The 69254-nt window shown below is 42.0% G+C and overlaps 1 protein-coding gene across 5 annotated transcripts; it reads left to right on the top strand.

Annotated features, from left to right (window-relative positions):
• The first annotated feature begins 15694 nt into the window (after nt 1–15694).
• Nucleotides 15695–50596, top strand: LOC147882493 (uncharacterized protein At4g15545-like). 5 transcript variants are annotated; one of them, XM_087400722.1, is made up of 10 exons: nt 15695–15835; nt 16021–16326; nt 22578–22646; nt 48389–48448; nt 48773–48845; nt 49060–49176; nt 49271–49534; nt 49647–49710; nt 49866–49944; nt 50047–50594. In XM_087400722.1, exons 2-10 carry the CDS (start codon nt 16042–16044, stop codon nt 50146–50148), a joined length of 1113 nt encoding a protein of 370 aa, XP_087256848.1. In that variant the 5' UTR covers nt 15695–15835; nt 16021–16041; the 3' UTR covers nt 50149–50594. The 5 variants fall into 5 exon arrangements, with proteins under 5 accessions (XP_087256848.1, XP_087256846.1, XP_087256843.1 ...); XM_087400720.1 differs by lacking the exon at nt 15695–15835 and having other exon boundaries at nt 15849–16326; nt 49295–49534; nt 50047–50596; XM_087400717.1 differs by lacking the exon at nt 15695–15835 and having other exon boundaries at nt 15849–16326.
• Nucleotides 50597–69254: the final 18658 nt, after the last annotated feature.

Here is a 69254-nt window from a genome sequence, read left to right as displayed (position 1 = left end):
TTGCCATCCAATGGCAAATTCCAAGAATGAAGAACTTTAGTCAGTGTTACTTGGTGAAGAACTCAAGACGCAAGCCATTCAAGCATGAAAAGGTCATTCTAATGATGAGGCATTCACAGCTTCAGACAAAAGTAGAAGCAAAGGCAGAGGCAGAGGTAGATCATTCCAAAGAATTGGTCATCATCAGCAAAACAAAATCAACAAAGTCATAATCAACATCAGCAACATCAGAATCAGCAAAGAGGAAATCATTCCAATCGAGGAAGATTCCAAGGATGAGGGAATGCATCCACCAATATGTCAAACATCCAGTGCAACTACTGTCATAAGTTTGGACACGATGAAAGAGATTGCCACAAAAAGCAGTACGACCAAGGAGGTCAATCTAGTAGTAATTGAGGGAATTTCTGCGGAAGAGGAAATCATCATGGTGGACATTCTAGTCATAGTCATTTTACAAATGAACATGGGAATATGTTTCTTGCAAACAAGAGAATGTAGCAAACTGATATGGTGTACCTAGACATGGATTACAATCCAAAAGAGGATTTCAGCTATCAAGTCGACCAAGCAGATCAAGATCCTTGGTACATCGATAGCGGTGCATCATCTCACGTGACAAATCATCAGGGTGGTTCATAGAGATGAAACCATTAAAAGGTTAGAAAAATGTCATCCACACAGCAAATAATACACCAAATCCAGTTCAAGGGATAGGTGTTATCCCTATGAACAATTTCACTAGTATGAAAGGATTGGTGAAAGATGTACTCTACATTCCAAAGCTCAGCAAGAACCTTTAGTCAGTAGGCGAAATGATGGAACACAACTACCGAGTCATCTTCGATGGAGATGAATGCACTATCAGAGACAAATCCAGAAGATTTTAGCTAGTAGCAAAAGGTGTCAAGGAAGGATGCTTGTACATAATGCTAGCTAACAGTACCAGATAAGCATGCCATGTTAGCTCAACCACAACAGATGCACTATCCGCAAAATGGCACAAAAGATATGGTAGATCTCAGGAATTAGAATATGGCAATTGGGATTCCTAAGCTATAGTTTCTTGGAAAAGTTTGTGAAGCATGCTACTTTGACAAACAAAAGCGAACCAACTTTGGCAAAAGTACCTCTTGAGCACGAGGTGTTCTTGATTTAATACATACAGATGTATGGGGTTATGCCCAGATCTACAACTTTAATGGTTCACTTTACTACTTGACTTTCATCGACGACTATAGTAGATATTGTTGGGTCTAATATGAAGTGTTTTCTAGATTTCAAGAATTCAAAGCCATGGTAGAAAACTAGACAGGCAGAAAGATCAAAGTCATGAGATCAAACAGAGGTGGTGAATACATGTCTTTAGCATTCATGAACATTTGCAGAAGTCACGGCATTCGAAGACAATTCACTTGTGCAGATACACTCCTCAGCAGAATGCAAGAGCTAAAAGGAAGAATGGTACTTTAGCAGACGCAATGCTTAGGGAGAAGCATCTTCCAAATCAGTATTGGGTAGAAGCAATAGCCACTGCAAACTATTTGCTTAATCGGCTTCCTACTAAACCGATTTAGGGTATGACACCTTATGAAGCATTCATTGGACATAAGCCACACATTGGGCATCTCTGCATATTTGGTTGCATAGCATATTCCCACATATATGATGATCATCGCAGGAAATTGGATGTGAAGTCATGCAAATGCATCATGATTGGCTGTAATAGTAAAGAAAGCAAAGCATACAAGTTGTATGATCCCATCAACCGCAAGGTCATTATCTCCAGAGATGTAATTTTTGATGAGGAACCAAATGAAAAAACTCAAACACACAGGAGATAGACGCACTAATTTCACAGCCATCTATAGAAATGGTTGATGAAGAAGAGCAAGAATTGCCAGTAACATGCCAAGCAGAGCCACAACATCTGAGACAGTCTACTAGGGAAAGCAGACCTCCAGTGAGATTGACATATGCTCAAAAAGGCAAAGCAATTCAGGTCGAAACCACCAACTATGCTCTTATGACTACCATCATGGCTATAGAAGAGCTAGTGTACTTCGAAGATGTAGTAGACAAGCCAAAATGACAAATTGCTATGAATGAAGAAATGGGTGGCTGTGTATAAGAATAATACTTGGGAATTATGCAACCTTCCACGAGGAAAGAAGGCCATAGTAGACAAATGGGTATACAAAGTGAAGTACAATCCAGATGGAAGTATTCAAAGATATAAAGCCAGACTAGTTGCAAAAGGATTTGCATAGCAATATGGTCAGGACTATGATGAGACTTATGCTCCAGCAGTAGCAAAGATGGATTTCATACCGTTCTTGATATCACTAGCGACACTCAGTAGATGGAATGTGTACCAACGACATTCTCAACAGATGGAATGTGTACTAGCTCGATGTCAAGAATGCATTTCTCAATAATTATCTAGACAAGAAAGTCTACATGCAACAACTAGCCAAGTTATGTTGAACCAAGAAAAGAGAATAAGGTTTGCCACCTCAAGAAAAGTCTCTACGGCTTAAAACAAGCACCTAGAAGTTGGTACAGTAGAATCGACAAGTATTTTGGTGATCTGGGATACATGAAATCCAATGCAGATCATACTCTCTACTACAAAGTTCAAGGGGAAGACATTACTATTGCACTTTTGTACATAGATGATCTGATTGTGACCAGAAGCAAGGATAGCTTCATCAAAAAACTAAAACAAGACTCATTTGCAGAGTTCAACATGAAAGATCTTGGACTTATGCACTATTGTCTTGGTATTGAGTTCTGGAGAGATTCAGATATCACTTTTATGAGTCAGCTCAAATATGTTGACAATCTCATGAAGAAGTTTCATATGGCAGATTGCAAGATTGCAGCCACTCCCATGGAGCAGAGTTTGAAACTTACTAAAGATTCATAAAAGCCTACAATCAATGAAAGGTACTACAGGAAGCTCATCGGATCTCTTATATATATCTGACTATCACTTGGCCAAATATTTGTTATGTAGTAAGCTCACTAGCACAGTTTATGGCAAATCCAAAATAGTCTCACGAGAATGCAGCCAAAAGAGTCTTGAGATACATTAGAGGTACAAGACAGTTTGGGATAGAACAAGAGGAAGATATCCATGGTTGCATGGATACTGTGACAATGACTATGCTGGAGATCATGAAACCAGGAGATCGACATAGGGATATGCATTTTTCCTTGGTCAAGGTGCTATATCATGATTGTCAAACAAACAACCAAATGTTTCTTTGTCTTCGACTAAAGCAGAATATAGAGCACTCACTACAGGTGCATATGAAGCTATATGGCTCATAAGACTATTGTTAGAGCATATTACCTTGATGAGTCAAAGCCAACAACAATATACTGTGATAATCAATCGGCTCAAGCATTGGCCAAGAATCTGGTATACCACTCCAGAACAAAGCACATTGATGTCAGAGAGCACTTCATCAGAGAAAGAGTGTTACTTGGTGGCATCACACTGTAGCATTGTGATAGCAAAGAGAATGTTACAAATATCTTTACCAAACCACTTGGTAAAGAGCTTTTCGAGAAACACCGACTAGCTCTTGGTTTGACATAGGGAAGAACATTTCCATTAAAGGGGTGAGATAGAATGTTATGCTTAGTCCTTCTTGGATTCCCCAAAATCATCATCTTGAGGGAAGGCCTACTTCATGATGTTGATCTTGAGGGAAGGTGTTGAGAGTTCACGCTCAACATCATGTGATCATGTGTGGTGATCATATGTGCATATCACTAACCCAATAGAGTGCTATAAAGCAAAGGGTTAGATTCCCTAACCCTAACCCTAAATGGGTTTGTATATATTCTACATTTTCAACTAAATCTAGTGTATAGTTAGTCATTTGTGGTGTGCTCTCTAGCTCTGCACTCTCTCCTCATCTCCACTCTTCTCCTCTCCCCTCTTCATATTTTGTCATAGGGGATCCCTATGAGATGGTTGAAACTTGAGATAGATGCACGAAGGTCCCTAGTTAGATTGTGATCTCAGGTGGAGGGGAAGTAGAGATGAGTATGTGAACCTTCACGCCTTCCCATTGAAGGGGGTGTCTGACATTTGTCTCCTTCTGAAACTCCACTCCCTTCCCATTGAAGGCGGTGTGTGACATACATCTTCCTCATTACTCTTGATGAAATGATGACCTACCTTCATGAGGATTCCCTAGAGATCATCCTTGGTTTTCTTTCTAGATTTGGTTTTCCAAGTTACTCCCTATGGGATTTGGATCTAAAGCCAAAATAACATCTAACACACTACTCAAAATTTTTGGGCTTGTGTAAAGTCCAATTTGAGAAATGGACTAAAAAACAGTCCAAAAATTTTGAATATACTAGTAATGTTGTTTTTTGAACTAGATTTGCCAACTCAAAACAAAAGATTTGATGATTAAGTACTAAGAACATCAATGCATAACCAAATCTCTTACAAAGGTGGTCTACATAAACATCTTCATAACTTCACAAAAATCTCTTACAAAGTAGTCTACATAAACATCTTCATAACTTCTTGTGAATTGAGCTACTATCACCTAAGAACATCAATAGATGACCAATTCTCTTAGAAAGGTGGTGTAAATAAACACCTTTATGTATAAGTGGTGTGCACACACCTTTATGACCATTTCTTTTAGAAAGGTCGTGTACATAAAGCCCTTAGAAAGGTAGTGTAGATAAATCCTTTTATGTGTAAGTGGTGTACATATACACCACACTTGGTATTAAAAAACACCCTTAACTATAAAAATACATTTGACATAAAGTTTAAAATACACCATTAAGTATAAAATGGACCTCATAAACAATCTTTATACACAATAATGAGAGTAAAGAAATCAAAAAAGTTGTAAACTTTTTATTAGATATTCGCTTTACATAGAAGTTCAAAACTTGTGATTGCAAAGCCGTCAGCCATCATGTTACTCAGTACCAATGTCCTCAATGCTAGGCCCTTGACTACCGGGGTCCTGACTGATAGGCTGCTCTAAGACTGGAGTCTCAGTAGCAAGGTCCTCAGTAGTTTGCTCTTCAGTTCCAAGCATCTGACTAGTAGGCTGCTCTAGAGTCTCATGACCAAGTTCTAGGTGAGTAGGGACCTGGCTACTAGGTTCCTGACTAGTAGGCTGCTTTGGAGTCTGTAAGGTCATGGTTGAAGAACCATCTATGCCTCCTGGTAACTCCTCCTGGTCATGCTTTGCCTCATCCATACCTTCTTTGAGTAAGGCTTCCTTGCTTGATCCACTTGCCTGTCCTTCACCCAAGATCAAGGGTGCCTTCCTCACTTTTAATTTCAAGGGAAGTGCTTCCACCTCTTTAGCCTTACCTTTTCCTGTGACGTGCTGTACTACTACTTCTTGCTGCCGCGAGCCTTCCCGTATGATGAGTGGAATCTCCTTGACTCTAGTTGACAATTGATCACCCTTATTCTTTGTGCGGATTTCTTCTTGCCGTAAGTCATCGGATGCAGAGCTTTCATCCTCATCATCACCTGACCTAGAATCATCACCCTCAGACTCACTACCCTCTTCTTTGACATTTTCCTCTTCAAAGAAGGTAGTGCAACTGTAATATGTGTTAAAGAACTCAATTTGATGGGGGGTATCAATGACATTTACATTTCTACCTTGGCGTAGCAATTTCTCAGCAACAAAACCCATTCGATACAATGCTACTTCCCACCCATCATTCAGTAAATTCTTTGTCATCTCTAGTATCACATCAGGATCTATCGGCTTTCTGTAATCCACCATTGTTGCATCAAGCTTAACCTTATTTTCCTCAAAGTAATGAAGCTCGAGAGTCCTTAAAGGAATTTGGATTAGATTGCCACCACCCCTGGATAAGAAGCACATCAAGAAAGGCTGCAAGACTTGAATGGCAGTGCCTTCTAAGACAGTCATATGATTACGTAGGACTATACCATGGTATACTTTTGAAAGTAAATACCCAAATGCAGATGTCAAACTCGCATACAAGGCATCCCTTTATGATTTTGTCACAAACAGGACCAACGTTGATCTTTTCTTATCTGCCATAGGACCTTCTATGATAAACTGCACAAGTTCAACTATCCGTGACACTGCAAGGTCTTGCAATTCATCTATGAAAAATACACATGGCTTCTCCCAAGCATGACCGCTCATTGTTATGAAATGCTCTGTATCAATGCCATTGATGTGTGCAAATTTTGTATCATTCTCTAATAGCAGGATATCATAGGAGAAGCTGAATGGAGAACCATCATCTAAACCACCAATTGCTCTACCTTGGGTAGTGGACTGCAAGGCCTTTTTCTTGATGTCCATATATTTTGTCTCAACAACCTTTGGCATTTTAGCTCTTAGATCCTTTGTTGGTGTGGCATTTGCATCCATTGAAGCCAACCACTTTCTAGCCCATGTCTTATCAAGGAGTTGACCTAGGCTAAGTGCTTTCTTCTTAGCCACATCAATTGACTTGCCAGCTAACTCATCATCAGATTTCAATAAAAATAATAGTGCCAAGAGAGCAGCCTCACTTTGAATCATTTGGGTGACCACTTCATCCAAGTTGCTATGCTTGCTCTTCTTTCCAAAGAAGCAGTCACCACTTAGGATCTTCTTGCATACTTCTTCTGTTATTGCATCTGGAACAAACCTTAATGCTCTCCACCAAATAATAGACATCGGTTTCTTTATTTCTTTCCTCTGAGTTCCAATGTGCTTTGGTGCCTCAAAGGATATCTTCCCTGTTTCATATGATTGGCAAACATCCACGATGCTCTGAAACACTGAGTCCTCGTGGAAGACAATCCAAGTAACATCCCTGTATCTTGCAATGGCGGTGTTCAAATCCTTTGCCTCAACCTTATTACTTGGTATGCCTTGCGTATTGCTTACAACAGCTTTCAGCATCTATAGAACCGAGTCCTCTTTGCCATGTACTCAGATGTAGGTCTCCTACCCTTCACTATTTGTGGCTTTCCACAGCCCATCCATAACTCCCTTGCCTTTATCAAGATCTCAGAAAGAGAAGAGGCTTTTTTTAACCTAAATGGAGCAGAATTCAGCCTTTCTGATTCTAGAATGTACTTCGAGTCATCATTAAATATGCATATATGACAAATGACCCATTGAAACTTTTCCATCCACTCAATCTGTGGCAAGTTTCCTTTTCTTCCCTCATCAAGGGCGATTCTGTAAGCTTCACAAAAGTGTTGCCCATCAATGGGCTCAAACCTGCATCTTTCCAAGAATCTATTCTTTGCCAGCATGTATCTCTTCTCGATGTCAGTCCCATATCGGCTTTGGTACAAAGCCTCTCCACGAACAAAGTCACTCCTTCTAAAGTTCTCAAAAGCATAAAGAAAGTCCACGCGCTTTTGAAATGTGACATCAGGCAATGTAGGATCATCTTCTTGAAGTCTCTTAAATGCCATAGGATGAAGAGTCATATTAGTGGCAACTGGAGTTCTTGTTTTCCTCATATCTTCATACAATTTGCGTGCAAATGTCTTATCTAACTTTCTTTGATTTGTGAACAACGAAGCTCGATCAATAAGCATTGTGGCCACGCTGAATTGTGAAAATCCCCAAATGTATCCCTCATCCTCTGGAGGATGTAAGTCTGCCACACTTATAGAAAAGTCTTCGAGACTTGTATCTTCTTCTTATGGATCCTCCTCTTCATCGCTATCTAATTTTTCGCCTGGTTTTAAATAACCTGCACTTGAACGATCTGCATGTGGAGTAGGAGTTATTTTTGCTCTCTTTCTGGGAATAGCTGTAGAACTTGAATCTGCTCCACGATCACTCCTTGTTCCTATAATTGCAGCAGTCGATGGTGTAGGTATAGTTGGAGATACTGTAATTACTCTTGCCGGAGTTACTGTAGTTATCGCCACAGATATTGGCGATACTTGAGGGTTATATGTTATAGATGGCGTACTTACTGCTGCACTTACTGCTGCTAAAGGTACAACACCACCACTTGGAAATGCATACCACATTTTCTTCAATGTTTCTAAGGCACTAAGTAATTCTTGGGATCCCTCAATTGAATCTGGTAAGGGCCTCAAGAAGTGCTTGTGACTAATTCGTAACTTGTAAACCACCTCATCATTCTTTCCTTTGCACACAACTTCTATCAAATTGTTTTCTTTAATGTTGATGTTTGAGACCATGCCACCATTTCTTACTGCCTCTGTAGAATATTTCACGCTTGATACATTCTCTACAGTAATCACCAAAAAATACTTTGATTTGCGCTCCATAAAATACCAAGCATGTTCAAAGTATTTGAAAGACACCTTGGAACCAAAACTGGAAGCCATAGTTTTCTGAAAAACAATCAAAAATAAAAAATGAGAATTACAATGATTTTCAAACTCAAAATATTAAATAAATTTCTAATTAAATATTATTTTAAGTTTTATTTATTTTTAATTTTTAAAATAAAATAAAATAATTTATTTTTTTATCTTTTTTAATTATTTTATTTTAATTAATTAATTTAATTTTTAAATGTCTTTTGTTTTCGTGTTTGTGTCTATGTTAGACATAGGATCACGTCGCATGTCCGACGAGTATGGACAGCCTCGCAAGAGGAGACATCACGATCTATGTGCTCCAGAGGACTTTGATTCCTCTCAGGCGACACCTGAGGGGACTACCCCTGGCCCGACTCCTCTCGGACCTAGCACTACAACTACCCCTGGTCCGACTCCTCTCGGACATAGCATTGCGACTACCCCTCAAGGAACTCCTTTGCTAGTCGTGCATGGCTTTGTCGGGAGTCCCGATGAGTTTGTAGCGCAGATGACCGATGAGGAGGTAGCGAGATTCTTCTCTCTGCTATCTCAGAGGACCTTAGCAATTCCCTCCCCTACAATGACGGTTGGACCTACTGCCTAGCCGTCCCCTCGTGTCCCTTCGACCGAGGGGTCATCACCTGCGCGTGCCTCTCGTAAGGGAAGGAAGAGTAGGAGGGGCCGCTTATGTTGTGCTGACTCGGGAGATGTAGACGAGTTAGCAAACTCACATCCCTATAGGTCTCCACTTCGGAGAGACAGTATCAATCAGGTCCCTTGCCCTCTCCTACTCCCACTGCTACTCCTCACTCTGGAAGCACTCGCACAGCTTCCACTCCTTTTGACTCTGCTACCATCAATCCTCCTTACTCATCAGAGGATCTCTCCTATCAAATCACGGCTGTCGGAGAGATAATAGAAGATAGAAAGGGCAAAGTAGTGATGGCCAACATGAGGCGGTTGATGAGCCATCACTTCAAGAGCGGCATTGCTACCGATTGTTGGTGGTATCAATATGACCAAAAGAAGCAGGCGGTCATCGATGAATTAAAACAAAAATACCCTAACCTGCCAAATTGGGAGTTTAATGAGAATTATATGCGAGAGCGCATGGGTTTCGTCTTGAAGCATCATAGATCAACCTTGCATACTTCCATTGCAAAGGGGATGGCTAAACCCAGCTGGGCAGACAAAGCTGATTGAAAGTTCTTCGAGAAGCAGAATAGGGACCATCCCGAAATGTTCGAGGGTCAAAGGAGGGCTGCGAAGAGACGGCTGGACATCGTAGGTACTTCGCACTTTGGTGCAGGCGGACGGTTGGCGTTCGAGGCAACCATGGTAACTCTACTTCTTCTCATTTAATGTATTGTTCTATTTGTTTTACTACATATTACATGCACTTTATCTAACTCTAACTCTCGTAAATTGGATCCACAGTAAGCGGCAATGGGTCGTCTTCCTACAGATGCAGAGACGCGACGCGCATTTCACATAGGAACAAGGCTGTGGTTTATTGAGCAAGAGGCAATGGGAGCGACGGTTGATTGGGCTGAGGTGGCTGCTCGCACGATATAAGTCTACTCCTACTTGTAATCTCACTTTTTAAATTGTTTTATTCTTTAAGTTTCAATCTAATTTTCAATTTATATGGTTCACTCTTAGGGTCAAAGCTCGAGCGTCCCATCACCGGAGGCGAGCGATCACTAGGGCCAGGGATCAGACTTACGTGATGAGGATCAGGGAGAAGGTGCAGCTCACGAGGACCAAGGATCAGGCCAATAAGACGAGGACGATTCGAATGAGTAGTAGTAGTAGTAGTAGTAGTAGTAGTAGCAGTTTGCATATACTTCGCCATGTATGTCATTTTGTATATCCGCTCGTTTGAGCAATTTTATATCACCCTTTTCGAAAGGGTAATTTTGTAACAAACAATGTTGTATATGTTTGACATGTATATGCTTTTGTTGCTCGATCATTTCATTTGAGCGATTTTGTATCCCCCTTTTCGTAAGGGAAATTTATAATAAAAAACTTTTTTTTGTAATTACAAAAAAAAAAGCATTAGTGGGGCAAAACAGGGCTTGCTATGGCCCTGTTTAGCCCCACTAATGCTTTTTTTTTAGTTCTGTTAATCGTCGCTATATAGCGATGTTTACCAGTGTCGCTATATAGCGACGTTTACCAGTGTCTCTATATAGCAATGATTATCAGTGTCGCTATATAGCGATGCTTATCAGCGTCGCTATATAGCGACGGTTCTTTTTAGACGCTTTTAACGACTTTAATAACGACATTTGTGCCCATTTTAAAAAAATAATTTATGTAAAAAGCGTCGGTATTTTCATCGAAAAAGGGCCTATGCCTTGTAGTGAAATAGTGTGAGAAACCTTAGCACGATGCACCTTGGCAGAGGTAGCCGAATCTGTAAAACAAACAATCAATCAGCAAATCATTTCAATAATTTTTGGCAAAGCAGAGGTTCGAAAGGTCACATTCAATGCAATTGATAAGGTGACTAAAAATTATACTAGAGAGATAACCTCCGCTCTCATCTTCACCTTCCATGACTCTGGTTTTCCCGTAACGTTTAGCTAGCTCTGCATCAAAGGAATTGTTAGCTCGTCATATTGTACAGGTCTGCAATACGTGCATGCTAGCGTCAAAGGTAAGACGAAGTGCATTAAAGGTAAGAAGTTAAGACGTAGATCTACAATAGAGAGATACGTGAAGATAAGACTGGCACATGGAAGGAAATTTCACAAATGCAGAACTCCGTTAGAGCATCTCTCACGAGCACTGCGCATATCTACCAAGTCTGCAAGACTTGCATGCGAACGAAACCGCTGAGGGACCTTCAACAAAAGTCGCAACTCTATACCACAGAGATGCGTGAAGGTAAGAGTGGCATAAGGAAAGAAAATTCCACACATGCAGAACTGCGTCAGAGCATATCTCACGAGCACCATGCATATAGACCAGGTCTGGCAGTCTTGCATGCGAACGATAGCGCTGAATGCCCTTCAACAAGTCCAAGAGAAGATGCAATACTCTTTGGAGACGTAGATACTAACTGAGACCCACACACAAGCAGATCTATTCAAGACATTGATAGTGACGAATAGAAGATGCTTTGCTTCACTTGAGCGTAGAGATCGAGAAAGCATGCAACATATCGTTGGAACTTTCGCTGGTGCACAGAAAAGTTTCATGGAAGTAGAAGATAAATGTGAAGTGAAGTTCAACAACATGACATCTTACCAAGCCTGAATGCATTAGTCTCTGTATCCATCGCCTCATGCACGTTCTCAATATTTGCCATTTCACACAGAAGAAAGAAAGCTGCAAGCGCTCGAACATAAATGATGGGGTTCATGAAATTTAGGATCAATTTATAGGCAGCGTAAACCGATTTGGCCCTCTGTGCTTCTTTTATTATCGAGGCATGCACCAAATCCGCATCTTGAATACATGATCTTCTAGCAGACTGGATGAACAGCCCATGCAACCAGATATTCCTCATTCCTTCAGTAGAAGACACTAGAGATTCAAGGAGGAGCTGCCACAAATTTACATCTCTCATGAAAGGTGCCATGAATCTCCAGGAGAAGAATTCGCTGGAGCTCCCGCGCACCATGTAGTGAGACGGTGCATCATCAACTTCTCTTCTAAATGCCGTTATTAAATCCATGCAAAAGTCGAGCCAATAATTATAGACTATGTGGAAAAGACCTACGATAGCATGAACCCAATGACAATTTTCCACGTGGCTAACCCACACAGAAAATCATTTCAATTACTTTACCTTTGAAGAACACGAACCATTCCTATAACCTACCCACCAGGGCAGGCCAAAAAGTTGACAACTTTTGCTATAGAACTTAGCTTCATCTTTTGGAGCTCTAGAGATAAGGGCATCTAGCCTTGAATAATTTACCAAACTCACATCACGATTTCTAGACCATAACAAGTCCCAAGTTTTCATTCCCTTTTGTGAGATGTTTGAAGCTTGAGAACTAGCCACAGTTCTCTAGCTAGAGAAGCCTTGTCATTGATAACATTTCAAGAATGCAAAAGAAAGCACACAGAGGACACAAATATGGGATGGATTAAGAGAGCTTGGAACAAAGAATGTCGTATAGCTATACTTCACTACACTTCACTGTGCCTAGTAGCTTACTCATTAGCTACTAGCCACAATTGATGCACCTACACATGGTAGAGTAGGATATGCCAAGTAATAAGCATGCTTATCAAAGCTAAATAGGATAATATTGGTTCATCTTACTTTGCTAATGAAGAACCATACAAAAATAATTTTTTATGAGTCAAAAGAGAAGGTATCACAATATTCTTCAATCATCATCCAAGTCTAACCAGTGGTATATGCTAAAGCATTTCAATTTTGGCTATTTCCAAGAGAAAGCTATTTCAAAAGCTACTTGATATTCATGTAATCAAGGATGTGGTAACGTGTAAAGCAGGGGCATATGCCACATTCTTGTAAAAGCATCTAAATAACAATTGTCCATGTGTTTCAATGGATTCCCCTTTAGATTTAAAGAAGAGCGAAACTTCAAAAAGCTATATACGTGCAAAAGGAATAAAGTGTCACTATATTCATTATTCATTATCCATGAACGAGTGGTATATGCTAAAGCATTGCAATTTTCACTATTTCCAAGAAAAAGCTATTTCAAAAGCTACTTGCTAATATGCCAAAAATGGAAAACGTAAAGAAGGAGCATATGCCACATTTTTGTAAAAGCATATAAAGAACAATTGTGCATGTGTTTCAATGGATTCCCCTTTAGATTTAAAGAAGAGTGAAACTTCATAAAACCATATACATGCAAAGGAATTACATTACCTTTATGTTTAAGTAGCTTTTCATTTGGCTAACATACCACATCGTTTGTATCAATAAGGTATAACCCACAAAGTAACTTTAGAGGTGGGGACAAGTGTACATCCACCATACTCATATCATCATGCATCCTTTGAAAAACATCCTCATAGGAGAAACTTTCTTACTTTAGGAAAACGAAGCTCACTATTTTGCAATTTCTTTTGGGAGAAAAGAGAGATTTTGATTAAAATAGACTATGTGAGGAATTTAATATGACACGATGAAGCTTGTGCATATTATGAGGGCAACTCATTCTTGATTGGCCAAATTATTTGTCTAAGGTGTAAGAGGTGTAGATGAGCCTTTGAGATAATGCACTTGTACTTCATAGGTAGTACGATGAATCAATCATATGGGGTATTTTTTTTAAATTTAATAAAACAACTCACCCACCCAACTCACACACACTGTTGAGGCTACGAGGGGCAGCCGCCCTACCTCTACCCCCTATGGAGATCGAACAAGGGCCGCAGCCCTGGAAGGCTAGCGCCCTACCACTGGGCTACTGCGGCTTCCTCAAAATTGTTATTTTTTAAATTGCACCTTGCATTTGTCTTCAACAAGCAATGGGCATGGCAACAAAAGTGATGAGTTGAAACTATTCAGAGTATGTTTTTTTCTTTCCTTGATTGGTGGTGGGAGGATATGCATCTACAATGATGCTGAGGGCAAGGTAGGGCAGACATTTAGAGGGAAGGCAACATTGAGATGTTGCTTATAATTTCTACATGTCATTGTTTGTGTCTTGTATAACTACATGGTTTTAAGATGGAACTTGGGATGAGAAATATATAGAGCATGTCTTGTGAATTTGCATAGTTGAGATGGAACCCATGATGTGAAATAACCATATAGAGAGAGACTTCTATGAGCAAATAGAGAAATAGGCATATCTAAAGAGGGTGACATCCTTGAGCAAAATGATAGAGAACTCAAGGACAGACTAGCCATATCTGAGCAAATGATACGAAACATAGGGAAAGACTAGCCATGTATAGGTGATTGTGAACATTGTCGGCCTTGCCTTTTGGAGAAGGGTTGAAGTTTTAAGAGCTTATTTATGTTGACAACTTGTTTTAGTGAACTAGTTATTTTACTTTATCCGATGTGGACAAGCCTAAGTGTCTAACCTTTACTTTATTTTAGTTCAATAAAATAAGAGACATAATCTTATTTTTATGCTTGGATACTTAAAATTTAAGAATTTCAAAGGGAGGCAAATTCTTGTGGGCATGAGAGTGGGTGGGAACTTGGAGTCCTTGGGTAGTGCTAAGAACTCATGGTAAGATGTTTGTGCTTTTTTCTTTTGGGTAAAGCCAACAACATGGTGGCTCGTATTCTACCTACCCACATTTTTGTGAGTGTAGGCTTGTCTAGCAGAGGACAAGCATACCTCTTGTGTTACCCCCTCTTGTACAGGATCCACGTATCTCCCATGAACATGCAAGAGGGTTTGAGCTTTTTAGCAAGTCCGAAGGGCAACCAGAGTGGAAGCTAATGTTGTCCCCTCAAGCACCACAATTGAACTCCTTGAAAGTAAGTGTGCAAATAGAAAGCATTAAGTTTTTTTCAAATTTTGTTTTCCACAACCCACCCACAAGGCTTGCTTGAATCCTTCCCACCCACATGTAGGCCTCTTAAGGATGAGCACACCTTCCTTAAGAATGTGAGAGGGTTTAACACTCCCACGTCGCCACTCACCCTTTGCCTTGTTCAGGGGTCCAAGGGCAACTATGGAAGCCTTGAAGGTTGGTGCCTCAAAGATTTTTACCTTAAGAGGAAGTCCCCATACCATTGCTAGTAGTGATGCAGCACCACCTTTGCAGGGTGATGTCAGATAGCTTGTAAGCGGTGGACACTAGTGGACCTTCAGAGGGAACATTGCATGGCGATAGCCGTAGAATGTTTGTGGTGGACATGACGGTGGGTTGGCTAGGTGCTATCGACATGTCACCTCGAAGCAAAAGGTTAGGGGTCTACGAGGACCTTGGGTACGTGCGAGGCTGTCTTCGGAAGATGTAGATCCGAATAGCAGCAATGCATGGAGGGGACGGACCTCATTTATTTATTTATTTGTTAAACTCACACACCCAAGCATGCACCCTTGTTAGGCAGGCAGCATAGTGGAACCAAACCCCCTTTCTACCCTCTCGTTGAGCCATGTGGCACACTATAAAAAGTAGTTTCTCTCCCTCCTTTCTTGTTAGGCAGGCAGCACACAGGCTTGGAACGAGATTCTGCCCGACACCGTTCACTGCTGCCTGCCCGGTTCTAGTTGGCCCTATAGAGGAGCACTTGCACTGCCCGGCACGACGCGGCACGGCACACAGCCATGTGGCGATTAGAGAGGCTGGCCAAGGGAGGGGCTCTATGGGAGGGCACAACAAAGACATAAAGACAAGGCAATTATTTAAAAAGTTTAGAAAATTTAATTAACGTCGTCTCTCTCATATGGCTATTGGTGTGCACGTCAAGGTCCTGGCTATGGCGGATCATCTTCAACTTTTGACGTCTCTCTGATAGCGGAAAGACACCCTGTCTTGCTTTCAACTAATTGCTTTCTCTGCATCCTCACGATTCCCGTTTCAGCTTTCAGCGTAAGATTTTATCAGTGTCTCCTCTCTCATTCCAATTTCCTTCCCCCTGCATGCTCTGCATTTGGAAGCTTTGCATTTTGCATGGCACGCCGTACCTTGTCGTCGTGACTTCATTTTGGCTGCTGCTCGTCCTCAGAGCGTAAAATCGCTTGACACCTTCTGGAAAAATGTCGCTCCTTTCCCAGATTTCCGTCAATGTTAGCGTGATGATAAGCTACCATGAAATGGAAGGCGCCGCAGATTCGGATTTGCCTGAAGAGTTGCTTGCCGTGCTGCCGACTGATCCATATGAGCAACTCGACGTTGCGAGAAAGATTTCTGCCATGGCTTCGTCGTCGCGATTGTCGATGTTGGAGACAGAATCGGGCAAGCTGCGGAAAAGTTTGACAGAGAGGGAGCAAACCATTTTTAACTTGCAGGAACGCGTTCACGATCTAGAGAGGACCCTGGAAGAGACCAGCGCTCGCCTCTCTCTCGCACTCGATGAGCAGGTTAGGAAGATACTCAATTGCCAATCTTACGGTCCTCAATTTTGTTAAAGGCGTATTGGTTCGCCTCACCTTCGCTCTGTGTCTGCATATGAGCACAAAAGACGGAATACAAACAACAAGCATGCGCGAGAGATGTACACTAGTAGCATTCAAGATGGGAAAAAAGAAGAATGTTGCGAATTGTTCCGTAGGCTGAAGACAGCATCGTGGTCCGCTTGTGGTACCTCTAGCGTATGCTAACCTTTGTCTTGGCTAATGAAACTCTGTGAATGAGCGAAGCTCCTTATGTTACTCTGTTTTTCCACGTATCAATACTGGCGGGCGGGGCGACAAGGCCGACAACGCTGCTAATATAATGTCTAAGGGTGGCATACGTTTATGCATGGGAACTGCAGTTATTGCTGGGTATGAACTCCGAACAAATAGAAGCGAGGCCTTTTTGCGAAGTCGGAGGAGGGTGAAGTATGAAAACTTTGTTGCCCACATGGAGGCCTTTTTGCAAAGATGGTTTGGAAGGAGACCATTTGTACAGCCCAACTGCGGCTTTAGCACATGAATTCGTCAACCAAGAATGGGAATAGCGTGGGATAAACGGGTTTAGAACGAGACATCCTAAATCAAGGCCTATATAGCCGTGTGAGATTATTAGGCGAGAAAATTGACTATGTCCTCTAGGAAGTGAACTTAATCACAAGAATGCATGCATTCCCATCTTTCTCTCCTGATGTGCTAAGACCCTTTGTAAAGGGTGCCAGCGTCTTCCTCTAGTGATGGCCTCAACGCCATGCCAGACAGGCATCTCAGAGAACTCAGACATATTCCCAAATCCAAACGTAACAATAACAAAAACAGAGCACCTGACCATGGAGCAGGTCATGGATGTGCCTTTACATCTTTCCCCTAATCGTTATTTAGCAGAAAGTCCTACTGTTATCTACTACTCGCTTGCCTCTTTGAGCAGCAATGGTTCAATTAGATCACTCTTCGGTGCACTGTTTATCCATCTGTCTTCAGACTATTCGGGGTGAGCTACTCATAGTATCAGCTAGCAGAATTTGTGTTTTGGTGCATTTGAATGTCCCCATCAATTAGTGAGGGAGCTCTGTAGCCTCAGATCTGTGTCCCCCCTACGAGAAGAAGGGCGAATTATCAGTTATGGGATAGAGAAAGGGAAGGTAATCATGGGGAGAAGCATTGTGGGGACGGGAAAGAAATATGAGGGAGATAGGGTAGGGCTCTCCCTCGAGCTTGGTGGCTGGGTTGAGTCTATGATCTTGGACCCTTGTGCGCACCTGGACGAGAGAGGAAACGCAAGGCAGAAATACATCATGCAGAGCATGAAAATCTGGTGGTAAAATACCACTAACAAAGTCTGAACAAATTAAAACTAAGACTGCTGGAAATGCCACATCAAGTCTGTGATGGTCCTAGAAAAGAAAGGACAGCCTTTCCAATCTCTGAGAAAAATAGTTCCCTTGGTCAAAACGGACCTAGAAACCCGGCATCCTAGACCAAATAGCCATCAGAGTATGTACAGTATCTGTCCAAATGCTATGAACGAAGCATTGGCAAGTTTGTACCGAGAAAGGCACAGCTTGGAAGTGTGCAAAACACCCTAGGGTTGACCAAGATAGCCATCAGAGTATGTACAGTATCTGTCCAAATGCTATGAACGAAGCATTGGCAGTTTGTACCGAGAAAGGCACAGCTTGGAAGTGTGCAAAACACCCTAGGGTTGACCAAGATAGCCCAAGGGAACTATTGACTCTCATAGAAGATCTAAGCCCAGTACATGAGAGCAGGCCATGGATCCAAGGGGAGGAGGAAAATCTGCACAGCAATCCCAGTCCAAATGATAATGGCCTGTCTGCTCTGCCGCAGGCAGTGCTGAATAGACTCAGTAGCTGCAAAGCACCCAAGACGAGAGGGGTCAGCTCCAAAAATGCTCCTCCGCTGGGTCACTGCAATCCCTCCATGGATAGAAAGGCAAGATGATGAGAACGACTTTTCTACTCTTGAACTCCTCCGTAAAGGTCTCGAAATCTCCATGGGAGGGTACATACCAGCCAGAAGCAAAATAACACTGCTCAACAAAGCCCCCAACTCTGATTGGTTCCATGTGGGCATGAAAAGTCACATCAGAATCCTCCCCATCTTACCAACCTCCCTCTAGACTGCACATTGAAGACCAAAGTGTCCTCTCCACTATCCCATAGGAGAGCTATGACCTGAAGAGGGATGCTCTGCTCAAGTTGTGACGTGAAGTCTACTATCCCAAACCTGCCACTGCAAGTTTCTTTGGCTTGTGAAGTACACGGGTGCACAAAGTCTACTGCTTCCTAAAGATGCTATGCCCCAAACAGTCCTGCTATTGATATGCTCGGGTAGAATGTACTGTATAAGCTGCATTCATTTTTATGTTTGACATGGCACAATAGGCCAACATTTACAGATAATCATCATTTGTGGGTTGCTAAAACACACAGAGATACCCTTAGATGATCACCTACCATCTGAATTGCTCCTCCACGGGGGCCCAATCACGAACTTCTCTCTGGGCGGGTGTGAGGTCAACAATACGGCCCACCAGCTCTATCATGAGAAGGGATTGTTGCTTATCCTCTAGGGAGAGGGAAATCCGAACGGCTGTGGGAGTTGCCATGAGAGCCCCTCTGGCCAGACTAGAAAAAAGTTCACCACAATACGGTCCCCATGACCAGCCGCAGGCCAAGGGGGGGCGAAAAGTGCAGTGTGGGGAGGAGAGATGCAAGGGAGGCAGGGGGCGAGTAGAGCATGGAGGTAAGCAAGGAGGCAATGTTGAGATTGGAAAACCATAAAAGCATTTCTCTAGCTTTGTATGCATGAGAATGGAAAGTGGAGGGAGAAGTGTAGATCACACCATATTAAGAGAGCATTTCTCTAGCTTTGTATGCATGAGAAAACAAGGAGAAAGTGGAGGGAGAAGTGTAGATCACACCATATTAAGAGAGCACACACAATGATCTACTAACGTATATCTGTTTAGAAATGAAAAGCTTTATATACAAGTGGATCTTGGGGTTAAGTCCCCATACCTCATATGTCAATAAGTCAACCATCATATTAACCGATGTACAATCATGAAACTCTAATACTAACAATTTTAACACTTCCACTTTAGCTGAAAGTCTCACGTCTATGATACACAAACTTTCTCTGGATGTTACAAGATTTGCTCTTGGCTATGCCTTCGTGAATAGGTATGTCAACTGACTTTTAAGAAAAATAGTTTATAGGTCCAATTCTTCTCCTCTCAGTTTTTTGATGCTAAATGGACAATTAGCTTTCCCATGATCTATTTTTGCTAAAGCAATTGCGCTCACATTATCTCAAAAGATTAGAGGAATTTCCCCTTGGTTGAACCTGGCTCATCTAGAATCCTACTCAGACCATATTGCTTCACATGTGTACTTAGATAAAGAGATATTGTGCTTCTATTGTTGATAAAATAACAATGTCTTGCTTCGTGCTTGATCATCTTATGCAATTTTTGGTTAAGCAAGACGTGGCTTTTGACCTGTATCTTTTAGATATGAAATCCAATGCTCTGTTGTACATTTGAGGTACTTGAAGATTCTCTTTACCAGCTTTCAATGCTGTTCACATGGATTTGTCATAAATCCGACCTACTGCATAACTGATGTCTAGTCTGGTGGCTGTCATTAGATAAATTAGACTACTTGTCAATACAATGCATCTTCCTTTTGATCATTGGTTCAAAAGTTTGCTCGAAATCTAATCCTTCTTGCTAAGAGTAGCCTTTTGTGTGTTTATGTTCCTCGACTCACACCTACTACTGTGGTGTGCTCAAGTCTTTCTACTTGTAAGAGTTATTCCCTTTGCTCTCCTTCCCTCCTCATGGGTGGCCTTGACATGGACCTGTTTGTGGTCTTCTCCTACCACTTGGCCTTCCTTTTTGTCTTTACTTAAGCTACCTGGGTCTGAACGGGTGACTGCTCCCTCCAGTGACTGCTACCTCTTATTATTTGTCACGATCCTTAATGTAGGCAATTTTCATTTGTTAAGGCTAGCCTCGTTTTCTTAAGCTACCTGGTCTTAACCGGTGACAGCTCCATTTTATTATCTCGTCATGAGCCTTAATGTAGGCAAAGTCAATTTAAGGTTAGCCTCATTTTCTTGGAGTGCTTGGAATTTCTCCAGTGTTCAAGGGCAATGGTGAGATCTCACATAATGTTATTTTTTTGGTGCTTGTGGGCTCTCCTGAAGAGTTGGCCAGTAGTCCAATTCATTACATAGGGGGCAACTATGATTGCTCTCTCGTGGCTTCAATCACCCATTTGTGTAGATCTCATACTTTTTTGTAGACTAAAATTTTGTCCCAAAGCCCCAGTCTCCTCATTTGCGATTTCTCTTGAATTTTGTCTGTATTAATATTGCAAATATTTTTGCACATGGCAAAGGTGTTTGTAGAGGTCTCCTTTTCCACTTTTTGAGCCTTTTATTTCTTGTCACGTCTTGAACTTGTGTCTCTACCTTCTTAGCCTGCTCCTATAGGTACTTTATGCATTGTCCTAAAGTTGCTCCTATAGGCTATAGGTACTTTATGCATTGTTCTATTGTTTCTGTTCTCTACCGATCCTTGTATGCCTGGACTTGGTTGCCCTTGCATGGGGCCTCTATGGCAACAGCTTGCTCTTACCCCTCCTCTACCTGGGCTTTTGCTATTCTAATACTATGTGTATATTTAATCTATGTGTGCGCACATTCTGCAGGAGATCTCAGAGCTACTGTTATTTGTGGGGACCTTATTTGGATGGGAGCGGTTTCTTGTTATGGAAGGTGAAGATATGGAGCCATAGAGTGGCAAGGAAGATTTGGAAGGTGATCATAGGAATGGGCTTGAAGCCCATGGCTACGGCGGATGCCATGAGCAAGATGGTAGTACTCATAGACTTGGCAAAGCTAGCAGAGTGAGATTTTTTCTTTTTCTTGCTGTATGCCTTGTACTGTTCTTGTTCTATGGGTCCTGATCCCATGTCCTCATATGAGGACTACCAGGTGGGGGCAGTAACTGGTCTATTCCAACACAGTATGTGTGTGTGTGTGTGAATCGGACAGAACTAAATATTTTCAAGCTATTGATTATCTACTTACACACAATGCTACAAGCTTTAAGCATGCAATTTATTTCATTAAAAATAGACTTACATACAAGTGACTCTTCTGCCAGCCACTAATGATGTGCTTGTATGCCACGTCCCAAAGGGCAGCCAGCTACCTGCTTGCCTCCTGAATACTACAAGGCCTTCTTAGCCTTTACATAGGTGTCACTGTTCAGGTCATGCAACTAAACCACATAAATTTGGCTTTGTTTTTAAGGGCTGGCCTTACAACGTGAAGGTCTAGACCTTGTTAACTTGCACTTTTAGATCTTAGTGACCTGTTGCCAGCTTTCTTAAAGAGTCCGGAAGAACGGGTTCTTTGTATTTGTTTAGACCAAACATCTACTTTCTTCTTCCTAGACGTGTACTTTGTCACTGTATGATCCCTCTGTGGTTAAAACACTATAACATGATATAAGATCTGGATTTTTTCTTTTGGACCAAGCGAGCACATCACCGTTGTGACAGTTTTAAAATTTACATGGTGAAATTTTCAGAGTTCCAGTCTTCTATACAGGTCCTTATTCTTTTTTCATTCGTATAAGACAGAACTGTGCAAGATGGGCTGCTGCTATCTTGTAGATAGTCAAATGATGTATTGCTAAGGGCCTCTTGCATAACAAGTCCTCTCACACAACCATACCGTGCAACTCTTTGGAAAAGCTTGAAGCCAGGCCATAAGAGCCTTGCGTGGGAAAACTCTCACCCCCTTTCGTCTCTTATATCTCAGCTCCCTCAAATGCACCACGGCAGCTTGATACAAATGAGCTTATATTATGAGTGGAACTCCTGCTAAATTATGTGGTCTACTAACGAGGTTGATGAGGGCATGATACAAATGAGCTGAAGTTATGAAGTGTAACTCCTGCTATAAATTCTGTGGTCTACTAATGAGGTTCAGGAGGCTATGTTAGCATGTTAAGGTGGGCACAGCAGTTAGTGAATTGTGTGGGCTGTTTCACTCTGTCCATTCTTTTTGTTTCCCTGCATGTGTGCTAGTTTTATGATTGACATAGGTTTGGTAAATGCTTCCTTTTGGGGTGGAGAAATCTCTTTCTTGGGTCCTTACAAAAAGCATTCCTCTTGCAGGCCAAGCTTGCAACAGAGAAGGACACTCTTTCAGCCTCAGTTACAAAGCTTACTCGCGATGTTGCTAAGGTACCTTTTTTCGCTCAAAAAGTTCTACGTTTATTAGTGTCTTAGAATTGGAAGTGCAGGGCTTTTGAAGCTGGAGGGCTATGCTGAAATGTATTGGCAAATGTTTAAACTAAGGAGAAATGAAGTGAGCTGTTTTGCATTTCCCCTAGCATTGGTTTCTCCTGCATTTTGAAGGAGCATGCAACAACCACCTGTTGGAACTAGGGCTCTCTCAGTCTATCATGAAGTGGAGCAGGAACATTGTAAGTTGTAAACATAAAGACAGGCCGTTGCTCAGAACCTCAATACACCGTCTATCTGTGGTGTGTCAGAGCATATCCAATTCATACGACTTAACATGGAACACTCTGTGTGCAACCCTCCTTAACCTTAAGGGTGTAGCATTTAGGGGCTAGGAAGAAGCCTTCTCGTACTCCGTGTTCCAGCTTCAGTTTCCCTAGCTCAGATGGAGACACTTCCGAGGAGGGAAGCGGTTTTGTCCAACACTACAAAGTCGGTGTCGGCGATGAACATATTAAGAAATTTGCTACGACGCAGGGGCTTTCCAAACAACTTTGGGATTTGAATGCGAATGATTGGGAATGTTGGTTAGGCTGTTTCGACAAGTACAACCTGTCATTGGAGGTGTGGCAAAAAATTGCACCGCAAAAAACCCTGCTATGGTGAAGAAATATGCTAGACATGCCTGCGAGATCTCTGAATTTGATCGTGCAACTTTGAAATCAGTGTAATGAAAGAACACTTTCAATCTAGAAGGCATACACTCAGATGTGCAGCCAAAAGAATATAGACGGATGTATAAATCCAATTATAAAACCTGCCAAAAGTTGTACCAACACCTGCAGCTTACGAGGGCTGAAAGTAAGGCATCGAAAATGGTTTCGGATGCTGCACCAACGAATGTAGAGTCTTCTCTTCTGCCAGGTGCCTTCCTGTAGGCTGCAGTAACTACCAAGTAGAGATAATCTGCTTCTCCTTCAGTGCCCCACCAATGGCTTCTCTATGTTGATGTAGATCTGCCCCTGTAGTAAACAACTTGAAGGCTGGTTGATCACTAGGCCTCCCTCTGCTCTTCATCCTCAGAGATGTATTGGAGATATCATAGTCAAAGAGTGTGTTGGTGTGAAGTGTTGGTGTGTAGTACTAGGTGAGCTAGTATTAGTCTATGTGTGAGTGCCACGTGTCATCATGGGACTTATCCCATATGCACTAGGTGCTAGTGTGTGAGTGAGTAGCCTATATAAGGCTTGTACTTCACTTGTCTTGTCATACTTGATGAATGAATGAAAGCCTTTTTGTATCAAAGCCAGGTTCTATAGCTGCCACGTCACCCTTGCCCTAACCCTAATTCGTCACCCTTGCCCAAACCCTAACTCTGCTCAGCCGCCTCTCCTATGCAGCTTGCTCATTCTCGCCTCAATTCTGCCTCCTTCCTTCATCCGTTTGCTTCTGTTTTTGCCTCCATAGCCACCGCTTCATCTCCTGCTGCCTCCTTTGTTGCCTTCATGCGAGTGTTTTAGGTGCCGATTTTCCTCTCCTTGCTTGCTGGTCGGCAGCTCCTGCAAGCTGCGCCTACACGTGTGGAGGTTTAGGCAACTGTGGCGCCCTGAAAGCTAGCTGGTTGGCACAGCCCTCAAGACTCGTGTGCACGTGTGGAGCTTTGCATCGCCGAACTCAAGGTGTCTGTCCTGCTGTTGCATATCCGCCTTCAACAAAGTCATTTTTGAGCTGTTTTGAGGCTTCCAGCACTTCTATATTAGCCGTTTTTCATTGTGGTGACCTGCTGGAGCATTTCGGTGTGCTTTGGACAGTTGCCTTATACATTTCGAGGCCTGGTTTTGCATTTGGAATACCTCCACACCTGCTGCAACACGTCAAACAGTACTATCATCATTTCGGAGTACCTTGCTAAGCTGACTTTCATTTCAGAGACCTATTGTTGTGTTTTGGTACAACCACACATCAAATCCGGACTAAGAGCATATATTAGGGAGACACTTTCATCATAGTTTGCTACTTTCCCCTAGAGACCTCATATTTTACTAGGAAGCTTTGAGAGAAGGGTGAGACATCACTGTATACAGCCATATCATGGATTTCTCAAGCTGTACAGAAGCTCTCCTTCTTGGAAACTTCAACACCAAGATTGTAGACTGCCAAGTATCTAGATTTGGCAGGTATCTCCAAGTTCCCGTAGGTTGGTGAGCCCTAGTCAGCTCATACAAGCACTCTTTCATAGATATGGACAGGATGCATGACTAGATGGTATGGAGAGATGGCCTTCTTCTAGTGGGCTCACTTGTTTTCGCATGGAAAGAGGTTCCAATGTAGATGACTGATCCCGTGCTTTTGCTTCTCACATCATAGATTTCTACATCCCATTGCCACGACTTCGACCGACCATAGGTACTATTCTTTAGGTGGTCTATCCCACTCCCAACACCAAACACATTCCATCATACATACATCACCTATTGGGAGATCCACTTTGATAGCAAATTAGCTCCCTCATATGCTGCCTGCCCTGTCTACTATGCTTGTTGATATAGATACCATCTATGAGAGGATAGATCCACTATGATCACCTGCTCCCTCTATGATACCCCTCTTTAGCCCTTTTTCATACCGCCAAATCCACCCATCTGCCACTCATTGGATTGGTCCCCTGCAATTACTGGTATGATGATGTGTGTAAGACCTTGCGTTGTCAACATAGATTCAAGACCAAGCGTCATCTTGTGACTGAGACGAAGACCCGACAAGAATATCATCGTCGAGTCCGTCGAAAGAAGAGGGACTTCATTCACCAAAATGAGGTGAAATTACTAAACATTTTGTTTAGCAGTAGCTCCAAGGACTTTTAGCAGAGTTTTTAAAGTAGAGGTCCCCATCCCTCACTGACATATCTGGCTCACATGTGCATGCACCATTTATGACATCCCTCACCAATTGACACGAAACCTTTAATAGCTACCTCGTCCTATCTATTGTTCACTCTTCACTATCAGTGATATGAAACATGCAACCCTCAAGGTAAAGAATGGCCTAGAGCCAAAGATCATGAGGGGCTATGCATTGAGTACATTGCAGCACCTTGGCCCCAATCGTAGCAAAGCCTTTTAACAAAGTAGTTTGCAACGGTTTTTCTCACACCTAGACCCTTAACACTATCATAAGGTAGGGGATCCCGTGAGTCTAAAAACTATAGGACCATTGTGATCAGGCTTGACATGTCCACATTTTATGTCTCAATACTTGACACTTAGGCTAGTCGAATTGCGGAGCATGAGGGATTCAAAGCAGTTAGGCATTTAGTGTCTCAGTGGAGACCGATTACCTTGTTGGGTACCTTGTACAAAATCCTAGCTAAAGCTATTAGCCTTCGTCTGCAGCGATTTCTACGAGATCTTATCCATGAAAGGGGGTTGCAAGAATTTAGTGTCTCAGTGGAGACCGATTACCTTGCTAGGTACCTTGTACAAAATCCTAGCTAAAGCTATCAGCCTTCGTCTGGAGCCCTTTCTACCAGATCTTATCCATGATACGTAGACGGGTTTTGGCAGATGGGTTTTGTGCATGGCAGGAGCATCTTTGATAACATCTTCTCATTTTGGGAGGCTTCGGAGTGGGCCATGCATAATGGCCACCTTACTCGCTTTGGCTTCTCAGATGCTTGGATCAAAGGGGTGTCAGCCCTCTACAGATCAGCCCACAGCCAAGTTCTTATTGGTGGAGTTAGGGGAGACAGGTTTGAGATTACCAGATCAGTCCATCAAGGTTGCCCCCTAGCCCTCTTTTTATTCCTTTTTGTGGCTGAGGCTATGAGCTATTACATTAGAGCTCAAGCTGGAATCGTAGGGCTCAGGCTTCCTCTGAGGCAGGAGGATGAGCTCTTAGACAGTGAGTTGGCAGATGACACTGCTGTATTTTTGGATGCCACTCCACAGACACTGAATTCATTCAGGACAGCATTGGATTTGTTTTGCACATAGTTCAAAGAAACGTTTCAATACTTAGAAATGTGAAACGTTTCAAAAAAATAGGGGGCGTTTCAAATATTGAGTTTGTATATTTGGGTCTTAATAAATGCAAATTTTAAGCCCTGCATACATATAGTATACTGAAACTATGTAAACTAAGCTTAAAAATCACAAAATGCCTTCATACAATGCCTATAATGCCCAATGATTTTGGATTACACTAGTCTGTAAGTTGTTACTAGCTAGTTGTTACAGAAGACTAGAGATAATTTAAATTAGAGTGTGAGCTTTGAACTTTAAAAATTAGTAATATAGAGACTAGAATCTAGGTTACAAAGTTTACATTTCAAACTTTTAACTAAAGTTTACTAAAATATTAATATTTTTTATTTAGGTTAGTACAGGTAAAGGTACTCCAGGTTTCATTGGTAATGAAACGTTTCGAAACGTGTTGCAAGTTTCGAAACGTTTTGTTACCAATGAAACGCGTTTCATTGTGACTATGGTTTCACATTGCAGCAGATGCACACATTAATTGGAACAAATCCAATGGCTTTTGGATCAGTGATGAGGACACTCCAGTCTGGGGGATTGACATAGGGTTCACTTGGATTCAAAGGGGAGTCTTCGTCAGATATCTAGGATGCCAAGTTGGGTTGGGCATCTCTCCGGCACATCAGTTCGCTCCCGTGTTGGAGAGTATCAGGAGGAAACTCATCTTTTGGAGTTCAGCCAGACTTGACCTTGCATCCAAAGTTGTGGTTGTGAACCAGGTATTGTTGGCCACTGCTTGGTTTGTTTGCTCATGTTGGTGCAGATCTAGAGATTGTATCGCTCAGCTCATGAGACCTATCAGGAACTTCCTATGGAGCAGATTAGATGGCACCTCAAATGTTGTAGCTAGGGTGGCTTGGGAGACCCTCATTCTCCCCACAGGAGAAGGGGGTATCAATATTATTGACCCGAGCTTGCAGTGTATGGCCTTGCTCTGCAAGTTTGTAGTACGTGGATTGATGCCTGGACAGGAGCCCTGAAAGGATTTTTTCTCACGCACCATTCATTCTTGCACCCCTTCTCATGGGGGAGATTGGTTGGACAGCAGCAGATGGATCCTTACTTCAGCCCATCTCAAATCCCCCCCTTCCTGTTACGCTCTAGCCGAAGTAGCATGACCTCGGAAGAATCAGTCGACATTTCCCTTAAAGGATCTATCTTTGTAATATATTTGTTTGCGCTTCATGTAAATGATCGGGAGGGAATTAATGTCAAGGTCCTAGGTGAGGGTTGATAGCACCAGACTAGATAGATCTAAGGCTAAGGGCCTAATGCGAAGATTGTGCCTAGGGGCAAAGGATTTAATGCATCCCAAGAGAGGGGTGAAATGTTGCATTAGGAAGGCCCTATATGGATGACATGTGGCATCTAGATCTATCTAGGGAGATGGGGCTTGTTGAGGCTAGAGAGAGAAGAGAAGGATTGGCACGTATGATTTTGTATCGAAATTTTCTCTGTCTATTCGATAGCTTCAGCAAGGTTGGCTGGGAGGATATTCATGGTGCTGCTCCCGTGATCTGCATTAGGAATTAAGTAGTTATTGCTTGACACTTCCCCTCTCATGGATGCTATTCTGAAAGCTTGGGGCTGCTTCAGAAACACACTTCGTAGAGTTCCACCCACCTCTCATGAAGAGATTCAAAGACAGCCAGTCATGTGGAATGACTCGATTTTGAATCATCATGGCAGGCCACTCGGAGTATCACATTATATGCAGTGGTCTAGATGGGAGAGGGGACCTGCCTCTACTGACCTGCCTCTACTGTAGGCGCTTGGCAAGCCTTTATGAGACTTCTAGAGGATCAGAGACTTTTAGCAGTTGGCCACCTCAGAGGGAGTGCACTCAGGATACAGCAGATACAAGTAGCCATTCTACCAAAGTGGATTGACACAGATGACATGCCGCTTACAGAGTCCACTTAATAGGGAGAATTCTCAGGGACGGGCATTCCGTTACAGGTCATTGCATTGCAAGATGCACATGAGGATACCCTTGTCTTTGATGTTCAGTCGGGAGTTAGACTTATCAGATCTTCTGATGATATTCTTTTGGAGGTTGCATTTCAGCCTATCAGGATTGCAGGATTCATGGAGTGTGGCAGGGATTCATAGTGGTATCTTGACCCTGATCCTATTCTCCTTGCGCTGGGGTCTTGGAGACTCTGGCTGTATGGTGGCTCTCCTATTAGGTTCTTGCAGTGGGACCAAGAAGAGTGGGAATGGATTGATGAGGGACACCGAGAGAAGAGCTTTCCCTTCTTTCGCTATACAATGAGAAATTCCCGGAGATTTCAGCTCAGCAGTAGAGGTTGGAGCCCTTCAAAGCGCCACATTGGGATAGTTTTTAGATTTCCGCAGTTGTGCGGAAGAACTTTTCGCGTAGGCTCTGGAAATCCCTCAGGAATAGAAAGATCACTCTTTTCTTTTGGCTTTTTATTCATGGAGGGATTGCAGTGAACGTGTGGAGATCCAGGTTCGGGGCTGACCCTACTTGTCCTCGTTGTCACATGGCAGTTGAGTCAGTACAGCATTGCCTTTGGGATTGCAGACAAACCCAATGGAAAGACCCGGAGTCTTATCTTTGGGATTTTATTCGAGGATGCCGGCTTTCTGGATGGTCCATGAAGGATCGGGCGAAGATTTTGCCTGATTTTCTTGAAGGTGTAGCCTTGAGTTGGCATGAGGTCTTGCCGGACCCTACCAAGGAGGACTGCGACCAAGTGGTGGCAACAATGAAGCAGAGATTTGGGACTGTGGAGTCACCAAATGCTTTGATGTTGCAGTTGGACCAGTTCTTTCAAGGAGAGGGTGAGATGGTCTCTGCATTGACAATCCGATATGAAACTTTATGGACAAAGTATGAAAGGGCAGCTTTACGAGCTGTGGCATCTGCAGCATCGGTCCCTTAAAGTCTCTCAGGAATGGAGCACTTAAAGATGAGCAAATTTGTTATGGCTTTGGAGCCTCGTCTTTGCTCAAAAGTAATGAGTAAAGATCCAACAACATACATGGAGGCACTTTGCATTGCGACCAAGAAAGAAGCTTCTCTAAAGATCGAATCCTCTTTTGTGTCTTCAACAGCTTCAACTCCTAAGGTGGAGATAATGGGCACTCCTTAGGTATCAAAGTCCTATGAGTTAGATTATAATATCTCCCAATCGATGACAGAGTTTGCTGATTTGAAATTGCTTTTGGTTAATGCATGACAACCTAGAGCACCAAAGAGTGAGAATAGGCCTCGAGATAAGAGTGGGATCACTTGCTATGAATGTAATGAAAAAGGTCAGTATCATCCCAAGTGTCCTAGATTGAGAAAGAAAGAAGAAAAACAAGTATCCTTGTTAGAAGCTTCTTCAGGGGATGAGGAAAGAGAGGTAATGATGGCTAAACGGGGGTGTGGTAAAGCAAAAGAAGAAGAAGAAAGCAAGGATGAAGTAGATGAGGAACATCAAGAAGAGGAACGCCGTCTTAAGAAAAAGAGGGCATCTAGAAGGAGAATTAGCTAGTCAGACTTTTCTTTAGGACAAGGCCTTGGAAGCTATGACTTGTTGTCCGACCTTAAAGAAAAGGAAGCTCATATCACCTTTGGTCAATTACTTGCTTTGTCTCCAAAACTACGGAAAGAATGGGGAAAGCTAGTAAGCACAAGAGTGTCAAAGAAGAAAAAGAAGAAAAGTGTCATTCCTATTGTTAAAAAGGTAGATATAGATGTTGGTGATGATGTACCTATGGTTGATGTGATAATTGATAGTCAAGTGATTTGTAATGCTTACATTGATGGAGGTGCATCGATTAATGTCATGAGTGAGAAGACCATGATAGACACTGATTTAAAATACTCTAGTACTACCTCTCCATATTGCATCAAATTGGCCGACAACACTAGGGTAAAGACCTTGGGAGTTGTGAAGAATCTAAAAGTGGATGTATGTGGAATTTCTGTGTCGACTACTTTTCAGGTGATCCCTACCAAGTCAGATGCACGTGCCTATCCATTGATTTTGGGAAGACCTTGGCTACGTAAGGTGAAGGCTGTTTAAAAGTGGGATACTAGAGAATTGATTTTACAGGAAAATGATAAGAAGGTGCGCTACAACATCAGAAGTCGCAAAAAGGAAGTTGTTAAGGAGGAGTCTTCAACATCAGAGAGTTCAAGCTTTGACTTAACCAATGAAGAAGAAGAGACAGGGTGTAGCTCCGAGGAGTCCAGCTCAAAGGGTGAGGTGGAAGGAGTGGCCTTTGGTCTTTGTCTTGGTGCTGATCGGGAGGGAACAAGGTGGTGGTACAAGAAGATCCTGTAGAGACACTTCATGTGGAGGATGTAGAGCATACTAAACGACGCCAACGCAATGAAGAGCTTCTTGGTGATTCTCTATCAAGTAATAAGAAGCTCCAGTACTTGGATATGTTAGATGATTTTCCATATCTCTTTACAACAAGCTATTCACAGATTCGATCAGTCTCTCTTCTGGAGCACAAGATTGAGTTGAAGCCAAAAAGCAAGCCAGTTGTGCAACGCTTAAGGCGATTGGAGGTGATCCAAGCTGAGACACTAAAGAAAGAGGTAACACAACTACTTGAGGCGGGATTCATTTTTTTTGTTGATGATTCAGAATGGATATCTCCTGTAGTTGTCACACCAAAGAAAGAAAATAAGTGGCGGGTTTGTGTGGACTTTTGTTCTTTGAATGCATGCACTAAGAGGGATTATTTTCCTTTGCCATTCCAAGATGAAATATTAGACCAAGTGGCAAGGCATGAGATGTATTCTGTATGTAATGGGTATTCTGGGTACTTTCAAATTCGTATTCGGGAGGAAGATTAAAAGAAAACATCATTTTGTCACACCTTGGGGAGTTTTTGCTTACAAAGTGATGCCTTTTGGGTTGACTAATGCACCGGCTACATTTCAAAGGTTTATGAGTCAAGTGCTCGAGCCTTACTCGGGAAAGTTCATAAGGGTGTTTTTGGATGATTTTTGCATTTATTCTCAGCACATAGATCACATAGAGAAGTTAAAGATGGCCTTAGCTAGGATCGATGAAGCAAAAGGGTGTCTAAATGCTAGCAAGTGTCATTTGGCTCAAACAAAAGTAGTCTTGTTGGGGCATATTGTGTTTGAAGAAGGCCTGCAAATGGATCCTGACAAGGTTCAAGTAATCATGACATTGCCAACAAGTCCTGAGAGTGTCACTGGTATTCGCAGAATTCTAGGAAAGAGCAAGTATTATCAACGCTTTTGTGATGATGTCACAGAGATAGTGCATCCCATGAACTTGTTGACAAGAAAAGGAGTTTCTTTCCAATGGGGTGTGGAGCAACAAGAGTATTTTCAGCAACTTAAGGAGGCCATGAGTAAGGGCCCAATATTGAAGCTTCCTGATTGGTGGTCTCAAGACTTTTATGTAAACCCAAGTGTATCTTTGCATTCAATTGGTGTTGTATTGCTACAAAAAGGAGAGGCAGGTAGAATGCAACCCATCTATTATGCCAGCTGACAGCTTACAGAGGTGGAAACAAAGTATGAAGAAATGGAGCAACAAGCTCTCCATTTGTATTTTCAGTCAGAAAGTTTCGCTCCTATTTATTACCTCGGTCATTTTTCTTCCTTACCTCTCAATTTGTATTAGCATATCTCGTTTGCAAGCCTAATCCTAGGGGGAGATTTGCAAAATGGTTGTCAGAGCTTCAAGAGTTCTCTTTCTCTTTTGTCACTGAAAATACCACTAGGTCCACCATGGCAGATTTGCTCACAGGACGATAGGATCTAAGAGAAGAAAAAAAATATAAGGAGGACATTAATGATGAAAGGGAGACACCACCAACAGCTTTTGTCTTGTATTTTGATGGGGCTTTTAGTCTTTCACACCAACAAGGAGCCGGGGGATAGTCTTGATGAATTCTAAAGGTCAAGAGGTGTGGGCAAGAGGACAAGAGCTTCCAGGTATCACAACTAACAATGCAGCTGAGTATAATGCTTTGATTCTTGGTTTGGAGGGTTGTCTTCAAAGTCAAGTTAAAGAATTGGAAGTAAGAGGAGATTCTCAACTTATTATAAAGCAAATGCAAGGGCATTACAAGATAAGAAGTCCTCATTTGAAGAAGCTTAATCAAAAGTGTTACGCTCTAGCCGAGGTAGCATGACCTCGGAAGAATCAGTCAACATTTCCCTTAAAGAATCTATAATTGTAATATATTTGTTTGTGCTTCATGTAAATGATCGAGAGGGAATTAATGTCAAGGTCCTAGGTGAGGGTTGATAGCACCAGACTAGGTGGATCTAAGGCTAAGGGTCTAATGCAAGAAATGTGCCTAGGGGCAAAGGAATTAAAGCATCCCAAGAGAGGCGTGAAATGTTGCATTAGGAAGGCCCTGTATTGATGACATGTGGCATCTAGATCCATCTAGGGAGATGGGGCTTGTTGAAGCTAGTGAGAGAAGAGAATGTGTGTTCACGTATGTTTTTTCTGATTCGGAATTCTCTGTTGGCTCTCTCCCGTTTTTCAGCAAGGTTGGCTGGGTGGATAGATATGGTGCTTCTCCCATGATCTGCCTGTAGGTAGTTAGAAGTCAGTGTATAACAATTGGTATCAAAGCTAAGGCTAGGAGATAGAGAGGGGACGAATTTCGATCTAACAGACGACGTGTCTGTTCGATGGTCATCCCGCACTGGTCAGCAAGGAGATTGCGGGGTGTTAGGCGAAGGCTTTGGGAGCGCAGGTAGATGAAGATCGGCGTGAGCGTGGGATGCGTGAAGTGCATAGGAGCGTGGGGCGATTCGGCTGCTCATGACCTCCACGCGACGGATAGACTGGATCGGCGCTGACCTGCGACGTGACGACGAATTTGGAAGGGTGCTGCCCGTGACGACGAACAGTAGAGCCTGGGGACAGCGTGGTGGCTGAGCTTGTATTATTGGAGACCTTCGAAGCAATTTGTGGGTTTGGACGTGATCACGGAATAACCCGTGAGCAAGGTGTTGGCGCTGCCATGGTCTACGACGGAATGAAGGCTTAATAATGATACGTGTTACGGGAGGCCTTCGATGAGATTCGCTGAAGGTCACGCAGGCTGAGATTACGAAGGACTTTGACGGAACATCAGCTCACACGTAGCGATGGGCGACGCACGGACAGCGTGTTCATCTACGACCTATTTGTGATAAAGCCTGTTTCATTTGCTCCTGGGATATCAAGTCGAGAGGCAGGGCCGTATCATTTTCGATTAAAGAGCAGACTTCGATCAGAGAGCAGGCTTCGGGACTCGAATTGCGTGGAGTTCCAGGGGGCATCAATTTTTCCTTTATTATAGAACTTCCGTTTTTAGTGTGCAGCTTATTATTTCTGTACAGCAGAGTTTGCAGTTTACTATGCCTGTGTATGTACCTGTGTGTTTCAGGTAGAGTTAGTTAGCAGGAATTTCCCTAGTATAGGGAAAAGCGGGATTGGATATATGCATGTGTTAGATGCCTAGTCAGTGTGCATGTGGGATTGCAGGTATTCCCTAGTATAGGGAATTGTGTCAGAGTGTCAGTACACTGAATTGCGTCAGTTTGTAAATACAATTTTCTAGCAGTGTTTAAAAAAAAACAAAACACCTATTGAACTAAATGGAAGCAGAAGAAGGGGCTTCCAGGAGGGACCCTGGTGAGTCAGGAGTCCGGCCGACCCAGTAGGTGTCGCGCCCAGTAGCTCACACCTTATCTGGCAGGATTGCATTGCTTGAGGATGCCTTGCAGCAGTTATTAGTGCAACAGTTATAGGCCAATGCAGGGCAGTCTGAACTTAGAAGAGTGATACACAGTATGTCTGCCAGACCTTCTCGAGATGAGAAGGGAAAGGCTCCAATGGAACCGGAGTCTAGTGTCCATACGGTCGAGCCTAGGAAGGCTAAAGTACCAAATATTATCAATTACAGGCCGGAAAAGTATTCTGGTCGGATGAACGACCGTGGTTCTGATGTCATTGAGACCTGGTTACACAAATGGGACGAGGCGTTTGCCATTTGTGAAATCATGAATGATATCAAGAAGATCCGCGAGGCCACCCACATGTTTAGTGAGGCAACGGATCAGTGGTGGATTAAGCAACAAAAAGATGGTATAGCATCCACTACCTGGGAGGGGTTTAAAAGAGAATTCAGGAAACACTTCTTACCTCCTGACGAAGCATCCCGAGCTTGGGATCAATATAGGAACCTTCGCCAGAGAAATTTGTCAGTGGCAGAATACACTGATAAATTTCGAGAGAGCGTAATGAAGGTCGATGAACCCCTGCCTCAATCAATCTAAGTGAAAGATTTCATATTTGGATTGAATGATCGGATAAAAATGTAAGTTCGGACTAAGTACGCGAACACGTTAGATGATGCAATAGCCATAGCCCTGAACTATGAAAATGCCAAGGGCAGCAGGCCAAGTGGGTTTGCACAGGTCGGAACCCAGTATGGGTATCCGAAGAAGTCTGGTTTTAAGAAGAAATGGATTAGTAAAGGGAGTGGTTCTCAGCCAAGTGGTCAAGCCAAGCAGGCGAAACCAGCTGAAACTCCTAAACCAAGTACCACCATTGGAGTGAAGAGGAAAGTAACCCCAACGGCAGCCCGGGCTTGGTCTAAGTCTCCCTTAAACCCAGAACAAAGAGAAAAGGCGAGGAGAGAAGGCTTGTGTTTTGGATGCCTTCAGCCTCACCAGTGGAAGGATTGTCCACGTAACAAAGATCGTATGATGGCTGAGATGGTGGTCTCAGAATGCGACATGGAAATGGAGGAAAGTCCCAGAGCGGAAGAGATGCAGATTCAGCTAGCGGGATCTTCTCAGAGGTTAGTACCTTGTTTGTTATGTGTGTCTGTTGCTAAGCTAGTAACGAGTGCACCTGATAACATCCTATCTAAGCCCGCAGCAACGGGGTATACAGCCTTTAATGATACGGAGTTAATTAAAATGAAAGGGCAAGTGGCCAATCATGATGTCATTGTGTTGTTTGACTCGGCGTCAACGCACAATGTGATTAACTCCAAGCTCGTGAAGAGGCTGAAGTTAAAGACTAACCCATCTGACTATGCGTATACAGTCAGGATGGCAGATGGAAGTTCAACTGAAGTATGGGACCAAAGGGTTACCCAGTTGGAGCTTCGTATTCAGGACTATGCTGAGAAGCTTGATTTTGAAATGACTAAGCTTGCTCACGCAGATATAGCCCTGGGTATGGCGTGGCATTCTAGGAAGAATCCAGCCATTGATTGAAAAAAGCACGTATATCAATTTAAGATGAATGATGTGCTTTATGTCTTGCGAGGTGAGAAAGATATACCTCAGGGACCGTTGGTTTCCGTGATGGAAATCCGAAAAGCTCAAGAAGAGTTTTTATTCCTTTGCACAGCATCGGTAGAGCCAGTTGATGATTCTTCAGCTAGCACTGATGTTACGCAAAGTGGTGAGATGGCCAAGCTGGCTAATCTTATAACAGAGGAGTTCTCTGAATGTTTTAGGGATGAACTACCTTATGGGTTACCTCCAGAGTGAAATGTTCAGCATAAGATTGAACTGATTCCGGGGGCAGAATTTGTAAATAGACCTCCCTATAGAATGAGTTTTACTGAAGAGGCGGAGGTGCGTAGACAACTGGAAGAATACCTCAAGTTGGGGTAGATTCAACCAAGTTTCTCACCTTTTGCTTCGCCAGTGATATTAAAGAAGAAAAAGGATGATACGTTTCGCCTCTGTATAGATTACAGAGCATTGAATAATATCATTGTTAAGCACAGGTATCCGATGGCTCGGATTGATGATTTGCTAGATGCATTACATGGATTGATGATTTGCTTGATGATTTTCAGCAAGATAGATCTTAAGTGTGGCTACCATCAGATCCGGATTAGAGCCAAGGATGTGCATAAAACCGCTTTCAGAAGCAGGTTTGGTCATTATGAGTTTTTGGTAATACCCTTCAGACTTACCAATGCTCCAGCTACATTTGTCATGCTTATGAACGATTTACTACGTCCGTATATCGGAAAGTTTGTAGTACATTTTATTGACGATATTCTGATATTCAGTAAAAGTATTACTGAGCATCGTGAACACTTAAGAATAGTGTTCAGTACTTTGAGGAAAGCCAGTCTTTATGTAAATAAGAAGAAAACTATACTGTCTATGGTTAGGCTTGAATATTTAGGGTTCATAATTACTCCGGAGGGGGTAGAAATGGATCCGAAGAAAGTGGCTGCGATACTAACTTGGCCAATCCCTCAGAGTCTGACCGCGTTGCGATCATTCTTGGGGTTTGTCCAATTTTATAGAAGGCATATCAAAGGATATTCCGAAATAGTATCGCCATTGACTGATCTGACCTCAGATAAAGTACTTTTTATATAGGAACAGAATCAACAAGAAAGTTTTAACACCATAAAACAAGCTGTGGTCACAGGACCGGTGTTAAAAATAGTTGATCCCTAGAAACCGTTGTTCCTGGAAACCGATGCAAGTGGCATTGCGGTAGGAGCAGTTCTCCTTCAAGAGGGAAGGCCAGTAGCCTTTGAAAGCAAGAAGCTTTCTCCCTCTCAGATGAATTGGCCAACTCATGAATTGGAGTTGTATGCTGTTATCCATGCTTTGGAAACATGGAGGCATTATTTGTATAGTTCAGAGTTTTATGTGGATGTGGATCATGATACTCTGAAACATTTTTGTAAACAGCCTGACTTGAGGGGCCGCCACGCTAGGTGGGCAGAGCTCATGTAGGAGTTTAATTTAACGATTCGGTACCGAAGAGGAAAGGATAATAAGGTTGCTGATGCGTTGTCTCGCATTATGCACAACATGAGTTTCAAGGTATTAGAGAGTGCTCTAATGACCGAGATTAGAGAAACTCAAAAGGTGGACGAGTTTGTCCAGAGCTTATGGCCTAAAGCTCATGTGTTTAGACCCAGGAAAATGAAAAGGATGACCTGGCATCCAGAAAAGGCCAAACATATGCAAGATATACCATAAGGGATGGTATGCTGAAAAGAAATGGCAAGGTTGTAGTACCTGGTCTGAATGATCTTAGGTAGAGAGTCATTCGACAGTGCCATGATGGCCCATGTGCGGGACATCCAGGGGTCGAGAAGACATATGATCTCGTGAAGCGAGATTTCTTTTGGCCAAAGATGAAAAAGCATATTCATGAATATGTGACACGGTGTTTCTCGTGTCAGGTAAGTAAGGCCGAGCGGATGAAGCCACCCGGACTTTTACAGCCCTTGGAAATACCACTGAGTAAGTGGGAGAGCATTTCCATGGACTTTATTGTAGGATTGCCTACAATACAAGGAGGGTATGATTCTATCCTTATGGTGGTTGATCGTCTAACCAAGATGGCTCACTTCATTCCGACTAGAGAGTCTGTTAGTGCCCGGCAAGTGGCGGATTTGTTTATTAGACATATATTTCGTCTGCATGGATTGCCTAGATCCATAGTGTCAGACAGAGATGTCAGATTCACCGGTCATTTTTGGACAGCGGTATTTGAGACACTAAGGACTGAGTTGGGAATGAGTAGTGGGGATCATCCTGAGACGGATGGTCAGACGGAGAGAGTCAACCAGACTTTAGAGGATATGCTGAGGGCATATGTGTCATTGAGGCAACATACATGGGACAAGTGGTTTCCATTGTTGGAGTTTGCCTACAATGATAGAAAACATTCCTCTACAAGGTTCAGTCCGTCTGAAGTGAACTATGGTTATAGATCAGCAAATCCAACTATAGTTGGAGTACCTCAGAAAGTGCCTAGTGCCGCGAACTTTGTGGTTCAGATGCGGGAGATGCTAGCACTTGCGAGAGCTAATATCCGCCAGGCTATAAATAGAGCCAAGGTGTATGCGGATGAAAACCAGTCTATAAGAGTATTTAAGGAAGGAGAAAAAGTTTTTCTCAGAGTTCCTTCGCACTCGAAGTCGTTAACTTCAGGAGAGTGTGCTAAGTTATCACCTCGATACTGTGGGCCGTGGTTAATTCTAAAGAGAATAGGCAAGGTAGCCTATAAATTAGAATTGCCACAGGGGTGTAAGGTGCACCCGGTTTTTCATATTTCGCGCTTAAAGAAATTTTTACATACAGGTGACTCACTAATCGAAGGTGTGGTTTTGTTTCAGGAGATAGAGGATAATGCGAGGCGCAAACCAACAAGAATCCTGGACCGAGAAACAATGCAAATACGAAATCGGAAGATACCCACGGTGTTGGTTGCATGGCATGGTCAGCCTCTATCCGAAGCTACCTGGGAATCCATGTACCAGTTGCGGAGAGTGTTTCCAGACTTTATCATCGAGGACGTTGATGCCTAAAGAGGGAAGGAATGTTACGCTCTAGCCGAGGTAGCATGACCTCGGAAGAATCAGTCGACATTTCTCTTAAAGGATCTATAATTGTAATATATTTGTATGCGCTTCATGTAAATGATCGAGAGGGAAATAATGTCAAGGTCCTAGGTGAGGGTTGATAGCACCAGACTAGGTGGATCTAAGGCTAAGGGTCTAATGCAAGAAATGTGCCTAGGGGCAAAGGAATTAAAGCATCCCAAGAGAGGGGTGAAATGTTGCATTAGGAAGGCCCTGTATTGATGACATGTGACATCTAGATCCATCTAGGGAGATGGGGCTTGTTGAAGCTAGTGAGAGAAGAGAATGTGTATTCACGTATGTTTTTTCTGATTCGGAATTCTCTATTGGCTCTCTCCCGTTTTTCAGGAAGGTTGGCTGGGTGGAAAGATATGGTGCTTCTCCCGTGATCTGCCTGTAGGTTGTTAGAAGTCAGTGTATAACAAAAAGGCTATGGCACTATGTAGTCAATTTGGATTTTGCAAGTTTGTTCATATAAACAGAAAGAGCAGATGAGTTAGCTACTCAAGCCATTACAAGACCGGGGGTGGTTTCTTTGGTAGACACTGGATGGCCAGAACTGTAAGATGTTCAGCAATATGTGAAAGAAGGCATGTTTCCTCGAGGGTTAACTTCACTACAGAAGTAAGAGATTGGTTACTTTTGGCCACGCCTCCATAAGGATATATATGAATGTCACGAAAGGAACCTATCAGCTTGAGGATATTGATGGCATGGTGATACCCGGACACACCAATGAGTATCGCCTTAAATTCTTCTATGCTCGACCACCTTGAGGGCCAGCAAACCCTCTCTGTCACTAGAGAGGATCTGCTGGGGGGGGAAAGATATGACGCCAAAATTTGATTTTTTTATTTTACATTGGTATTGTTTTCTTCTATGTTTGATAAGAGTTTGAGTATCAAGTGATAGCCTAGGGGCTCTCACTTATTTCTACTGTATGGGATTGAGAGGATGAGTAGAATGGATCATTGTAAATACCTTAGGTATGAATTATAAATACCTTGGTATGGGGTGAGAGTTATTTGTGTATGGGATATTATGAGGTTTTATAAAAATAGGAAGACTGAATCATATAAAGAGGTGGGCTTATGTCCATGTGTTCCAATAATACAAGAGAGGCCACATGCCAACCGTGTGGAAGGCATGTGGAGGAGTGTGGAGTCAAGAGGAATCCTTCTAAAATTCCTATGTGGAATAAGGAGGATGTGGACATATGGAAAAGAGAGGGTCCCTATGGACTCCATGTGGGGAGACTCTTGACTTTCTCAATATTTTAAGAGTCTTAAGCATCTTTTGATGGGACACATGGTAAGAATAGCGAAAAAGGACATGGATGGTGACATACGGGCTTATGTGATTGATGGGGAAGGAATCTACAGGCATCAATTATAAATGGGTGGAGGGTGCCAAAATCTCTATAAAAGGAGCCCTCTTTTGCCTTGTTCATCATCTCTTCCACCATTAGGCCTCATGTTATTGTAGCTCTTGGCTCCTCAAGCCTCTTCCATGAGCCTTCTCTCCCTCTTGTAGATATTCTCTTATGTAGACTCTTGAGTCCATCTCTCTCTAGTTCATTCTCTCTCTATGAGTAGTCTTGGAGCTTCCGCTTCCTCTTGTATGTATCAAACCTCTTCTTCTTCCTTGTGTTTGTAGTATTTTGAGTTGCATTGGAGTGAAGTCTCACTCTATTGACAATGAAGATCACTTCGTATTTCCTCTCTTGAGTCTCTCTTCCCTTTTCTTCCTTTCAAAGCCTTAAAAGTTCTTTCTATTCAGCCGCTCATTGCGCACACATGGTCCATCCATTTCCCGAGCCACCAAGAGAGTTACTTACACTATTCTAGGCGAAATCTATGAGTGGTGGATCTTTGATGAAGGTGTAGTCTTGAGGGAGCATCTTGCTCAGGCGAAATTAGCATGGGTGGAGGGCAGTTTTCATGACAGTTTGACCCCCTATTAATGTTTTGCTCATAACTTTTCGCTCGTTAATGAAACTTATATCAGCGCGAAGCTCACTTCAAGGCCCATGTCTCTGTGTTATTAGACTTAAATTAGATACTACAACAAAAAGTTTACAGTCTATTTTCATGACAGTTTTTACCCGCGTCTAATAAACCGTTCATAACTTTCTAGCCGCTTCTTTGTTTCTTACGAAATATATATCAGCGCGAAACCCATCTCAAGGCACATCTCGATATGTGTTTGAATCTTTCGTATCATTTCTCTTGACAGTTGCATTGGAGTGGAGTCTCACTCTATTGACGATAGTTGTGATATGTATGAAACCTCTTCTTCTCCCTTGTGTTTGTGGTATTTTGAGTTGCATTGGAGTGGAGTCTCACTCTATTGACAATGAAGATCACTTCGTATTCCCTCTCTTGAGTCTCTCTTACCTTTTCTTCCTTTCAAAGCCTTAAAAGTTCTTTCTATTCCGCCGCTCATTGCACACACATGGTCCATCCATTTCCCGAGCCACCAAGGGAGTTACTTACCCTATTCTAGGCAAAATCTATGAGTGGTGGATCGTTGATGAAGGTGGAGTCTTGAGGGAGCATCTTGCTCACGCGAAATTTGCATGGGTGGAGGACAGTTTTCATGACAGTTTGACCCCCTGTTAGTGTTTTGCTCATAACTTTCCACTCGTTAGTCCGATTTTGATGAAATTTATATCAGTGCGAAGCTCTCTTCAAGGCACATGTCTCTGTGTTATTAGACCTTAAATCAAATACTACAGCAAAAAGTTATGAGTCTCTGTGTTTGACAGTTTGTTTTCATGACAGTTTTTACCCGCGTCTAGTAAACCGTCCATAACTTTCTGGCCGCTTCTTTGTTTCTTACGAAATGTATATCAGTGCGAAGCCCATCTCAAGATACATCTCTATATGTGTTTAAATCTTTGGTATCATGTCTTTACTGAAAGTTATAGGCCTCTGTGTCTAACGACAGTTTGCAGAGTGTTTTGAGCTAAGTGTAAAGATATCTATGAAGGAGGTGCAATGTTTCCTCGGAATCTACCTATCCGACCCAATCAGCTCCTTCAAGCTCCTTGATATATATCAATTCATGTCATGTTGAGCCACAAGATCTTCTTTCAATAACGTATCGCTCTTCTCTTTGACGCAGACCGGCTTGCTGAGATTATGGCCTCTGCTGATCCATTTCTTCTCCCTATGCTTGAGTATAACATCACTTGGGATGTTACCATCTTCATTCTCATCTAAGGGAGGAAAGTATGGTGTGGTATCTTGGCATAAAAGCTTCTTTTTAATGTCCCTTTCTCAATTATAAATATCTTTGTTACTCAGTTCAAAAGCAGTAGGAAGTGAAGAGGTGCGTGAAGTTTATTACCCCCAACTTCATGTCACATCTTTTGGTGGAGACGCCGGGTACGTTAGGTATTGGATTCATCCCACCTTACTAAACGGTCTCGGGTGTACTTGATTGCATGTTATGCCTAGTATAGGGATGTGTTTTCTGATGTGATAAAGAAGATGCTTGGAAGAACTCCGTTAGAAGAGATTCCAGCCTGTTTAAGAGAACTAGAAGATTGTGAAGGTGATGCTCAAGCTATTCGCACAGTCATTATGATCATATCCTTTATGTTTGCACTCTTGAATATGTTGGTGAATCAACAACGCCAGCAACAGGCACAATGATAGATTGGGAATTGTTTCATGCACTGGCAGCTTGGTGTGAAGAAGAGTTGAGTCTTTGGGTAGTTTTTGACTATAACAATGAAGTAGTGATTCTCAATGCTTTCAATTTCTTTTGCTATGCAAATGATGAAGAGTACAATATCTTGAAGCTGTTATGTGCACTTTCAATTGTGAGAAGGGTGATTCTTGAATGCATGTATGCATAATGTTTTCATGGTGCTGGTTGGTCACTTATTTTTAAAGATTTTGTTGAGGATTACATTGTGGAGGGTTTTCAACAAGTGGTTATGCATAATAAGTTAGTCTTGGTATACTAAGGCTCTGTGAGATCTTGTTTGGATCTTGTTTGGGATATTAGTTGGATCTTGGTGTTTCCTTTTTGTGTTTCAACATGGTGAAGATTCCAGTGTTTTGAGGGACCCAAGGGGAAGACCCGGAGTCTTATCTTCAGGATTTTTTTCGAGGATGCCGGTTTTCTGGATGGTCCATGAAGGATTGGGCGGAGATTTTGCATGATTTTCTTGAAGGTGTAGCCTTGAGTTGGCATGAGGCCTTGCCGGACTCTACCGAGGAGGACTGGGACCAAGTGGTGGCAGCAATGAAGCAGAGATTTGGGACAGTGGAGTCGCCAAATGCTTTGATGTTGCGATTGGACCGGTTCTATCAACGAGAGGGTGAGATGGTCTCTGCGTTGGCAATCCGATATGAAACTTTATGGACAAAGTATGAAAGGGCAGCTTTGCGAGCTGTGGTATCTGCATCATCGGCCCCTCAAAGTCTCTCAGGGATGGAGCACTTAAAGATGAGCAAATTTGTTATGGCTTTGGAGCCTCGACTTCTCCCTTCTGTTTGTAGTATTTTGAGTTGCATTGGAGTGGAGTCTCACTCTATTGACAATGAAAGATCACTTCGTATTCCCTCTCTTGAGTCTCTCTTCCCTTTTCTTACTTTCAAAGCCTTAAAAGTTCTTTCTATTCGGCCGCTCATTTTACACACATGGTCCATCCATTTCCCGAGCCACTAAGGGAGTTACTTACCCTATTCTAGGAGAAATCTATGAGTGGTGGATTGTTGATGAAGGTGAAGTCTTGAGGGAGCATCTTGCTCAGGCGAAATTAGCATGGGTGGAGGGCAGTTTTCATGACAATTTGACTCCCTATTAGTGTTTTTCTCATAACTTTACGCTCATCAGTCCGATTTTGATGAAACTTATATCAGCGCAAAGCTCTGTTTAAGGCGCATTTCTCTGTGTTATTAGACCTTAAATCAGATACTACAGCAAAAAGTTATGAGTCCTTGTGTTTGACAGTCTGTTTTCATGACAGTTTTCACCCCCATCTAGTAAACCGCCCATAACTTTCTGGCCGCTTCTTTGTTTCTTACGAAATGTATATCAGCGCGAAGCCCATCTCAAGGCGCATCTCTATATGTGTTTGAATATTTGGTATCATGTCTTTACTAAAAGTTATAGGCCTCTGTATCTAATGACAGTTTGCAGAGTATTTTAAGCTGTGTAAAGGTATCTATGAAGGAGGTGCAATGTTTCCTCGGAACCTACACATCCGACCCAATCAGCCCCTTCAAGCTCCTCGATATATATCAGTTCATGTCATGTTGAGCCGCAAGATCTTCTTTCAACAACGTATCGCTCTTCTCTTTGGTGCAGACCGGCTTGCTGAGATTATGGCCTCTGCTGATTCTTTCCTTCTCCCTATGCTTGAGTACAACATCACTTTGGATGTTACCATCTTCATTCTCATCTAAGGGAGGAAAGTATGGTGTGGTATCTTGGCATAGTTTTTGTTCCTTGTTTCCGTTTCCTCTAACTATGCATGAGGCTCAAAAATCATAAGAACCATCGGAAAGTGATCCGAGGTGATAACCCTTGGTGCAATGCATATTGAACCTCCTTATTAAGTGTCACATAGAATCTATCTATGTGTGCATGGATGGGCACCTACAACCTCCTGTTTGACCAAGAGAACTGATGCAAATGCGACAAAGAGTGAAAAACATCATTTGTCCAAGCATCTCTGCCACTGTATTGAAAGAGAAAGGCATCCCAAGCTACTCGAGAGAGAGAATGAATGCCACCTTCTCTTTGTCAAGGAAACTTCACCATGTTGAAGTCACCTCCAATATTTAACAAAATGACCCACCGTGCTCTAGAGGGGATAATGATATCGTGCCCAACCACAAGGGGAAGATAAGAGTCTGATACTAAAATGCATGTTTCTCCTCCCCCTTGGTGCCCAAAGTAGGAGACCAAAAAGTATGACCTGAGAGTAACTTGTCTGACTTTGGGCAATCTTTGGCATCCTGCTTATATTCCTGAAGAAAAAGTATATTAATGGGACCTTCAATGACACCTGGATGAAGCTGATTGTAGATTAGCTACCTGCAATGGCAATGAGGTACACCACCGAGGCCCTGAATGTTCCAGGTAACAATTCTCATGAGTGGGAGGAAGTAGGGTGGAACACCTTACTTGACCTAGCTGCGAAAACAAGTCAGAAGGCCTTTTGGCATATGCACGAGCGAGGGGAGGAAAGTCAACGGGGGAGAGAGTCCCAGGAGACGGCCTATGGATAGGAAACCCATAACCATGTCCTTAGAGGTGGAGGGCACATACTCCTCCTCACCAAAGTCCGCCAAGACAGAGAAATAGTTCATGTGAAGCATGTCTGGTACCGGGGTGCATAATACCCTTGCACTTGAAAATGTGAAGAGGCAAAAGTCACCTCCTTCCCTCGATCATCAATGAAGGAGTTTGGAACGAAAACGAAGAATAGGGCTGCTCGGATGAGGAGCCAGGACCTCGAAGAAGATCTGCATGAGAACCATCACTGGTCCTATCCAAGGTTGGAGCCGGTAAAGCGCCAACAGAAACATGAGATGAGTTTGGAGCCTCACCAGTCGCTACAGGAAAAGGGGTGTCAGAAGTCCTGATAGGGGCAGCTCTATCCCAAGGCTAGAACTACTGCAACACTGGCTACAACTTGCAAGGAGTCAGGAGCATATCGCACTCTCGCTGCTAATCGGAATCCAGTGTGGGACACACGTGCAGGATAGGTGGTTGGTGCCGAACGAGATGGCGGTGCCGAAGGTACACTCTGTCAAGTATGAGACGGGGCTGCGTCGAAAGCTTTCTTATGTCCTTTCTTCTTCTTTGGGCAGTCTCTAGCAAAGTGCCCAAAGATCGTGCATATCTGACACTGGTCATGCCTACGTGCAATCTTGACTCTCTGCTAAAAAAGAGAGCCATCCGGGCAAATATAGTATAATGTTGTCATCCGAAATGTTAGGGTGTGAGACAATGACCCTAACTCTAGGTACTCCATCCGATCTCATTGTCTCTACGGCTGAAGACGGCAAACGAGGGATGGGGGGGATCTTAGTGACCTCTCCAAATGCCGCTCCAATCATGGCAAGGAGTCGATGGTAGACCTGGGGCAGACTTGGAAATCTGATGAAAAGAGACATGATCTTCATGTCCTCCTCTACTAGGTCGGATCCAAGAGGGAAGGGCTTAAGGAAAATCTTCTTGGGAACCGAACGCTAAGGGATTAGCCTTGAGCAATGTGCTCGCAGCTCCGAAGGTATTAAATGCCACCTGAAAGAAACATGGTCCCAAAAGTCAAATATCAGTGAGGCGTTGGGAGAGGTCCGAAGGTAAGGGCGCAAGCATCAGTCCCTAGCTTGTGATCTGGAGGGGTGGGACACATGGATGTGTGCGAAAAGAGTGTTAGACTTCTCAAACTCCACATTCTTTTGTAGTTGCAGCAGCTTCTTTTGAAAAGATACACATTCTCACGGTCAGTGGAAATGGAAGAGGATTGACTGGATGCGTAGCCATTCATCAATCAAGAGTGGAAGGCCGATTCAAACCGTTGAAGGATCTGTCTGTTGTAGGGAGAAGGCTGAAGGGAGAGGGTAGATTTGGGAATCCTAAAGGAATGCTAAGGAGTTGGAAGGCGTTGAGGGGGAGAGGGAGGGGCTGAGGGGAGAAGGGGAGAGGGAGGGGCTGAGGGGAGAAGGGTGAAGGGAGAGGGAGGGGCTGAGGGGAGAAGGGTGAAGGGAGAGGGTAGATTTTGCAATCCTAAAGGAAAACTAAGAAGTGAGAAGGGGAGAGGGAGGGGCTGAGGGGAGAAGGGTGAAGGGAGAGGGTAGATTTTGCAATCCTGAAGGAAAACTAAGGAGTGAGAAGGGGAGAGGGAGGGGCTGAAAGGAGAAGCTGGGAGGGAGGGGCTAAGAGGAGGATCTGAGAGAGTCCTAGGGGAGAACTAAGGGAAAGGAGGGGGGCTAAAGGGGAGGCAAAAGGGACTGAGAGCTACCCTATAAGAAAGCTGAGGGAAGAGCTTTTTTGCGGCTGAGAAATCGAGTTTGAAGCTGAAGATGGGAGCAGCAATTGACCACGTTTTGTAGCAGCTAACACCAAACAAATAATGTGCAAAAATCAGCAACAGGTCCTGGAGCAAGGATGAGGTAAGAGGCAGCTTTAGAGAGCCCGTTTTGAGACAGTTCTCCAGGTGAATGTGTTTGCTGTTCTGTCTTGCTGCAGCTTTCCTGGCACAAAAGGTAGAAGTTTTGGAGAAGCTAACATTGCCAGACTTGGGAGAAGCTTGCAGCAGACCCAGAGTACAAAGAGATTTTAAAGTAGTTACATTCCTAGATCTCCTTGACATCTTATTGAAACTTTGCTGTTTTGTGGGAAACGTTCATTGGCAGATTTTTGCTTGAAATTGGTGTCATTCCCTCATGTTATGGCGACACCCCAATGCACAACCAATCATCCTTTGTCTCCAGATAGCTGTAGTGTTTCCTATTGGAATGGAGTGCTTAAATTAAACATAGATAGGCTGTCATGGAATCCTAGAGCAGTTATAATAGTAAAGAGTGCGTAATCATATGACCTCCTACATTGTTCTGATTAAGTGGTCATGGAACCATGGGATGCATAAACTATCTCTGTTTCACCCACCATCATGACATGTCTTTGATGCTTGACTTGAACTAACTCCTTAAATTCCAAGTAATCGTCTTTGATATTGTTGGGTTAGCAGGGTCACAGCCCCGCATGTGAGGCCGCAAATGAGGAGAACGAGGCATGTGGGCACAACATGTAGGTGCCACATGGCAGATATGGAGGTGGAAAGACCTCCACGTGGACTGTTGATATGAAGCAGCATGCTGTGAATGCAAGGTGAACATGTGAGCAGCCCAATGGGCAGGTTACATAGTCCAGCCACATGGCCTGGGTGGTTCTTGAGGAAGGAAGGAAAGAAAGTGATCTCATTCGGTCCTCATGTGGGTGCTGAGTTCAACGATGATTGTGATTGTACATGTTCTGTTTAAGGGGCATTATGTCTCTTCTTGGAGCTAGCTGTAGCACCTATCCTAATCACCTATCAGCTAGCAGATTGATAATACACTGTACAACAAGAACACTTTCTGAGGCTTTGCAAGGGATTCTGTTTGATTAATTGGGAGGCTAGGTCTACTGGATCTTGTATCAAATCTGTGTATGTCTTGACACTCATTTGCCAATCTTCTGCTAAATGTTGTTTAGTTGCTTTTAGAACCAGCTTGGTCAATTGTGCATAAATATATATTTATACATCTTGATTAGTGATCAGATCCTATTGCTTTTGGTGTTCATGTAATCTTGCAGCTGGAAACTTTCAAAAGGGCATTGTTGCAGTCTCTGCAAGAACATGATGAGCTTCCCACAGTAAGTGCTCATATGCTTTCTGTTTGACGTTGATGCTTTCCTTTTGGTTCTAGTCCAGTTGTTTATCTATATCATGCTTGCAAACCTGCAAACTGTATTACAGCAGGTTGCGATGGCCTGGAAATGTAGGAAAGTTTGCCAGGATTTTTAAGCCTTATTGTTTCTTCACCCCACAAATATTTATTGTGCTGTACATAGGTCTGGTTGTCAAGTGACAGCATGAGATGCTGTCTGAATGAAATTTGATGGCCTGTCTGCAGTGTTGAGTACTTCAAACTGCAGTTAATTTCAAATCATGAGACTCTTTTTTCTTGTATGTTGTAGAAGTTGGGAAGTGTACCAGGAAACCAGATCGCATCTTTGGGTAGTTCCTTTTCATCAAACAGCTCACTCACAGGTACCTGCTAGTGTGCTTCTCTGTGATCAATGTCATTTGTCATTTTTAGATGCCTCTTGAACTCTCCTGATCAATAAACTAATTTTTTGGTGCTCAGTTTAACTTGAATTCCAGACTAGATCTGAGGTCATGGCGTATAATATAGTACTTGAAGGGCATCTCAAAGATCAATTTGCCTTTTGAGAGTTTTATACAGTATTATTCTTTCCAATAGATGCAGGTTGGGTACAATCTCATGATGATGACAAAATTGCTGAGGTTGGATCTTCCAGAGTGGCTTCCTCAATGAACTCTTCCCTCCAAGAGGATGAAAGCTATTCTGAGGCGGATGGTGTGTTTTATCAACTGCAAATCTAAAGACTCAAAATTTTTGGAAGATGTATGCTTTTTGGAGAAATTTGAATGGGTGCATTGGAACTCTGCAGTTTCCAAACCTGGAATTTCTCCAGCATTTGCATCAACATCGCCTCATCTTACTCCACAACTTACCCCTAGTGAGTCACCCAAGAAACAGCTATCAGCAAGTTCACCAAGGAAAATTTCAGCAACCAGCTCAACAAAAAGGCAATCGACACCAGGGTCACCCCAACAGCATTCTGTTGGTGATGTCAGGGCATCCTTTTATTCCTCTCACCCAACAAGCATGCGGACAACATCTCCTGATTCTCCCCCTGGAGGTTCGTTTCTAGGTGTAACATTTTTTGTCTTTTGCTTCTTATTGGGGCACATTCATTTATGAGCTGAATTTACGTTTTACTGCCTGATCATAAATTTACAACTGATAATTTGAAATACTTGCAGCTCGAACTCCTCGAATGGATGGGAAGAAATTTTTCCGGCAGGCAAGGTGTGCACATATCCTGATGTGACAACCTGAACATTGTGGGAATTTTCTGTCTTTGCTTCCCAATTCATGTATAATCTTGTTGGATTATGAATATTTCCAGGTTAGCTCCTTATTTTGACTCCGCATTCTGCTTGTCTTGCTCAAATGCTTTGACTATTGACATATACATTCAGGAACCGACTATCATATGAAGAGTTCAGTGCATTCCTGTCGAATATAAAAGAGCTCAATGCTCATCGACAGACGAGAGAGGTACATGGTTTGGAAAGCGTTGATCGCTTGCTATGCAGACCCTCTTCATAACCATACACGTGTTTCTACAAACCTCTGATTTGGATTGATTCCTGATTGCAGGAAGCATTGAGGAAGGCAGCTGAAATATTTGGCGCAGAGAACAAAGATCTGTACATTTCATTTGATAGCCTATTAAGTCGCCACCCTCTGGCCCAGGCATAAGGATGTCTATTTCCTGAATTAGGTGGAGCAAAGAACAAGGAGGGCCACTGCAACAAGTCAGGACAGTTCTGAAAAGTCTAAAGCATGTCTAGGTCTGTATTTTTGGTTCAAGGAGCAATGCAGCTTGCAGGAATTTTTCCCAGGATTGATATATCTGGTTTATAGCTATACATTCTGAGCGAACATGCAGATGTTCTATCTGGTGGTTGAAGTGTTATCATGTCTGAAAGCTACTTGAGGACTCTCTTTGGAGGAACGGGCAATATTATGAAGAGTATATGTGGTAAATCGTGGCCTTTGCAAGGGAAATATCAAAGAGACACAATAGCAGTTGCTTGAGTCGTACTATGAACAGATTCGAAGTCTTTGGCTCGCTCCATGAAGTTGCAGAGGATACTATCAAGATGATTCACTCATGATTAGCATTGAGACAAATTGCCTTGAATGCCACAAGAATCTGCATTCAAAATAATGAATTAAAATATACTACTAGAACGCTCCATTCCTTTTTAAAAAAGGAGTTGACATGATGTCTCTAGATTCCTATTTAAGAAGGCTATATTGCAAAAAGTCTTGTTGCAATCACCTGGATCCCATTGCACCGCCCAGCAACCCCTACGGGTGGGTGTAGCCCCTTAAAAAGGATAGGAGACTAACACTTAAAGTGAAAGTTAACGTAATTGAGCAATCACGTGTACAATAGAAACTTGCACATTCACGTTACTAGAATCAATAACATGTTGTGTGGGGGGGTTCCTTTTGTGCATTAATTTATGTTTTCAATTACAAAGACACGATAAACAACTTTTAATTAGGGAAAAATTCAACTCAAAAAGGACCTCAAAAAGTTGAGGAATAAAGCAAACCTATAATCCTATGAATAGGCAACCAATAAATATGAGAGGACAGCATTAAAATTTGGAGGAAAGCTAGCCTCCTCTTTGGTGCGGGAAAAAGTTCCTTCATTGTACCCTCTCATGAACAAACTTTTTAGAGTTATTCCTTGAACATCAACTATGGAGAATGACCTTTGTCTTATTGCCATAAGATTGTTTTGATAAGGTTGTGAAAAAATAGCCATGTGGAAGGATCTAGATCTAGAGCTTTTACACCATGCAATGATCCGAGGGTGCAAGATGATGAAGTTGCTCGTGGGCTTGCTCTTATATGCTTTATTATTATTCTTCCACAGAAGCACTCTCAAGTTTCTTTTTAATTGGTTCGTGTTAGCTTCAGCCTCACCGAACCTCCCCTAAGGGGCTAAAGCTCTTTGGCTGGGGCTCAAGGATGCGGGCTCCTTCGCTTTTGCCCGTTGCCCTTCCCTCTCCATTTTAGTTATCCCCTATAGGAATCGAGCTTGTGTCTTCGACAAACGAGTCTTCGCACAACAAATCCACTTTGAAGTTGACTTATTTGCTTGGCTAATTTTCAGAATGTGTATGAAATCCCATAAGGACCCAAGATCTCAATGGCACTCTTGTCTAAAGTCCACAAGGCAGTCGAGTACAATCACCATCTAAAATCACTTATGCAATTAAACACCATCACCAATCGCCACGTGTGCCTTTTAATGAGGATTAGAGTACAACAAAAATACCTATATATCGACTCTCACCCCTCCCAACACTCGCTCACTCCATCCACTCATTCTATGTAGTGAGAAGAAATCGACTTTAGTGAAACAAGCCATTTCCTAATCGAGGATTTGAGGGATGTAGTGAATAGTTGTGAGTGATTCAGGGAAGGACATAGATCAGAAAGGATTAAAGGATTAACTATCTAACTGATAGAGAAAGACAAATATATGCTTGAGGAATGGAAAAAAGGAAAAGACTAAGTGGCAATTCAAAATGATAAAAAAACAAATTGAAAGGTTGAGGAGGGAAGCGACTTACAAGAAACGTGTTGCCTTTTCTTCTCTTGCTCTAAAAAAGAAACATATTGGCTTTTCTTCTCTTGCTCCTAAAAGGAAATGTATTGGCTTTTCTAAACCTAATAAATAAAGATGATACAGAAGAAGATGATACGATTTGTTTTGAATTCAAATAAGTAAGATTTATATATCTTAAAATTTTGAATATTCTCTACTTTTTCTTGAAATTTAAATTTAATAATTATTTTCTTAATTCTACTTTTTAATTTGTGTGCATAATTTAAGTCAATGTGAAATAATTGAGCACAAGGGTAGTAAATAGAAAGGTGGATATTTAAATTGTTTTGACATGACATTAATAGGCAATAAGACTCTTGCTTATGTAGGGTCCCTCTACAAGTAGGTTTAGCTTGTAGAAAATTGGTCTATTTACGTTCCCTCTCATTAATAAGAGAGCTTGGTCTGTGCTTTCAAATAGTATTAGAGCTTAGTTAGCTTAGTTTAAGCATTAGAGTAGGAAGCTCTTCCTCTAACCACATTCGTGTTTGTGAGTTGGTCCAATCATTAACAATCTCACTGCCTCCCAAGTAGCGCTCTACTTACACTTTCATAAAAAAGTCTCCCATACAACCTTTTGCCACATGGATTATTTCTATTTTGTGAGTGTTCTTTCTCTCTCTCTCCCCCCCCTTTCCCTCCAGTAGTAAAGGCACTCCTCATGAGTACTAGTACTCTCTTGTTAGTTCAGATTCGTCTTGCTTAATACCGTATCCACTTTGAAAAAAAAAAATCATCTCGGATTCTTATGTTAAAGCTGCTGGCTGCAGTAGCACCTTCTTTGTCCTACTTGCCATTTTCATGCAAAACTTGGGCTAAGGTGGCTTGCCAAAATGCAACAGTTACACAAAGAAAGCGGATGCAAATCACCAACACTACCAACAAAGTTAGACAGTTCGATACTTGACACAGCAACGCCAGCAAACAAAGCAACGGAAAGAAAAAACGCACAGCTTCTACGACAGCCCAATCGCAAGACAAGCCACGCAACCAACAGGTGCAAGACGGACTGCAGAATCTACAAGCAACACAAAAGCATGGCGTCAACCACGTAGGACTAGAGCAATGAGTACAACACATAATAGCAACGCCAAGCGGTAGCATCATAGGAACTCAATGACGACCTCTACAACAAGCCACTCTTCAACTGCTAACGTAAAGCAACAGCCACAAAAGCTAAGCACTACTGTAGTCCACCAACTCACTGTAAACAAATCCTACAAGCAAACACGCATAAGAGAACGTACATGCAGTTCCAACATCGAAGGAATCTTAGCAACAACAGAAGTCTTCCAACAACAGTTTCCTTCTCGCCAAAAGTGTTTAATGTGCTGCTCAATATTCTTCATACAAGTCCAGGGGCAGCTTAGGGTCACCGTGTATGAGGGTGTCGTTGGCACTTTCATTCTAGAACAAATGATAACCATCGTGGAGCAAGTAACTAGTAACTCGAAATTGAAGCTGAATCTTTCTATTTTATCAATTCTTTAAGGAAAAAAGAGAATGAGGAAAATAGTGGACATGAGACGCGACACAGGGTCCGTTAGAACTTAGGACCCGATCTTCCCTGCAAATGTCGATTTATTATTGCTTTTGTGATGTCCATATTTTGGAAGCTGAAGTCCAACAAATACATGAATAAGGCAATACAATAACCAATCCGCATTCTAGCGTTTACAATATTGTCACATGGACTACAACCATATGAATAAAGGTGTAGTCATCTTTCAATCTTTTATCCATCTTGGATTTCCTTGCTCCCTCGCATTGATAACATGCATTAAACGAGAGGAATGTTGTAGGAATTCAGATTAAAAACAAAAAATTTTGAATGGACCAGTAATTGAACATATTTATATTGTAATATATAACATATAATTATTATAAGTGGGGAGGTGGCACGCTTCCTTCCCCAAAGAGTTATAATCCGAGCAAACGGGCTCTTTTCCTATGTGCCGAGACAACGTCGAGAATATTAGAGTCGAGGATGAGTCTCGTGAATGGATAAGAAACTGGCATATTACCTAAATGTCAATAGTCATAATCGTAGTCGAACACCGAGAGACAATATCCGAAAAAACTTGCCAATGTGACCCTGAGAGGATCTACATGTGTCCTTGAGCGGGATGATTCTAACATTCTCAGATCATTCAGTAGACTCTGGATAGCACAAAAAGACAACTATCATTACAGGAAGTCCAAAGTAGAGCATGTAACATTCTCACTCTCCACTTAGCCAGCATCGTGTGCCTCTCCACCCTCGAGAAAATGGGGGTTTGATCATTTTAGTAAGAGAGTAGAGCATAAGGTCATCGCGAGGCTCTCCAAAGCTTCACATGCATGATGCCAATAAGCCCAAACTTGCAAAACAAGTAGACCATCTCTTCAAATCGAATAGGTTTGAAACGCTTATATAGTCTTTTTATTGTGAAAAGCACCTATATGCTTTTAGTGCTTTAGTCAAAAGCTCAGTTTTTACATCAAACGAAATCAGGGGCATAAGATGAAACCAGATCATGACAAGTGGCTCAAGGGGGTGTGAGAAAACCCAAACATCTCCCTAGGTTGCCTGCCGTAAAGAATTGAATGGTTACTCCAATAGGCAAAGTTTCTTTCGTAATTTTTCGTCTTTATATTCCATATTAGTCCAAATGTGATCAATTGTTGATCCATGTATAGTTGTCGCTGTTTTGATCATTTGTTTCATTTGATATTTGTTCATGAGGAGTTGTAATTGTTGTAGTTGTGTCCCTTGTTTTTTAAAAGTCTTCCAAGATGTATGTTTTATTGTCTTTTTTTATTTTCTGTAGCAAGTTTTTATAGTCGGTGGTTTGTGATGTTGATTGTTTGTGATGTTGATTGTTTGTCTCTCATTTATTTTGAAGATTGTGTGTAAACATTGGGTTCCTTCTTTGTGTATGTAGTGTGTTTCTGTTAGTTATACTCTATTGTTGTGCTATTCCGAGACCGCCTTCTTTGTGTATGAATTCAAACCCTTTAAGTTGAACTTCTTTTCCATGATGGGAGTGTGTCTCTTAGAGGCAGAGAATTGTAGCAGCCATTAAGGACTTTGTTTTCTTTATGTCTTCCTTGTGTGGGTGAAGTGTGCTGCGTAAAGTGATTGTAAAATGAATTTTTGTATTTTGATTTTTTGAGAATTGTTGTTGGTCGAAATTCCATGGATTTTCTTGTTGCAATCTTTGAATTTCTTGCATTACTGTTTTATCCAATTAAGGACTTTGTTTTCTTTATGTCTTCCTTGTGTGGGTGAAGTATGTTGTTGGTCGAAATTCCATGGATTTTCTTGTTGCAATCTTTGAATTTCTTGCATTACTGTTTTATCCAATTAAGGACTTTGTTTTCTTTATGTCTTCCTTGTGTGGGTGAAGTATGCTGTGTAAAGTGATTGTAAAATGAATTTTTGTATTTTGACTTTTTGAGAATTGTTGTTGGTCGAAATTCCATGGATTTTCTTGTTGCAGTCTTTGAATTTCTTGCATTACTGTTTTGTCCAAATTTTATGTGCTTGTTTTGTATCTCTTGGAGCAACAATAGATTAGTTGGATCTCTTATTCTGGATAAAGCTGTGTAAACCAAGCCATATGATTTTTATGTTTGATGGATCAAATGCCAGTGAGTGTGAGAGTCCTTGTGATTGGTGTATTGTTCTAGCTGCAGCAGCTGGTTGGACTGAAAATTGTGTCCTTGTTATTGTATTTAGGTGGTTCTTGTCAATTTGGAACTCTCTTTGAGTTTGTGTTATGGGTGTCCAATCCGTTGGCATATTTTGTTCGTATAGTTCTTTGTTGTTGTTTCTTGCTCTTCTTCCTATGTTTTATCCATGTTACCACTGGTTTGGTTGTGCTATATTAGAGTCCATGAATATTCTGTCTGCCCCATTCACCAGACCATCAATAACATCCAAGTTTCTTGAACAAATCTCAATTATCATCCCCACCTTAAGTAGAAGCTGTCCATGTAAACTTGCTGTTGTCTTTGTTGCCTCCATATTTCATGAGTGAATGATAAGGTATTGGGTCTTTCTGTGAAAATCTAGTTGTCTTTTGTAGGGCTAGCCTGGCATAAGTCCCCACATAGGATGACGTCCACACCCCCAAATGGTTCTGACTATTTGTGTTTAATTTCTCACATTCTTAAGTATGTTGCAATGAAAGTGTTTTGTCCCAATAGTGAGATCTCACAACACCACTACAAATTCATGATACATCTGAGTTTCTGGAAATCATGAGAAAGTAGAGCAACTGTATTTTAATTGTCTTCTGGGTACATAGAACAGCAGCAGAAATTTATCATAAATTTTGGTTTGCTCAAGAGAATAATGTTCAATCATGAGAGCACAACATAAACTTCAGTGCAGAGAGCATGAAGCATGTTCATATCATCACCAAAATGAAGGCATATCGCCCTCTTTATTACTTCCTCTTTATTAAAAAGCAAAAGACAGCAGGAAGTCATCACTACGAGATGTACTAGCTACTCAGCATCATAATCAATGATGTGACCAGAACTGTTGACAGTAAAATATCCTGTAGGCTTCAATTCTAGGAGCATGGAACAACGGACACGCAACAAGTTATCATGAAGAACAAGAAAAGGAGTTTGCAGAGACAGGACAACATCAACATGTGGTTCAATAATCTGTATGTAGACATCAGATCCATCTTCCAGCAGAATCCTACCCTTCAAAGATGGTACTTTGACAACAGCTTGTGGCGTATAGCAGAAAGGCCTAGCAGGATCTGTATTCACGTGAGTTCCAGAACAGATTGAGCATTGGAACTACACGAGCTGACCATTGAGCCAAGTGAAATTCAAAACGCCAAATACCTGTGACAGTGAGAACAGCAAAGATGATTAAATCCAATTAAATGCAAAACATGCACACGAATATAAGAACATTTATACCTTCCTACCATATCCGAGTTCTAAAACTTGGGTGATAAATGCATGTTTCAGCTCCTCCCCCTGCGTGCCCCCGCCCTCAGGAACATCACCCAAGATTGTAAAACACAAAGCGAATCCCATGCATGCATGTAAGAAACATTACGCAACATGTGCATGACTATCTTGTTCTCGTGGAATTCATGGATGAGCTATGCCTGCATGCTTTTTCGCTCATTGACAAATGTTAGCTGCTGCGAATTAAGGTGGAGTTAGCATCTACAGTTAAAGTTCCTCTTGCAATCAAAAAATGTGAATAAAATTCACATATTGTTACTCTATCCTCATTTCATCGCCCGTCAGCAATAATCAGTTGGTCGCTTGTGAAATTATTTGAGTCAAGTTTGATGATGACAAATGCAATGATAGTAACAACATTAAATACATTGCCAAAACTTGATCTCATCTCCTCAGAGGGAAGTAGCATCCAATAGTAGTCTCACGCAGGAAAGTAATGGTTCTGTCAAAAGGCTACCACGAATAACGAATAACTGCAGTTGTGGCATTTACATGCAGGGAATAGTTGGTTGTGCCACCCTTGCCAGTACCTCTCTCAACTACAATAGCACCCTCAATACGATAAAAGGACTCAACCTCAAGATAATCCCTATACTGCTCCACAAAAAAGTGGGGGAAAACAAGGGTTATTGTACCAGAATTGGTTCTATCGCAGTGAAATCTGCACGAATCATAGATGGGATACATAGGACTCCTAACCTTATACATGCCGTACTTGGCAAAGAGCTTCCCCTAAAATGCAAAGCGGTGGTTTACAAACTCATACAAGACATTGATACCTAGTATTGGAAGTGAGTTCCGCCCACCTATGAAATTTTCTCCAAGTGGAACTATGGCACGAACATTAAAGACACCACTTTCTAGAGGAGGTTCAGTAGTGTGCCTATCTTTTGGAGTGAAGAAGAGGTGGCATCGATTGCTTCTTTAGAGAAGAATGCTTGCTTGCTGAACATTGACAAATGGAATGCAGACAGTCCAAAACTGTGTCTCATAGAACACAAAGCGTCTCAGATTTCTCCATTCAAAGTCACATACAATACTGAACAATCATCACAAACAAAATTATAACAGTAAAATTGCAATAGAATTAATTCAATCAAGGTTGTAATTGCAATAAAGACAAAATAAAGTCTAGGGATTTGCACTCCACTCAAAATATAGGACCCAACCTATTACAAAAATAGGTGATTTAAAATTGCACTAATAGTCAGACTATTTCACGGAAGCATCCATAAATTACAATCTCTTTGAATGTTAAAACTATAACAGCAGCCAGCATAACTTGTGCAGTGTGCACTGAGTCGTCAATTCTTTAAAAAATAACATGAAAATTGGAATAGTGATTAAGGTAAAGTGTGGAAAATGGTACAGCACATCAACTTTACCATGTCAAATAAAGTAAAATTTGAAACATCTTAAGGACAGAGAGTAATACCTTCTTCGTAGGTATATTTCGCAACTGCATGGAATGCTTTCTTCAAAGTTGTCGTGGCACTTTTACCTGCTTCAAGAGACTTTCCTGTTTTAGATACTTCGAGGTCATGATAAAATTATCGGACACTGTATGGCGAATGCCTATCGCAGAGCCTGTCGCAAAAAATACTAATTATGTGACACTCAAATGCGCAAAATAACCATACAGAAGTACAAAAAATGATATAAAAATGAAAATGTAGATGCGGATATTCGATTGAGGATAGACCATTAATAAATGGCTTCTGGCCAAAAGTATCACCTTCGTCGTTCAAGATTTCTTTACCACAGGACAGAGGAATCGGAGAAGGTTTGTTAAGGACAGGGCATGGGCACCCTGCATATGATCCCACGGGTTAATGGACACAACATACACAGGAAGAAACGGAATACTTCCTTACCTAATTCATAGTCTGGAACAGTGGTCTCCATAATACATTTCCTGCATAACATGGGGTAGGGAACCTGTAAGTCAATATCTTACATAGATTTCTCTGACTCACAAACAAATCCTTTCTTTTTGTCCAGAGAACATTCCGCTGAAAAATTCAAGCAGGACACCCTTTAGTTCCACACATGGAGGACAGTATTCAAATCACGCTACAACTAAAAGGAGAAATAACATGCAATGGAGTAGAAAGGCTACATGTCACAGTGACAATTTCATGTGCAACCTTAACAACGGGTGCCACATGGAGAGGATTGGCAAAACTTCTCCAGTTCTAAGAGTTCCACAATTTCTACCTTCAATAAGGAGAAGTGCATACCATAAAGAAGAAGAGTGGAATAAATGAAGGAAGTGAAGCGCAAAAGTGCGTAAGGCGATCAAATCATACCACGTCCAAAGTTTCAACTACCAGTCTCCATGGAATCAACAGAGAATTCAACGGGAGAGGCCATACCGATAGCAGAAGAAACGTACAAGGGTATGTAGTGCAACGTATGATCAACGATGCAAACCCACACTTCTACATAGTTTATATAGGCACACGGACGATGAAGCCATACCTTTGCCGATTGGGCCATGAACCTCAAAAAATCATGCCGGTTTTGTCCAACGCTGTCCAGCAACCAAACACACCTGATCCAAAGAGCACCGATGCGACCAAACACACCAAACCCAACAGCAGCAAAGTAACCCATTGAAACTGCGCTCATCACACTGGTGTCGTTCCTACGAAGTTGAATCGGACGAGAAAGACGGCCATCAGTTGTTCCTAAGAACGCCAGTCACGACCGTAAACCTAGCAGCACCACATCCTGCTCACCAGTTCAGAAGAAAATCACTTACGAACATCACGCTTACTATTCAAACACAAGAGAGCATAGACGGAAATCTCGCCGACAAGTTCAGCTCAGGAAATCAAGCAAAACACAACTCGAATCGAAGGGCCATGCAAAGAAGCACGTGGCACTGAGAGAGAGGACTAGCACATGGGCAAGGAAAATCCACCCAATCACAAATTTCCAAAAATAGAAAAATAATAATTCTAATAATTTTCCTCTTTCCCTAACCACATGCCTCGAGATTGAAGACATTGGCGCTTTCATTTTCAGTGCAACAAAAAAAAAACAAGATGAATGATAAAAATCATTCATAAGGCTTGCCCGAGATCAAAGACATCGTGAAATCATTGAAGAAGACGCATAAAAAGGTGGAACGAGCAATGGGAATGATAAAATTCATTCATAAGGCCTGCCCGAGATTGAAGACATTAGCACTTTCATTTTTAGTATAGTGCAAAGAAAACAAGATGAATAATAAAAATAATTCATAAGGCCTGCCCGAGATCGAAGACATAGTGAAATCATTGAAGAAGACGCAAAAAAAGGTGGAACGGGTGGTGGTTGAAGGAGAGCAAGATGAAGTCATGGTTCTCAAAAATGTGGAAAGAGGAAGCAAACAAGGAGCAAGAAAACAAGAAACTGAGGGAGAGGATAGGGAAAGGAAGCACACCATTGCTGGAGCGGGAGCTCTTTTGCAGGTGCTAGGATGGCTGGACGATGCAACGGCCGAGGGGAGGAGCGATGGCAAGTCGTGAGCTACGAGTTGAGTGGCGACAAATCTTTAGAGCTTTGGAGCTTGGCTATGGCACGGAAGAGGAAGCTCGCGGGTAGAATGCGCAAAAAACAAGCCGCTGTGAGACAAGACACACCAAACACTAAAGCCTACCATGCACCAGAACGTTGAAGTCTCTCCAATGATGCACACCAGCACCACACGAACCATCTCTTTCACTACGCATCTGCATCTATTCCACTAAACACACAATTATTTTGCATGTATTCTATTGCATGATCACCAATCATAAATGGCGAATTTCTATAAAAAAACAAAGTCCCATTTTCTCTTTCAGGCCCAAACGTTTACTAATCCCTACCCCAATGGGGGTAGGCCAAAAAAAAAAAGTTTCCCTTCTCATAAGAGTTAGTGGTCAAATAGGGTTAAATTCCCTTGGTCAAGCCATGTGGCAAGTCCATCCATAGGTGCCGCATCATCAGTGCCGAAACTCTGTCACAAAAAAAAATCCGATATTGGTCCTAGAACAATATTGTCTTGGCATAACAATGTCTTCAAAGCCTTGAACTTGTGCACATCGTCAATGCATGGACCGTCTTTGTTGGTGTTTTTTTGCTTGTGAAGTTCATGCAGACATGCTAAGAGTGATTGCCACCGTTTCTTCACTGCAAAAAGCATGACGAAGAATGTTGGTGCCCTCGATTGTCTAACCATCACAAAAACATTCCGCTTTAAGCGATGCTTGTTATCAGTGGACGTTCCTAGGCAAGCAAAGTCATGATATCCAATTTTTGACACCAACAGTTTCTCAATGTTGGTGTCTACTATTGCAGTCTTTGCTTGAAACTGTTCCTTGGAGTTGCCCTTTCCTCATGCGGACCCACGTTGATGATAACACATATCGCACCAGTATTTTCATAGTTTTAAAGAACCAATTTGCAATCGACCACGCAAACTTTCTGTCCTTGTTTTTTAGTTCCCATTTTACTATGTCTTGGTAACTTGTCTAACTTGGTATGTCGTACGCCTCAACATGTCCACAGAATAGTGTTGAAACGTCGATTCTTCACAACGCTCGTCCTTGAAAATGCTCGGAGGGGAAAATCCCTCTAATCGGGCTATGATCACAGTGCTCGTCTTTGAAAATGCTCGGAGGGGAAAACCCCTCCAATGGGGCTATGATTTTTGACTACAACAGTTTCTCAATGTTGGTGTCTATTACTATAGTCTTTGCTTGAAGGATTGTTCCTTGGAGTTGCCCTTTTCTCATGCAAACCCACGTTGATGATAGCACCTATCGCATCAGTATTTTCATAATTTTAAAAAACCAATTTTTCAATCGACCACGCAAACCTTCTGTCTTTGTTTTTTTCTCATGCGAACCCACGTTGATGATAACACCTATCGCATCAATATTTTCATAATTTTAAAGAACGAAATTTTCAATCGACCACGCAAACCTTTTGTCTTTGTTTTTTAGTTCCCATTTTACTATGTCTTGGTAACTTGTCTGATTTGGTATGTTGTACGCCTGAACATGTCTGTAGAATAATGTTAGAAACGCCAATTCTTCACAGTGCTCGTCTTTGAAAATGCTCAGAGAGGAAAACCCCTCCAATGGGGCTATGATTATTGGCCTATCCTCAAAGTCAATGACTTGTTGGCTCGTATAAATACCATGGACCAACATATCCATTTCCAGCTCGACCTCTACATGATGCTTGTTCGGTGTTCCTAGCATTGTCACAACTAATGGCTCGGTAGTCTGAAGATCTTGAATATGTTGCACCCATGCCTCGTTATTTTTTTCACTGTTGTACCTATATAGTGGGGTGTCAAGCATTTCTATAATGCAAGCATTGTGAGGGTTGGGCGGACCAACCCACTAATGTAGTTATGGTCATATCATAGGCGGTGCTTGATTGCAACCATCATTGTCACATTGTTGCTTATGAATCTTGGAAGGACGCATTGTGCCTTGTCAATGTCAGCAAACATGTTGATGACACTACCGTGGAGTCCTAGCTACCCTTTGTATGTCAGTTTGCCAAATTTGCGCAAATGGTATTTTGATGGAAATGAGGCATTCCTCCATTTTGTTAATAGCAAATGTGTGCTTTTTTTTTGTGACATGTTCATCTTCACTTTAAAAAATCTAGGTACTTTCTTTGCGTGGATTTGGCCATAGCAAAGCGATCACCCGCAATGTCTGTTCAATACTAGAGCTGATGGTATTATGCTTTCTGCCACAGCACAAGCACACAAACCTTGGGGTGCCTGCAATTTTTACCAGATATGCTGCTGTTACTCTGTTTTATTCTCTCTTTCATTTTGAGGGTCTGCGCCTCTCAGTTGCATGCAAGGTAAGCAAATCGTCTACTCCCAAAGTAGTTGCATGTTTTGCATGTCTTGCATTGTCATCATTTGGTCCTTCATTATTTGTGCGGTACAATGTTGTTTTGAGATTATATATTTTGTTACAAACGTGATCAATAATGTGTTTGCTATTGTAGTGATGGTCTTCGTAAAGCATAGCAAGCTTGCATCTTGGAAAATTTGTGTGATGTAGAAGTTGCAGCAACAAGGCCCCTTCACACTTTGGTCAGATGTTGTATTCATGTTTCTTTTTGGCTTCAAGGAGCGAGACAATTGTGTGTGGTCTTATTGACCAATTTATGATGAGGAGGACATACCTCTTACTCTTTTGATCATTGCCCATTTTTATAATTTGTGTAATTGATTGGCCATCGTATGCGAGGACAGAAAAAGAATGACCAAAATGTTCATGCAACATTGCTAGGTAATTATAAAGTAGCAAGTGACAAGAAGCAAAGTTTTGCAATGGGTCCGTCATGTTCTTGGCCAAAGCAACTTCTTCGTGCGCATTCTGTTGTGAAGTTTGGGCCCTTGACTATGTTGTGGTTTACCCATACATTACTTTCTTGTACTATATGCAGTACTATTCCAAATCACATGTAGGGTAAAAAGTCAAGAGGCAAGTGAACAAGTTGGTATTTTGTGGCCTTTCTTTAAGAAATTCTTCATTCCATTTGACATCGTGGGAGGCAAGTCAATTCTTGGATCCATTGATAAATTAATCAACTTTAGCTATGCCACTTTCAACAAGTGCTAAGATGTTTATGTGCATTTTTTAAGACAATTTTGTTGTTTCGAGTTTATTCATGTTCTGAAGTTCTTGTCTTTAATGTATTACATAGAACATACTTCTTTATATGCTAGTTTTGTTGTTGTAGAGAACGGGAAACTATGCGAAAGCAAAATGAAGCCATTCACTCGATATAAAACCAGCCATATAAACAAATTCTAAAAGGCACAAATGTTTAGAATGGAAGCAAACACACAGCTTCCACCTAGATTGCAAATTGTACCAGCATGGGCAAACTTATGTACAATGTAAGGAAACACCAAAGGTAGAAATCTCCAAAGTGGAGGTGACAAACAACAACACTGTTTTTTGCTTGTGATGAGAACTTGATTGTGTAGTGCGTCTCAACTACACGCCCTTTACAAAAGTGGTCACAAAACCCAAGCTATTGACTACAAATTCTCTTGGGGGCCTTTTCTCAAGCAACATTGACCGTGTTACATTGACACTACAAGTGTGGAACTCTAGGAATGGACAATGAAGACCAAGCACCTCGTCCACATGGGGACCGCAAACCTATACAATAACCTGGGGTATTGTCATGTAAGATAACCCATGCTTTGAAGCAAGGCACCTGCGCATTGACACAATCATTATTGTAATAATACAGTCACATAGGATCTCAGCTCACTCGAGCAAGCACGACAAGAACCGCAATGGTACTCGACAAGAGGGTTGCTGAGGTTGATAAACTACAAAACACCAACTACTCGTGCAAAGAATTAGGCTGCTTGTTATGATCACATAGTTGTTGTACATTGGTAAGCGGGACCGTTGACAAATTCCTCCACAAGACAAGCAAGCGTATGCCTTCTATTCGCAACAAATGACAACTGCTACAGGACAATCAAGACATGTAAAAGACGAGAAAGTATGAAGCAGGAACCGGACACACTATTTCTTGAGCTCTCTTGTTCTCATCGTTGCACGATCCTCGAGGTTTGGACCATCCGCAACAATGATCTGATCTGTCTCGGTGGTCCGTCGAGGTCTGCTTTCACAATAATAAAAGCGACTATGTTGATAACTAATATGAAAGACACCCTCAAATTCTCCATTTGGTTGGTTGGTGCATACACTCATATGACATTATCCGGGATGAAAGAAGTGGCACCATCAAATGGTTCACCTTTCAAAACTATTGTTGTTGCGTCAACACGCAATGAAAAAGTAGATGTCGCTCCCTTGCCTGGTACTCACTTTGTAATGGTTGGCCTTCTATTCTGACAAAGTCATCTACTTGCAAGACATCTCGCAATTGTACAACATACAAGTGCGGAATGTGCAATCTGATTGCCTCATAGCACTCTTGATCGGTCAGATCAACATGCATAAAAACAGGGTATGGGACGTCTTTGGCCTTGAAAGTGCCATTTTGCTTGTACCTTCCCTTTGAAAGAAAAACGATGAGGCACATACTTTGACAATGCACGTATCGGTAGTATTGGAAAATTGTTTGGATTTGTAGAGTACCGAAGCGTTGGTACAATTGCTTTACTAGTTTCACCCTCATCAACTATACCATCTATTGCATGGTTTGGGGAATCCACGTTATCATTGTAGATTTGTTTTTCCTCTCTTGGCCTTGAAGTTGAGCTGGCTAGAAAAAATAATTAACATCTTAGTGAGACAGTCTCGCGTAGGTTACTTTGACTGTTATGTTTGTGCTATGTGTGTATTTTGATTTGCAATTAAAACAAAACGCAATCTATTGATACTATATGGTTCATGATGTAAGAAACATTAAAGCAGTTTGAACAATTGCTAGATCTATTTTCTCAAAAGTTGTCTCATTAATAAAGTGTGACCATAACATTGATAACTAGTTACATGCACCAACACAAACCAGAGCTTATAGAAACCAAATAAAACAAGTTTTGCATGGTCAACCATGACTAAAAGTATTTGACAAGCTCTTCTAAGTGTTTGTAATTTCAGTTCCAGTTTCTTCTTCTACAATGGGCAGTTTAGTATCTATATTTATCTTGCACTTCAGTTTAATGTTGCAGCCCTTCTGACGTACCACGCATAATGTAATCGTAACGAGCTTGTAAAAAAAATCTATGGTTTTACCTTTAGCGTAAGCTTGTTTCACAAGTGCATAGAAAGTGGTTTGCGCAGTTTTCTTTGTGTTCTTCTTTATATCGGAATTCTTTAGAACGCCCATCTCTTTAGCCGGTCCCTTTGTTGGTGCCAATACCAAAGGCAAACTCACAATTGACGCTGGAGTAGGACAAGATGTTTTTATCAAACACATACTAGAGGCAGACACAACACCTTGCCATATGCAATTGCCCGTATTGTGTTGGTCATTGGCGGCGAGCCCAGGTCTATAATAATGCATACATGAAATTTAGTGTTACAAAACTAGGTAAACACCAAGACATGATCATGGAATGGCTTAAGTCAGGCATTGCCATACCTTCAATGGACTTTGACCTTTCTTTTTGAATGCCAATGTTTGGAACTCCTTACGTCTACATCATTTTTTGTTGCACATTGCGGTAACATCATGATAGCCGAAAAGGGGATTTTTAGAAACATAATGAATACAAGACATGAGACATGCCAATCGCCTGAGCAAAGAGTGAGGGAGGCCAAGGAGAAGACTCACTACAAAACCAAGGACGAGAAAAATAGATAAGCACATAAGAGAGCTTCACATGTCAATGCATGACGATTGTGAGGGCACTTCTAATCATGACCGATTTCGTTTCAAATGTAATCAAGATAACAACACACATCCTATCCTAATCAATGATAATCCATGAAAAGAGGCTCTAAACAGAAGTAATCTTTAACAGATCAAAGAAAAGATGAGAAAAATCAAGCCTTCAAGCAGCAACGATTCGCCTAGAGAGAAAGCTGCACTGGCATGTAATCCAACACTAGAACCTCGTGACTCCTTGGTGATCTTGTCTTGCATAACTTCATGACACTGAAACGTGGGGCGGAAGGCACAGATGAAAACACGGACCACAAGATAGCAAAGGCAAACATGGGGACCGCAAACCTATAGAATAACCTGGGGTATTGTCATGTAAGATAACACATGCTTTCAAGCAAGGCACCTGCGCATTGACACAATCACTACTATAATAGTACGGTGGCATAGGATCTCAGCTCACTCGAGCAAGCACCACAAGAACCGCAATGGTACTCCACAAGAGGGTTGTTGAGGTTGATGAATTGCAAAACACCAACTACTTGTGCAAAGAATTAGGTTGCTTGTTATGATCACATAGTTGTTGTACATTGGTAAGCTGGACTGTCGACAAATTCCTCCACAAGACAAGCAAGCATATGCCTTCTATTCGCAACAAATGACAACTACTACGGGACAATCAAGACGTGTAAAAGACGAGAAATTATGAAGCAGAAACCAGACACACTATTTCTTGAGCTCTCTTGTTCTCATCATTGCACGATCCTCGGGGTTTGGACCACCGCAACAATGATCTGATCTGTCTCGGTGGTCCGTCGAGGTTTACTTTCACAATTATAAAAGCGACTATGTTGATAACTGATATGAAAGACAACCTCAGATTCTCCATTTGGTGGTTGGTGCATACACTCATATGACATTATCCGGGATGAAAGAAGTGGCACCATCAAATGGTTCACCTTTCAAAACTATTGTTATTGCGTCAATACGCAATGAAAAAGTAGATGTCGCTCCCTTGCCTGGTACTCACTTTGTAATGGTTGGCCTTCTATTTTGACAAAATCATCTACTTGCAAGACATCTCCCAATTGTACAACATACAAGTGCAGAATGTGCAATATGATTGTCTCATAGCACTCTTGGTCGGTCAAATCAACATGCATAAAAACAGGGTATGGGACGTCTTTGGCCTTGAAAGTGCCATATTTTGCTTGTATCTTCCCTTTGAAAGTAAAACGATGAGGTACAAACTTTGACAATGCACGTATCGATAGTATTGGAAAATTGTTTGGATTTGTAGAGTACCGAGACGTTGGTACAATTGCTTTACTAGTTTCACCCTCATCAGCTATACCATCTATTGCATGGTTTGGGGAATCCACATTATCATTGTAGATTTGTTTTTCCTCTCTTGGCCTTGAAGTTGAGCTGGCTAGAAAAAATAATTAACATCTTAGTGAGTCAGTCTCGCGTAGGTTACTTTGACTGTTATGTTTGTGCTATGTGTGTATTTTGATTTGCAATTAAAACAAAACTCAATCTATTGATACTAGATGGTTCATGATGTAAGAAACATTAAAGCAGTTTGAACAATTGCTAGATCTATTTTCTCAAAAGTTGTCTCATTAATAAAGTGTGACCATAACATTGACAACTAGTTACATGCAGCAACAAACCAGAGCTTATAGAAACCAAATAAAACAAGTTTTGCATGGTCAACCATGACTAAAAGTAATTGACAAGCTCTTCTAAGCGTTTGTAATTTCAGTTCTGGTTTCTTCTTCTATAATGGGCAGTTTAATATCTATATTTATCTTGCACTTCAGTATAATGTTGCAGCCCTTCCGACGTAGCACGCATAATGTAATTGTAACGAGCTTGTAAAAAAATCTATGGTTTTACCTTTAGCGCAAGCTTGTTTCGCAAGTGCATAGAAAGTGGTTTGTACAGTTTTCTTTGTGTTCTTCTTTATATAGGAATTCTTTAGAACGCCCATCTCTTTACCCGGTCCCTTTGTTGGTGCCAATACCAAAGGCAAACTCACAATTGATGCTAGGGTAGGACAAGATGTTTTTATCAAACAATTAACCAAAGGCAGACACAACACCTTGTCATGCAATTGCCCGTATTGTGTTGGTCAATGATGAGGTACAAACTTTGACAATGCACGTATCGATAGTATTGGAAAATTGTTTGGATTTGCAAAGTATAGAAATGTTGGTATGATTGCTTTACTAGTTTCACCCTCATCAACTATACCATCTATTGCATGGTTTGGGGAATCCACATTATCATTGTTTTTTTTTGCTGAAAAAACAGTGCTAATTATATTACTTCGAAAACAAGATACATGAGGTCAGCATTGCAACTGACGGGCTGCGTTCACAAATCGGACGCAGCCCAAAAGGTAACAAAAAAGTAAAGCTCTCTCTCACGGACGGATCAGGCGAGTGTGAATGAACAACCAGAGAGGTGGTGAGTAGCGCCACTGAAGGCCCTGCGAAGTATGCTCGAAGAAGAGGCCCTGTGTGTCCCAAACCTGGAGGAAACGTCTCTGCTTCTCCCAGCCGGCCCGGGAGTCTCCCTATATCTGGTCCCACTGGCCTCTGAGGGTGTGTATAATCTCACTCCAGATGTCAGTCATGATCTGGGCAGTCGATAAGGAGGTGCCACCGAGGATCTGCGTGCAGCGGGAGGTCCAAATGTGCCATCCTGCGATGCTGCTAATAATCTCCCAGACTGGCTACCTCTCCTGAGATCCTGTGCCAGCCTCTGCCAGGTGCGGCAGAATGCTCTCGAGCGGCCCCCACGTCCCCTGTGTGATAAGGAACGTGGGGTCCTGCTGATATGCCTCGAACAAGTGATGAAAACC

The sequence above is a fragment of the Dipteris shenzhenensis genome, chromosome 29 (assembly GCF_047967505.1).
Source record: "Dipteris shenzhenensis isolate YYH24624 ecotype China chromosome 29, Dip_SZ_1.0, whole genome shotgun sequence".
In the NCBI taxonomy this organism is placed as follows: domain Eukaryota; kingdom Viridiplantae; phylum Streptophyta; class Polypodiopsida; order Gleicheniales; family Dipteridaceae; genus Dipteris; species Dipteris shenzhenensis.
This window is presented reverse-complemented; position numbering and strand designations above follow the sequence as displayed.

What these genes read in the sequence shown, in the direction of transcription:
- LOC147882493 (XM_087400717.1), top strand. Translation starts at nt 16,003, where the DNA reads ATGTCGCTCCTTTCCCAGATTTCCGTCAATGTTAGCGTGATGATAAGC. An exon ending in TTACTCGCGATGTTGCTAAG is followed by an intron (nt 22,647 to 48,388) that starts GTACCTTTTTTC and finishes GTAATCTTGCAG; the next exon opens with CTGGAAACTTTCAAAAGGGC. An exon ending in CTCATCGACAGACGAGAGAG is followed by an intron (nt 49,945 to 50,046) that starts GTACATGGTTTG and finishes TCCTGATTGCAG; the next exon opens with GAAGCATTGAGGAAGGCAGC.